A 72,089-nucleotide genomic window follows, 5' to 3' on the forward strand; every position below is an offset into this window, starting at 1 on the left:
GGCGCTATTCTATTTAACAGTTGAAGTTCAGAACACTGACATCCAGATTTTGGAAGAACAAGACAACAGAGCAAGGTAAAACTCACTGGGTCAGCGATAGGATTCAAACTTCATCACCGGAAATAAGAGGAAGAGAGGTGAACAATAGTTTACTGTGTGAACGCTGTAACAAGCAGTTGGCAAATTCTGCTTTCCGAGACCTCACTGCAGATGTGCAATGCATCTGTTTTCCACTTCGTTTAAAATGCTGAATATTCTGAGTTTACATCTAGGTGGACATTTAGTTTAAATTTATTTGTGAAAAAGTGTCAATTGTTTCCATGTTGTTAACGTGGCAGCACGTAAACATTTCAAAGAGTTCTCCTCACAACCTGCTCAACACGTTTCACCGAAAGAGATTATCATTTATCTGAAATATCCTTTCACAAAGAGGGATATTAGGTGTCGCTCCACGGACATTCCAATGGATTTGGGACGGATTCATTACAAATAATCAGGACTTTCTAAGCACCTCAATCAGCCACAATTTCTTCAAAAGAAACCGCTCTCGACATTCATCTCACTGAAGCAGAGTGTGACCGTGTTGTATCTGTCAGTGTGGAGGTGACCAGTTTGGGGTCGCTATCGGCCTGTTCCACCCTAGACTGGGGCAGGATGTAAGGGGGAGGGTTTCCCCGAAGTTCGGAAAACATCGTCATTCGGAAAAATGAGACAAATTGAATGGAACCAATGAATAAATCCCAGGGCCCAGATTGGAGAATCTGTAGATTCCCTTTGGGAAAGTGAATCGGAGCAGAATGAAGGGTGAACATTCCCACTGCCCAGAAGCGGTGAAGACACAGCTCAGTCAGCCCGGCCCCCTCCATTCTCACACTGGAACATTCCTCACATGGAAATTATTTAACCCAGTGAAATAAATCCTTACAGCCGATAATTTATACAACTGATTGAAGGAATGTCGAGCGTGGTTACCGAGTGACGCTGAAAAGTTTAACATTTGTTCCGTTCAACCAAAGTGCGATGAAATGAGAATATTTCTTCTCATTGTTAAAATTAATTTGAAGAGTTTGGATAAAAATGTTCAGTGTTTGTGAGAGTGGGGTCTGGGTGAGCAGCTGGTGAGTGCGACAGGGCCAGTGCTGGATGCAGGAAGCTCCCGTCAGTGTGGGTGGGTCTGATGGGGCTGAGTGATTGACAACTGGCGGTTGTTGGTGTTTCCATAAATCATGGAAATTCCCTCCGACAGTTTATTCTCTTCATTTGATTGTAAACAACTTGAGCAAAAGTGAATCAGGGCAGGAACATTTTTGGTTTTTATGAAAGCGGGGGAGGGGAGGAGGGGGGAGGGGGGAATGATTTCAGTTGCCATTGTCCAATGGTGAAAAGTTTCGACGACAAATCCACTGGGTTTTTCCACTTTGATTTGAGTCCTGCTCCCAGAGGATCTGTTCAGTATTTTTAATTCTGTTTTATGTTGAATCCTCTATTTCCACAGGATGCTGGCACTGAAATGGCTCATACTTCGCGCTGTTGTGTCTATGAAGCAGGTATTGTCTGCGCGGTGGGCGGAGGCGCTGCTGCCTCACAGCTTCAGGGATCCGGGTTCGGTCGGGTGTCTGTCCGAGTGGAGTTTGCACTTTCTCCCCGTGTCCGCGCAGATTTTCTCCGGTTAGGTGGATTGGCTACGGTAAATTGCCCCTCAGTGTGTGTCTGTGTGTGTGAGTGTGTGCCCTGTGATGGACTGGAGTCCACGTCCTGGGTGAACTCCGCCAACGCCTATTGCCTGTCCGGATGGTCTCGGACTCCCCGCGATCCTGAATTGGATGAAGCGGCTCTGGAAAAGTGAGTGACTGCACGGTCTAATGGAGACATACGGTCTAATGGAGACATGTTCAGAGGGCTGTGCCAGAGGGTTTCTTTCAGGTTTTAGGCATCTTTTGGTCCATTAGCAGCAACCGGATGTCTGAAGAGGAACTCGGAATGCCCAGCCCCTCTTCTCAGGGTGGACTTATTCAGGGGAGAAAATGTTGGTTAAGGAGATAATGAAGGTCTGGGGATTTGGGCCGAGATTCCCGGAGTTTAGGGGAATAGCATAAATCGGTAGAGCAATGTGAGATTAGCGGGATACCAGCTTGGGACATTATCCAGTCTGTGCTGGGGGACTGCTGGGAAGGAAGTTGTTTTGTCTGCTTATCCAAGCGGAATGTTGGGGGTAGAGCGGCGGTCAGAGCCCGAGGGGAGGGTGAAAGCCTTTCACTGAGTTTCAAATTTGTAAATCAGATCCTGGAAGTATTGCTGCTGTGTTCCCAGGAGGTGGGGTCTCGTTTTTAGAGGCAAAAACTGACACCAAAACTGAGATGTAGGGCGTTGGAATCTGCTCTGCATCGATTAAATTCTATTCATCTTTGTTTCCCGTAATAAACAAGAGTTGTGAAGCAAAAAGCTTACATCAAGGACCGGTCACTGAAGTAAAAAACAATTGGAGATGCGGGATGTTAGAACCTGCTCAGCACCGATTCACATTAACTCAATATTGTGTCCTGGGATAAATAAGTGGTTTGTTGCTGTCCATTACAAAAACAAATAGAATTCTGAAGGTTCTGGCCAGTAACTTCATAATTTCCACTATTACATCTCTCAGCATCGTCAGCTGCATCCCATTAAGTCCTTGCGACTTACCAACATAAAGTTCAGCCAGTCCGTCCAGTACCTCTTTTTAAACAAGAGTTAAATATAAAAGAAGGCAGTTGTAAATTGTGGATGGATAAAATGAGCACTTTTGTTGAAGAGGATGTAAAGGAGAAGAGGGAAACCTTTGTAATAAAGAACTAGGATTAATAGAAATAAAAATAGCAATAAGTGGAATGAAGGAAGCGGGGTTTTCATGGGCTAATTGCCGAATTTCACAAAGATTCATTTAATAGAGATTTAAAATCCATTTCTCGATGTCTTTAAGAAATTAACATTGATGGAAGCCTATCCTCATCTATAATGCATCATATGTTAGCTAACAAGAATCATGTGGGTAGATGGGATTCAAAGAATTGGAGGCATATCCCATTATAATAATGAATATAAGATCCTGGTGAGGGCTATGGAAAAGTTTTGGGAAGAACAGCAAGACCTTGGAGAGCGTACAGTGGAGATTTAGTGTAATGGTATGAGCGTTGAGGGATCCCGTATGTGGATGGACTGGGTTAAAAACTGCCAGTGTTCTTCTTATCACAGGGAATGTTAAGGGGAGATCTAGTACAGGTATTTAAAATCATTCCAAGTATTTTGTTTCTTATACAATACGGTTTACCAATTGACAGAATGTTTGACAACCAATGAAGAGTCCATACACTCTGTAAGATTTTTCTATTGTCACAATTTAATTTGTCAGGAAATATTTCACATTGGTCCATTCCAAACAGTCCCTGACCTGATGTGATAGAAATTCCTTTCAATTACAGAAGCTGCATTTCCAACATTGCGCACCAGGCTGCTCTTTCAGAACCTTCTTACCAACTTTTCATGGATGGAAAAAGGGTGTGAGACTGTGTTCTAAAACTCAGACAGGTGACCAGGGGACTGAGAGTTTAAGGTGCTGGATTGCTAATCTATTATGTTTTGCATAAGTGGCTTCCAGTCCAATCCTTGCTGCTAGTTTGTGGATATTATTAATTAATTGTTGCTTCCTGTTTTGTTACATTTTGAACAAAATAGATCTGAAATCCGTTGCTTGTCAATATCTCACTGGAGATCACGGATTTGTTCAGACTTCATCAAAACTGAGACTGACAATTACAGTTCTTCACCCAAATTATACTGGAATGATTATCAGACAGGATTCATGAAAGGAGGCAACGGAAAAAGTTAATGACGATGGAGCAGAAACATAACATTATCCTTGGGGAACACATTTAATTTGAAATTTGCTTGATGAGTTCAGTGAGTGAGCAAGTTTTAGCAAATGAACTTTAAAGTGATGGGCTGTCTAATTAATCCTATGGAGGATAGAGCGGATTGTTTATTTTTGTGGTGAGATGTGGGAAAATGTGGAGGAGCAGGAAGCTATGTACAGACATCATTAAAAGCTAGTGGACAGGAAGGTAAAAATACTGTAACAATGCTATTAGAATACAAAGGATTGGACTTCATGCTACAGCTTTATAAAACTCTGTTTAGATCCCATTTAGATCACTGTGTTCAGTTCCGGACAACACACTTCAGGAAGGATAGATTGGCCTCCGAGTGGGAGCAGCAGAATTTCACCAGAGTGATACCAGCCTCAAATAATGACGGATATCAAAGACTAGTCACGTAATGCCTTGAATATCGAAGATTAAGGGGCGACCTAACTGAGATATATATGATGATTAAATGATTTGACAGGGTAGATCGGGAGGAACTATTACCTCTGGCGGGGGAAGACCAGAAGAAGGGGACATAACCTTCAAATTAGAACGAAGCCTTTCAGGGGTAATTTCACGAAGCACTTCTTCACACAAAGGCTGGTGGAAATAATGAATTCTCTCCCTCAAACAAGCGTTAAAGCTGGGAGTCAATCAAAAATTTCCAAACTGAAGCTGATGGCTTTTGTTTGGTAAGAACTTTAAGAATTACAAAACAAAGAGGGATAGACGGAGCTAAAATACAGACCAGTCATGAGTTCATTAAATGGCAGAACAGGCATGAGGGAAAAATACTTTACTTCTGTTTGTATATTCCGATCTTCATGAGCCTGGACCGAGCAGGTTTTCATATTCTGATCCAGTGTGTACATATTGCCTCATGAAGTTAATTCCTCCACCCCCTCTTCATAAATAAAAAACTAAATCTGGAGGGAACTGAAACGAGGTGTCAGCCTTTGTTGATGCCATTATTCTCTCAATATTGACAGTCTCCAGTCCTGAACTAGAATTTCACACACAACTCAACCCCGAGTAAATACTGCAGATAATTAAATTATCCTCTCCAACCTGCATTTCCTAGATTTTACATGCTGCCAATCCTTTGATCAATATTTGGGAATTTAAATCCTGAAAAATCTGTCTGTTAACCCAATTCTGTCGTGTTTTTTTCAGGGGGGCGGAATTAGAATCCAGTTGTTTCCGTCTCTGTTCATATTCTCTCGGTGTCCACATCCATCACTGATTGGACAGGAAGTGAGTTTGTATTAATTCTGTGAAGGACAAACCTGCTCCGTGATACAAGCATTTTCTGTGTCTTTTTTTAAAATTTCAGATGATAATTTCTCATTGAAACACAGGAAATCATGAAAGTTTCCCGGCTCCTGGATACTTTTATGAGCTGATAAAACAAAATAAATCCAATTCCTGCACATAATGAATTCAGGCAGGAGGAGGTGCCTGTATCTCAATGATCAGATATTGGATCTGATGAAGAAAGTTTTTTGAAGGGCGATGTGTTCCTGTGTGAAGCCGGGAAGGGGTTTGGTTTTCCTCTTTAAACTTTGACCCTTCAGTTAGTTCTTTGTGTGCAGCAGTTTCTGGTGGTGTTATTGAGTCAGGAAAGTTGGTCAAGACAGTGGGAGAATTCTCCGCGCTCCTTTCAATAGCGCGGGGGAACCTTCATCAACATCAGGGCCCAATTTAATTATCTCTTCAATAACCTGCTGCCAGTTATTGCTCAGGGTTACAATGAGCTGGGACACTGAGGTTAGTGACTTAGTGAAACCAGTACTTCCTACAGAAAACATTAGCCTCTCGCACACTCTGATCAATTAGACCCTCTATCCTTTATTACTGATTCATTTGTTGTGATTTTGAGTGCCACCCGAGTTGAGTTTTAAGTCAGATTTCATGTCTAATTGAGCAAAATCGAAACTGGTTAAGGTAAAAGGAACATACACTTTCTGCCAGAAAGGGGCAGATAATTTGCTCAGAGGAAAATCCCACAAACATCAATGTGATCATACTTCGGGCTGTTGATTGATGGATAGATATCAGCCAGAACTCGGGACGGGGATAACTCCACTGCTCGTGTGTTTTCTGCCGCAGCACCATCCGATCACTTACAATAAAATGAGAGGATGAACAGTGCTTTGTTTTAATGTCTCTTCTGAAGGCCAACACCTCCATTAGTACTGGAGTGTCAGCCTTCCTTGTTACAAGAAAATTCCAGACTGGGATTTGAAGAAAGACCCTTGTGTTTCAAAGGCGAGTGTGACCAAGTCAGCCCCAGTGAAAGTGTTTAAGAAATCGCCCAATCCACAGTTACATGACTGGGGCAATTATGATGTCATCCCCTGGCAGGTCACATGACAGCTGAAGCCAAAGGGCATCACAGCCAGATTTGTGACTGGATTCAAACCCAAAATCCTGTCTCAAAGACATCTCAAATAAGACTGTCAGCTGCTTGAAAACACAACAGTTAAACTTTCTGCCTGATCATGAGAGCGACTGTGACATTTACAAAAAAAACATTTGATAAAATAGTTCAAAAACCATCAAGATTGAAATTCTATGAGGAAAAGTCACGTTATTATTGAGAACTCTGCTGAGAAAGCTTCATTGGACAGCACAGAAATCAGGTGAAGAGTCTGAGTAAATCGACACCAGCGAACAAGTCAACATCAAAACTGAATCAACTCTAGTGAAGGTCAGTGAGTAAAAGCTGAGTGCTCCATGCACCATCAGTTCATCAGGTAGATGTATTTTCTGGATAAAGCGTTCTGTTCAGAACAGGATTTATTGACCTCAGTTGAGCAGGCACGTTATTGCAGAACAAATAAGTCACCCCTAGATTTTCCTTTGAAAACATAGAAACTAGGAGCAAACTTCTAGTTTGTTGATATATTGAATTGAAATAAACTGGAATTACAATGCAAATGAATTGATATTCAAAATAAAACCTTACTTTCAGGTAAATTACGTGGAACAATTAAATTACAAACAAGAACTCAAGTGACCTGTGAGCTCAAACACAGAGAGAGTAAATTTCAGAGTGAAGACTTAAAAATTTCAAGTTTTTGCAAGTGAGGGTTAAGTGCAGAGGGGGAAGGAGCTGCTGTGTAATTTTAACCGAGATACTGCAGCAAAAGTACAAGAGGGAAGGATTGGAACTCTCTAAATAACAAGAACTTTAATTAAATAGACAACTCATTTCAGTGAAATGTTGGGACAGCTGAGAGCTGTTGCCTACACATCCTGTGCTTTGTGGAAACTCCAAATAAGACTGATGATAATAGTCAGATTCATAATACATTACAGAACGAAGCAGAATACAGAAAGTGCAGAGGAGAGATGGAAAAAAGGAAATTAGATCAGAAGAGAGAGCGATGAGAAAAGATTTGCAGGTAACAACCGAAAACACAGAAGGTTTTTTACCAGCATATGGGCAGTCACTAAAAGGGGGGCTGATTTGGAGATCCTGTGCGGGGAGAGGGCATGGCTGACGTACTAAATGAGAACATACAAACAAACTAATTAGCAGCAGGAGTAGGCCACTCAGCCCCTCGAGCCTGCTCCGCTATTCAATAAGACCCTGCCTGATCTGATTGTAACCTCAACCTCACATTCCTGCCTCCCCCCAATAACCTTTCACCCTCACCTTGTTAATCAAGAATCTATCTAGCTCTGCCTTTAAAATATTCAAAGTCTCTGCTTCCACCAGCTTTTGAGGAAGAGAGCTCCAAAGACGCTCGACCCTTCGATAGAAAAGAAATTCTGTCTGAAATGAGCGACCCCTTATTTGTAAACAGTGACCCCTAGTTCCAGATTTTGCTTCAAGAGGAAACGTGCTCTCCACCTCTACCCTGACAAGACCCTCAGGATCTTAAAGGTTTGAATCTAGTTGCCTCTTACTCTCCTGAACTCCATGTGATACAAGCCTAACCTGTTCAACCTCACCTCATAAGACAACCGGCCCATCCCTGGTATTCGCCTCGTAAACTTTGCACTAAACAAGCGGATGCTGCTAATGTCATTGGTGGGGAAATTGGACAGGATGAAAATAGATGAAGTGGAAGGTATCACAAGGCTGGCACCGCTCACAGTAGAAATGTCACTCGACCCGCATCGGATACACCTTGTATTACTGAGGGAATGAAGGGTGGAAATAGCGGAGACTGGAGCCACAATCTTTCAATCCTCCTTGGATACGGGAGTGAAGCCAAACAACTGCAGATTGTTCATGTTACATCCGTGTTTAAAATGGAGAGGGATAAACCCAGTAACTACAGAGCAGTTAGTCTCATGCTGGTGGTGGGGAAACGTTTAAAGACAATAATCCAGAACAAAATTCATTGTCACTCGGTAGAACATGAGTTGATAAATGATAACCAGCACAGATTGGTTAACAGAAAATCAGCACTGAAATACTTAGTAAAGCTCATTGATGACTTGTCAGATAACATTGGGGAGTGAGGATGATGATGTGTGTCTGGACTTCCAAAGTGATTGGACCAAGTCCCACATAATGAACTTGGTAAAATTCCAGCAGCTGGGATTAAAAGGGGCAGCGACAGCATGGATACAAAATTGGATAAGGGACAAAAAGGGTAAAGTAGTGGCGAGCTCTGAAGAAGAGTCATTTGGACTCAAACGTTAACTCTGTTTCTCTCTACACAGATGCTGCCAGGGCTGCTGAGTTTTTACAGCATTTTCTGTTTCATTGTAAATTTTAATAACTTCCAGCCTATATTCAAGTTTGCTGATGACACTAGCTTAGGTGACATGGTTAGTAGTGTATGTGAGAGCAGCAAGTTTCAAAGGGTCATTAACAGATTCAGTGAGAGAATAAAACGGCCGGTGGTGGTCAACACTGGGAAGAGTGAGGTCATCCATCTTGAACTAAAGAAAGATCCGAGAATTTCCTAAACAGTCAGAAACTTGGGACTATGCCGGAGGAGCCGAGAGTGAGAGCTGAGTGAGACCGGAGGGTGGAGAACGAACAGCGGCAGATCTGCCCGAGAGCAGCCGCGAGGGAGAGAGAAGGAGAGAAGAGTGCGACTGGCGGGGGATAAAGAGCTGAGAGGAAGGGGCTGGAGCAAACCGGCCATGTTCAAAATATTCAATGCTTGATATCACAGGAAAGGAGGTAACTGGTTAGTTTGTGCCGATTTCTCTGTTTTTCTCTTTCTAAATTAGGACATTGATTGAAACGAGGCGATGAGAACTAGAAAAAAAAATCAATCAGGGTAAGTATAACAGTAAGTGCCAGTGTGATAACTGGAGTCAATGGGAATCATGGGGAAAACTCTCTGCTGCTTGGAGTCATACCTACCACAGAGGAAGATGTTTGTGGTTACTGGAGGTCAATCACCTCAGCTCCAGGACATCATTGCAGGAGTTCCTCAGGGTAGTGTCCTCGGCCCAACAATCTTCAGCTGCTCCATCAATGACCATCCTTCCAAAATAAGGTCATAAACCTGATGATTGCACAAGGTTCAACATCATTCACGACTCCTTGGAGACTGAAGCAGTTCATGGCCAAATTCAGCAAGACCTGGACAATAGTCAAGCTGAGCAGAGAAGTGGAAGAAACATTCATGCCACACAGGTGCCAGGCAATATATAATATATTAATTCTATATTAATTATATATATATCTATCTATATATATATATGGAAATGAATGTACTATCGCCAAGTTTGCGGATGACTCAAAACGAGGTGGGAAGGCAAATGGTGAGGGTAATTCAAAGAGTCTAAGAAGGGATATAGACAGGGAAATCTTGTTGGATTCTTGTTTAAGAGCTCCTTCAGAATGTAAGAAGCACGGATGATTAAGGGGAGCCAGTTGTATTCCAAAAGACATTCTATAAGGTGCCACATAAAATGTCACTTCACAAGATAAGAGTATATGTTGTTAGGGTTCATATATTAGCATGGATTGAGAACATGACAGGAAACAGAAAGTCAGGATAAATAGGTCATTTTGAGGTTGGCAAACTATAACTAGTGGACAGATGCAGAGTTCAGTGTTGGGCCTCTACTATTTACGATCGATGTTAATGTTTTGGATGATGATACCCACTGTATTGTAGCAAAATTTGTTGACGATGCAAAGATAGGAATCAAAGCAAGTTGTAAGGTGGATACAGAGAGTCTGCATAGATATGTAAATGTTCAGGTGAATGGGGATAAAATGGTAGATGTAGTACAATGTAGTAAAATGTCAGGTTGCCCACTTCTGCAAGAAGCATAGGAGAGAGGAATATTACTTAGATGGAGAGAGACTGCAGAATCCTGTGGTACAGAGGGATCCTTGTACAAGAATTACAAAAAATGTTTAGATGACATTGCAGAATGCTTCAGTACAGATGGATATGGGTGCCGCTGTATAAGAATCATTGAAAAAAAGTTAGCATGCAGGTGCATCAAATACTTAGGAGGGCACGCAGAATGTTGGTCTTAATTGCAAGGGGACTGGAATAGAAAAGCGGAGAAGCCTTGCTGCAACTGTACAGGGCATTGGCGAGACCACACCTAGAATAATGGGTGCGGATTTGATCTGATTACTGAAGGATGGACATAACTTGCATTGAAGACAGTTCCCGAGAAAGGTGACTGGGATATTCCCACGACTGAGGGGGTTTTCTAGCGAGCAAGGGTTGATCAGGTTGGATCAAGACTCACTGGAATTTAGAATGACTTAACAATATGATAGTGAATGAGCATGTGGCAATGAGTGACCGCAATATGTTAGAGACAGACATTCAGTTCGAGCAGAAAGGTCACATACATGCTGGTTATCATCTCAAGTAAGGCCAATAAGGACGGAATGTTAAACTGAGCACGTTAAATTCCCATCAGCTATTAACAGGTAAAACAAGACAGGAAACTATCAGAGGCACTCAAACAATAATAATTTAATGTAATCTGTACCTAATGCAAATCCGAAGGAATGAAACTTTTATGATAATTATGGTTACTTATTTTTACGGTGAATATTATTAATAATGGGGACGGAATTCCATAAATTAAACCAGTGATTAAGAAGGAATGACAATTTCTGTCCAGGTAATGATGAACTGTGTATTTGGTGTGATGCTGTCTCCGCTATGCTGATAGTTTTGTCCTTCTCGGTGGCTCATGTCACAGGGAGGACGCTGCTGTTCAAATAAAGATGGCGAATTACTACAGGGTGTCCTATAGATCGGAAAACCTGCGGCTAAGTTCCCCTCCGAGTCACTCATCATCCTGACTTGTAAATATATCGCCGTTCCTTCAATGTCGCTGGGTCAAAATCCTGGAACTTCCTTCCTAACAGCACTGTGGGTGTACCTACACCACACGGAACGCAGCAGTTCAAGAAATCAGCCCACCACCACCTTCTCAAGGGCAACTCGGGATGGGCAAAAAATTCCGGCTCAGTCAGCGAAACCGACATCCCGTGAATTAACTTTAAAAATTATTATCTTCACGACATTGTTTCCATCCAAGAGGATGTTTTTTCTATTCAGATAATCATACAGTGAGAGTGAAGAGGAGGTGACCACTCAGGACATTGCGCCTGTGCCTGTTCTTTGGGAGGAATGTGCTGAGGGAAAGGGGAAAGCATTGGCTGGGATGTGTTTGCAGCATTTACAGTTTGTATCCATCTGTGAATAAACATCATATCAGAGATTTGTTGAAGATTGAATTTTTGCACTGAAGCAAGAAACTGATGCAAATAGCAGACACGATTGTGGGCAACAGAAAATACTGCCTTTTGGCATTAATGAGAATGTAAATAGCAGAGGTTGGTCTCGATCCATCGACCTCTGGGTTATGGGCCCAGCACGCTTCCGCTGCGCCACTCTACTACTGGGCTTTTAATGCCTACTGTTCTGTTAAGGTGTTAAAGTGCTTCCCATGTTTAGAATATATTTCCTGCTGTGGAATTGTGCTCTCTGGTGTTGAGAAATGTTCTTTGTTGTTTTGTCAAATGCTTCCCTGCAGTACAAACGTGTTCCCGGTTGTACAAATATGATGGCCGAGCAAGCGAATCTCATATCCATTGAATTTTTAAAAAAGTTCCGCTCTGTTGCACTTCTCAGCTCTGGCCAGTAGATGTCAGCACACTCAGAGAGCGACAGAACAGACAAGAAGCGTTCACATTTTATTGGACGGCGAAGGGAGGTTTTTGGAATTACTAACGGTGGAGATGACATTTCATGATATTTTGTTATACCAAGCAGAAGTTATAATGTTGTGCTGAAACCGTCAGACCGTTGTTTTGTATTTGAGAGTGAGATACATTCTTCACTGCCCTTTTCTGGCCCATTTTGTGAACGTGGGATTCAATATCTATGTCACTCACTGGTACTGTGTGAAACTGAAAGACATTCTGAAGCTGTCAGTCTTGGTTACTGTATGTGAGTGTGGAGACATTGTCAGTGGAACTGCCAATGTGTTTGCATTTATTCTGACAGTCACTCTCTTGGACAGTATATTTGTGTTATATTCCATTCCTATCTGTATCAGTATTTTCTGAGACTGAGAGGTGGGTTACATTGTGAAACTGTCAGTGGAACTGTATGTGTGGAAGGATTTTGCTCTATCAGTCAGCTTCTGGTGCTGAAAGTGAGTGTTGGAGTCATTCTGTGTCTCTCATTCTCTGGGACAATATACCTGTGTCATATTCAGACCGCATATTGCATTTTCTGGTATTGTGTGAGTGTCTGGACACTTTTTGAGCCTGCCAGTAGAACTGCAGGTGTGCAAGTGTTTTGTTCTCAGTCACTTTCTGGTAATGCAAATGAGTTTGGGACTCATTCTGAATCTCTTACTTGTGTGTGTGTGTGTGTGTGTGTGTTTAACTCTATCAGTCAGTACTTGTGTGTGTGAACATGGAAATCATTCTGAATCTGAAGTCTTTGGTGCCCTTTTTTTATTCATTCGTGGGATGTTGCCTTCGCTGGCTAGGCCAGCAGTTATTGTCCATTCTTAATTGCCCTTGAGAAGGTGGTGGTGAGATACCTTCTTGAACGCCTGCAGTGCATGTGGTGCAGGCACATTCTCAGTACTATTCGGAAGGGTAGTTCCAGGATTTTGACCCAGTGACAGTGAAGGAACAGCGATATATTTCCAAGTCAGGATTTTGAGTGTAGTATCCACTCTGTATCCGTTACATACATGTCAGACTCTCATAACGTGTGTGAGCGTAGGATTCAATACAGATCTGTCAACGGCACTCTGTATCTGTGATATTGTAAAGTAAGTGTGGGAATCATACGTTTATTTCATCACTTGGTTGTGTTTGTGAGCATGAGATTCGTTTTGTATCTGTCAGTGGGATTAATTTTACGTCTGTCAAACTTTGGTATTATAAAAAATTGTGAGATTCAATTGGTGTTTTTCAATCATCGGTATTGTATGTGAAAGTGGAGTTTATTGTGTGTGTATTAGTGTGTGGTCTTCTATTTGTATCCGTCAGCATCTGTTACTCGATGTGATGCTTGGACTCTTTCTAAATCTCTCAGTGGTACAATTGGTGTGTTATATTTCTTTAGTATCACTCAGATTCAGCTATTGTGAGTGAGTGCAGTGAACAGCCTGTATCTTTCAGCATCTGGCACTGAAAATGTGCCTGAGAATTATTCTCCGCCTTTGTGTGAGTGCGGGATTCATTATATAACTTTCAATCTCTGGGACTAATTATACGTTTTGATTAATTCCACATACATTTCCAGCAGAACAACAGGCCACTGATATGGTAGGTTTAAAGCAAACAACGTGTGTCAGCTTTGGCTGGGTATTAAATCTCTGTCACTGTGAACACAATTGTGAAAGATAATGTATCCTTCAATCTGATCCTGGATTGGTCCGCAAGTGTAACTCCAGCTTGTACGAAACGATTTGATATGTGGCATTCAGTCTGATTCTGAGTCAGAATTTCCACACAAATGCGAAATGGAGCTCAGTCCTGAATTGGTAAAGTATCTTTATTTTGACACTGTGTGAGGATTGAGATTTAGCAAGGAGTTGATAGCTCAATCCATACTCATCAAATTAACATTGTATCTCAGTTTCGTAATCAGGGTGAGTTTTAACTAGAATCTGAGTTTGTATCTCAGGTTATACTCGCTTTCAGAATATCTCAAACTGGTAATGTAATTGAGATTTGGATTTGCATCTAATGTATGTGTCAGGAAACAATGTGGGAATAATACTGCAATTTATAAACTAATGATGTGTGCAAATATTGGACTGCTGCATAATATGAATCTCAGTGTACATTATCAAGGTTAAGACTGTAAACTTGAAACTGGAAACATGCGTCAGTTTTATTTGACATTTAGTTTGTAACTGAGGCTGTAATATTGTGGGATTGACCTGCTAAAAATTGGATCGTGGGTGAGAATTTGGACTACCCGTCTGTGGTGCTGAGTCGAGGTGACATTGGAACAACGTCTATCTCTCCTGTCCTGTTTGATTGATGGATGGAAAGTGTGACTCTGGAACTATTTCTGCTGTCTGAGACTGTGAAATTCATGACCTGTCTGTGTCTCTGCGCTCTGACAGTGATAATGTACGGACTGTGTGGGAGGACCTGGCGGGAATCTTCATTCTAGCTTGGCTGGAGGAAACACCATATTTATTCTGGTTCCTTCAATTATTTGCCTGTTGGAAAAAAGTATATTTTAGGACTCAGGTATAGGTGGGGTGGAAGATACAGATTCCATCAGTTTAACCTCTATAAATAATCATTGTGAATGTTTTGAGAAACTTTCGTCAGGCTCTAGCTCTGATTCTCAATCTAAATCTTCAACCAATCGGAGAGCCAGGTAGCAGGAATTGGAAGTGCCGATTGGCTTATATTTTCAAACTCGAAAAGCCCGCCAATAGAGGGAAAAAAAGATAAGAGCCGAACGGCTTAATTTCCAGGCAATTTTATTTTCACACTTTAGGAGCTGTAATATTGCATTTTGCGTCACAGAATCCAGGCGCTATTTTAGGAACAGATTAAATTTGTCAATCTCTTACCTGTAACCGGCGGTAGCAAAGCAGCGATTTAAAACGGAGCCAATCTCAGCTCACTGGAAACGCAATAACATAGGTTACCAACCGACTCCTTCACACAGGCTTCATCGGGACAGAGAGAAACGGCTGATTTCTGATCCTGTGCCCTGAAAGCGGCCGGCAATGTTACAATCGGAAGAGCGGAGCGCTCCGGCAGCCACACGCTCAGCATAGCTGCTCTTTCTCAGGGGCCTGTGAACACGGCCCGCGGGGAGCTGCAGTCCAGCCCGGGAGGAGCGAGACTTGGCTTTGGCTTTGTCCTGGGCTCTACCGCCGGTCTTTCTACAATCTTACACACACTTACACCACGAATGAAGAATTCCTCCCGCACTCACCCTTCCCCTATCTTCTGAATGGTCAAGGTGTTCGGAATGTCATTGGGTGGCTTTTGTAACCAATCAGAGAGCAGCTTATTTCACCAACTTTCAAAGGTCAATGAGAAAATGGGCCGGAGATTGACTGAGCCAAACTGGCAGAGCTGAAACAGGTTTTCAAATTGAACATTAGCGCCAATGTATTTGTGAGAATGGCTGAAAAAAAGAGACATGTCAAAGCTTTTCCTTCTGCAGTCAACAGGCCACTCCCAAGAAAACCAATATAAGGGGAAGATAACAATTTATACTGATAGAGAATATACTGCAGGGTGGAAAGTGACTGTCTTAGGCCCGTTCATGAGCTTGTGTGATACACAGCGCGAAATGATCTGATCAGGGTAGCCATTACCCTGCAGGATGCCTTTGATGAGCCCGATTTCAGCATCAAGCTTGCACGGTGAGCAAATGGCTCGGGTCCTACTTACAAGGTTGCCGATGAGACCAATCTTACACAGCGTGGAACTGTAAGAATCCCAACGCGTATATTGACCAGTGAAGGTCGGTTTGCGGTAAACCTGCTAGAGAATCCTCTGGAAGATTTCTCAACTAGTGTGTCAAGGGAGGGGAGATATTTTGACTGCTCCATTTCATAGGTGAATTTGAGCGCAGGATGGAGCCCATAAAGACATGTAAGGAAATTGTTACATGCAGCTGCGGATTTAAATATAACAAACGTATCATCCACATATCGGAAATATGCGAGAGGGAGGGGGTGAGGCGTCTTTCCATCCAAGGCCCGAGTTTTACGATCGAAAAACGTGAGTGATGAAAACGTTAGATCTATTTTATTTCGTTAGACCTTTATTTTCTTGTTGGAAATCTTGCCACACTTTCTGTTGTTCTTTGTCTCATTTTGGAAACCACAGAGATTAACTCCGCGGTCCCGGAATTGTGGTCTGACGACGGGTAAGGCTGAAAATAAATCACTACTGCGATGGCCGGGAATCGAACCCGGGTCAACTGCTTGGAAGGCAGCTATGCTCACCACTATACCACCATCGCACACTTCTTCAAATTACAGTCAGCATTTATAGTACCGCGAAATACACTATATCTTTGGCATCTTGTGTTTGATTAATAAACTGTTTAGAATAATTCTCACCATGTTTATGTTGTTTCACACACATTTAAAATGTCCCCAAAGAAGTTACCTCTTTGCACGTCTCACGTGCAGCCAGCAGAGGGCACCAGTCCACAATAAATTCTCTCCGGCTGTTTCTGTGGACACATCGAGACAGGAAAAGGTCTGTTGCTGCCCGGGGAACGGGCCGTGAAACAGACAAAGATAGTGACCAACTACAACGGCTCCATGTAGATATCCACAAAGTTCCGAACAATAAATAAATGCAACTTATCCTGGGAGGGATGATGAAGTTGACTCACTTTCTGATACTGCGTGTGAGTGTGGGATGCTCATGTTGAGTGTGGAACTCAGTCTGGATGTGTCAGTTTCTGGTGTTGAATGGGAATGTGGGAGTCACTCTCAATATCTGGGACTCTTTGCAACATATTCTGCATCTGTTAGTCTTTGGTGCTGAATGTGAGAATGGGTTTAATTCTGTCACTGTCAGGCTGTGGGAATCTGTGTGAGTGTTAGATACATTGTGTAACTCTGAGTCCCTGATTTTGCCCACAACGTTGTCCATCCCTAATTTCCCTTGTTAATAGAGCATTTAAAATGGGCTGTGGCTCTGGGGTCTGGAGTCAAATGTCGGCCAGACCAGGTAAAGGACATTAATGATGGGTCGATTTTGACGACAATCGACAATGGTTTTGTTAAAAGAAAAATACTGCGGATGCTGGAAATCCGAAATAAAAACAGAAAATGCTGGAAAAACTCAGCAGGTCTGTCAGCATCTGTGGAGAGAGAAACAGAGTTAATGTTTCGAGTCTGTATGACCCTCCTTCAGAGATAAAGAGGGGTACAAATGTGATGACATTGATACTGTTTAAGGGGTGGAGCAGGTGAAGCTGGATAGAAGGTCAGCGATTGATGGCGGCTAAGGAGAAATTGACAAAAATGTCCTGGACAAAAAGGCAAAGGGAGCGTTAATGGTGGTGGTAAGGGCTAAAGGAGGTGCTGATAGTGGCGTAAAGCTAAGAAAGCAGAATGTGTTAATAGCAGAACAAGGGTAAGCACTCTGTGAAAGAACAACATGGAACAAGTAACAGATGGCCCTTTTGGGGAAGGGGGCAGTGGTTGGGGAAAAAGGATGGATAAAGGGGTAAAAACAGAATAAAACAAAGAATAAAAATGAGGATAAGTGGATAAAAAATAATTTTAAATAAAATGGGGATTGAAAGAGGGGTGAATATAGAGGAGAGAGTTCCTGGCCTGAAGTTGTCGAACTCAATGTTAAGTCCGGAAGGCTGTTAGGTGCCTAATCGGAAGATGAGGTGCTGTTCCTCCAGTTTGCGTTGGGCTTCACTGGAACGTTGCAGGTCAAGGATGGATATGTGGGCATGAGAGCAGGATGGTGTGTTCGAATGGCAGGCGACAGGAACATCTGGGTCATGCTTGCAGACAGTCCGAAGGTGTTTCACAAAACCGTCATCCAGTCTGCGTTTGGTCTCTCCAGTGTAGAGGAGACCGCATTGGGAGCAGCGAATGCAGTAGACCAAATTGAAGGAGGTGCAAGTGAAGCCCTGCAGCACCTGAAAGGAGTGTTTGGGCCCTTGGACGGTGAGGAGGGAGGAGGTAAAGGGGCAGGTGTTGCACCTTCTACAATTGCATGGGAAGGTGGCCATGGGAAGGGGATGAGTTGTTGGGAATGATGGAGCAGAAGACCAGGGTGTCCATGAGGGAACGGTCCCTACGGAATGCTGACGGGGGTGGGGGGGTGGTGAGGGGAAGATATGTTTGGTGGTGGCATCATGATGGAGTTGCTGGAAATGGTGGAGGATGATCTCTTGAATGCGGAGGCTGGTGGGGTGAGAAGTGCGGACAAGGAGGGTCCTATCATGGTTCTGGGGGGGAGGGGAAGGTGTGAGGTCAGAAGCGGGGGAGTTGGGTCAGACACGGTTGAGGGCCCTGTCAATCACAGTGGGTGGGAAAGCTCGGTTATGGAAGGAGGAAGACGTGTCAGAAGCGGCGTTTTAGAAGGTGGCATCATCTGAACAGATGCGATGGAGTTGAAGGAACTGAGAGAATGGGATGGTGTCCTTACAGGAAGCAGAGTGTGAGGAGCTGTAGTGGTCAGTGGGCTTGTAATGAATATTGGTGGACAGTCCATTACCAGGAATGGAGACAGAGAGGTCAAGGAAGGGAAGGGAAGTGTCAGTGATGGACCATGTGAAGGTGATAGTGAAGTGGAAATTGGAAGCAAGATTGATAAATTTTTCCAGGTTCAGATGAGGCCATGAAGCGGCACCGAAACAGTCATTGATGTGGTGAAAAGAAGAGTTGTGGGAGGGGGCCTGAGTAGCACTGGAACAAGGAATGTTCCACACAGCCCATAAAAAGACAGGCGAGGTAGAGGTCAGTACGCCAGACAACAGCAGCACTGCTCTTGTCGGCAGGTTTGATAACAAAGTCAGGGTTGGGCCTAAGAGAACGGAGTGCAGCAAGTTCAGAAAGTGACAGGTTAGAGTGGGTGAGAGGAACAGAGAAATTGAGACGGCCGATGTCACGCTGACAGTTCTCAATGAAAAGATCAAGGGCAGGTGAGAGGCCAGAGGGAGGGGCCCAGGTGGAGGGAGAATCCTGGAGGTGGGTGAAAGGATTTGGTGAACGGGGGGAGGACTCCTGCCCAAAGAAGTGAGCACAGAGATGAAGGCGGCGGAAGAAGAGTTCAGCATCGTGCCGAGCCCAACATTCATTGAGGTGAGAGCGTAAGGGTATGAAACTGAGTCCTTTGCTGAGTACAGAACATTCAGCATCAGAGAGGGGAAGGTCAGAGGGTACGGTGAATACACGGCAAGGGCTGGGATTAGAAGGCGGGACGGGGTCAGAGGGATGGAGGGTCCTGGATGGGCATTGGTATCAATAGGTTGTTGGAGCTGGCGTTCCTTAACACCTGAAAGGAAACGTTTCTTATTAAGGCGTCGGATGAGACGAAGAATAAAATGAAACCAGGGACAGGGACAGCTTTGAGATAGGATGAGTCGGTGCTGCTGGAGGGAGAGGTCGAGTGTGTTCATATGGCGGCACATGGCACTGGGTGTGGATCTCAGGATGCGGTAAGAACAGCAGCCCGAGGAATGTTTTAAGTCCTGAAGATACCTGTAATGCTGGGAGGATTCGAAACATGAGGGATGGAGCTTTAGTTGGAATCCATGTGGGGTAAGTCGGAGACGGAGACAGTTGCTGAGGAAGGAAACATGGCTGTGGAAGCGAGTTTTGGTAAACACCTTGTCAAACACCAGGAGGGATATGGAAAGCAATGAAGGTGAACAGGATGAAAGAGACAAATGGAAATCCTGTCGGACAGAAGAGTAGTCCTTCTTCAAGGTGGGCATTCCTGGAAGAGAAGTGGCAGTGAATTAAACACTAAGATAAAAGCAAAATACTGCTGATGCTGGAAATCTGACATAAAAACAGAAAATGCTGGAAAAACTCAGCAGGCCTGACAGCATCTGTGGAGAGAGAAACAGAGTTAACATTTCTAGTCTGTATGACCCTTCTTCAGAGTCTTATCGTCCATGACATCTTTGTCAATCTCTCGCTAGCCCCCAACTATCACTGACCTTCTTTCCAGCTTCACCTGCTCCGCCCCCTTAAACAGTATAAATTTCATCACATTTCTACCTCTCTTTAGCTCTGAAGAAGGGTCATACAGACTCAAAACGTTAACTCTGTTTCTTTCTCCACAGACAATGGTTTTGTGATCATCAACAGACTTTTGATTCCAAATTTCACCATTGCCATGGTGGGATTCGAAGCCAGGTCCTTCTGGAATACTAATCCAGTGACAATAACACTGTGGCACTACCTCCCCATCTAGCAGAGTGGCTCAGCGGAAGCGTGCTGGGCCCATAACCCAGAGCTCGATGGATTGAAACCATCTTCTGCTATATGCATTTTCATTAATGACTGTGGGATTCATTCTGTCTCTATCAGACTTTGATTCTGAACGTGTGCTCATGATTCTGCTGTGTCTGTAAGTCTGTGTTACTGTGTGAAAGTCTGATTCATTCTCTATTTCTACATCTCAGACTGTATGAAATTCATTCTGTATCTACTGATCAGTTATACTGTGTGAGATGTGGGATTCATTCTGCATTTGTCTGTCTCTGGTGCTGTCTGTGTATTAGGCAGTTTGTCCATGCCTGGTAACGTATAGGGTTTGTCCAGTAGTTCACCATGTCCAGTTTTGTGTGTGAATGTGGGGTTTATTTTATTGTTCTCAATCTTTGATGTTGCTTATGACTCTGGGATTAATTCTGGATCTGTGCTCAATAGTTATCTCAGGCATGGTGTTGTACATGATTCACATCTTAACCCCTGTCAGGAAGGAAACCTCTCATCCCAATCCTTACCCAATTTGGCTTATGTGTGATCTTAGAACCAATCACAATAATCAGGTTAACCCTGAACTGCAGTCTACAATGTGAAATAAATGGTTTTGCCGACCACTCTTGAGATACCTATTAAATACAGATATGGAAGTAAAGTACCCTCACATACAGCTCCCGAGTCACATAGATAGAGGACGAATCCCACTTTCACACACAGTTCCAGTAACCGAGTGATATACAATTAGTCCCACAGTAACTCTCTGCCCCAGGTGTAGACATATATTAAAATACATTATTCCAAATTCCCATTCAGTACCAGATGCTGACAAATACAGAATGAGCCCTGCACACACATACAGACACACACAAAGATAGTGCCTGATACAGGATGGGACACAAATTCACATGCAGTACCAGGGAATAACAGTTAAATATTAAATCCCGCCATCAATTCCAGTACCGGAAAATAATGCACACAAAATGAATGTTACTGACATTCATTAACAGAGATTGTAAGATACAGAATGAATCCCATAGTACTGTTCAGTTCCAGATAATGACAGATGCAGAATTAATTGCAACTACTCACACTGAAAAACACAATTAGTTCCACATTCACATGGAAGAGAAAACACTGGCAGATGTTGAATGAATCTCAAGCTGACAGTCAGTAACAGATGCTGATGGAAAAAAAAAATCACTCACTCTTATTCAGAGTGGGAGACTAAAAGATAAATAAAAGGATATTCACACTCAGATAGAGTACCAGAGGCTGACTTGCAGAACCCGAACCACTCATACATCATACCAAAGACTGAAATACACCAAATAAATCACTCACTAAGGGGCAATATCATCGCAAACAAAATAAGGTCAGAGGCCTAACCTTCTGCCTAACTAGATTTTCCTGCCTACACCCCATATCCATTGATTCACTGAATAACCTGTCTGCATCATCCTTAAATATATTCATGGATGAAGCATCCATATTTCACTAGGGCAGAGAAGTATTAATATTCACACGCTGAGAGTGCAGAATTTCTCCAAATTTCAGTCCAAAATGATCAACCCCTTATGCTGACATGGTGCCCACATGTTCTAGATTCAGGGGAATCGATAATGGAAAGTAGGGAAATGGTCGATGAATTAAACAGGTATTTTGCTTCGTTCTTCACTGTAGAGAACACAAGTAACATCCCAGAAATAGCTGTAAATCAGGAAATGGAAGGGAGGGAGGAACTTGGGGAAAATTCCAATCACCAGGGAAGTGATATTGAGCAAATAGTTGGGGCTGGGGGCTGACAAATCCCCAGGTCCGGATGTGCTTCACCCTAAGGTCTAGAAAGAAGTGGTTAGTGAGATTGTTGATGCACTGGTTTTAATTTCCCAAACTTCCTTAGATTCAGGGAAGGTTCCATTAGATTTGAAAATAGCAAACATAACACCTTCATTCAAAAAGGGAGGGAAACAGAAAGCTGAAAACTATAGGCCAGTTAGCCTAACATCTGTCACAGGGAACATTTTAGAAGCTATTAAGGAAGTTATAGCAGGGCACTTAGAAAAATTCAAAGGTCAACTTGGCTTTGTGAAAGGGAAATCATGTTTAACCAATTTATTGGAGTTCTTTGAAGGAGTCACATGTGCTGTGAATGAAGGGGAACCAGTCCATGTACTGTACTTAGATTTCAAGAAGGTATTTGATGAAGTGCCACATCAAAGGTTATTGCATTAAAGAAAAGCTCATGGTGAAGGGGGTAATATATTGGCATGGATAGAAGATTGGCTAGCTAACAGGGTGCAGAGAGTTGGCATAAATGGGTCTTTTTATGTTTGGCAGGATATGATGAGTGGTGTGCCACAGGGATCAGTGCTGGGACCCCAGCTTTTTACAATTTATATAAATGACCTGGATGAAGGGACCGGAGGAATGTTTGCTAAATTTGCTGATGAGACAAAGTTGGTAGAAAAGTAAATCGTGAAGAAGACATAAGGAGGCTACAAAGTGACAGAGATAGATTTCGTGAGTGGGCAAAGATCTGGCAAATGGAGTATAAGGTCGGCAAATGTGAAATCTTTCCTTTTGGCCAGCAAGAATAAAAAATAATCTTAATATCTAAATGGTGAGAGATTGCAGAGCTCTGAGATTCAGAGGGATCTGGGTGTCCTGGTGCATGAATCACAAAAGGTGAGTGTGCAGGTAGAGCAGGTAATTAGGAAAGCTAATACAATGTTATCATTTATTGTGAGGGAAATTGATTACAAAAGTAGGGAGGCTGTGCTTGAGTTGTACACGGCATTGCTGAGACCTCTTCAGAAGTATTGTATACAGTACTGGTCTCCATATTTAAAGAGAAATGTACATATGTTAGAAGCAGTTCAGAGAGGGTTTACTAGACTAATACCAGGAAAGTGGGGGGTTGTCTTATGAGGAAAGGCAGGACAGGTTAGGCTTGTATCCACTGGAATTTAGAATAGTAAGAGGTGATTCAATTGAAACCTTTAAGGTCCTGAGGGGTATTGACAGGGTGGATGTGGAGAGGATCTTTCCTCTTGTGGGAAAATCTAGAACTACGGGTCACTGTTTAAAAATAAGGGGTCACTCATTTAAGACAGATATGAGGAGAATGTTTTCTCTCAGAGGGTTGAGAATCTTTGGAACTGTCTTCCTCAAACGGCAGTGAAAGCAGGGTCTTTGAATATTTTTAAGACAGAGCTGGATAGTTTCTTGATTAACAAGGGGGTGAATGGTTATCGGGGAAGGCAGGAATGTGGGGTTGAGGTTACATTCAGATCAGCCATGAGCTTACTGAATGGCGGAGCAGGCTCGAGGGGCCGGGTGGCCGACTCCTGCTCCGAATTCATATGTATGTCCGTATTCCATAGCCAGGACAGACAACCTCTCAGTGTCTAACCTGTCAAGCTCCATTGTAATCCTGCACGCGTGGATGAGATCACTTCTACTTCCAATAACCAGAGAATATGAAAACAATTTACACTGCTTCTCATCATTGGACAAACGTCTCATCACAGCGACCAATTATTTTATGACCTCCAATGTAAATATATCCTTCCTTAGATATGGAGACAAAAAACAGTGCCAAATGCTGCATGTGTGGTCTCAGCAAAGCCGTATGGAAGTGTAGTAAGTCTTCCTTACTGTTGTACTCCAACCCCCTTGTCATAAAGTTTAACATGCTAGCTGCCTTCCACATTGATTTCTGGATGCTATCTTCCCATGATTCATATACAAGTTCACTCAAATCTCTCTGAACATCAGGATTTACAATTTCACCTGGAGAACAACAGACTGTCAGACACAGAAATAATACAATGCTCACAGGCAGTAATGGAGACTGACAGTTTGAGAATGGTTCTCATATTGACAGTGTCACAGATTGGCAGATACAAAATTTATGAAATATTACCAAAGAGTGCCAAGGACTAACAGTCGGAAAATGACTGCCAGACTCACACAGATCACGTTTCAGAGTGAAACAAATTCAATGACATAGGTCAGGAGAGACGAGAATCTGAGGTACAGAATTAATGTAATCCTGAAACAGGACTGGCGAGTGATAATTAAATAACCAATCACACACTCAGGTAAAGAACCAGAGATGGACAAACCCAGTAAAGCCAGAGGGATAAACCCAGTAACTACAGACCAGTTAGTCTCATGCTGGTGGTGGGGAAAGGTTTAAAGAAATCAATAGATTATTGAATCCAGGACAAAATTCATTGTCACTTGGTGGAACATGGGTTGATAAATGACAGCCAGCACAGATTGGTTAACAGAAAATCATGACTGAAATACATAATGAAGTTATTTGATGAAGTTTCAGACAACATTGACCAGGGGAGTGAGGTTGATTAAGTGTGTCCGGACTTGCAAAAGGGTTGGTAAAAATCCCACATCATAGATTTGTTAGTAAAATTCAAGCAGATGGGAATACAGGGGCAGTGTCAGCATGGTTACAGAATTGAATAAGGGGAAGAAAGGATAAAGTGGTGGCGAGCGGTGTGTTTTTCAGGGTGGAGGGATACATACACAACTGATTCTCTGTCACATCAGCCGGCTGTTCTATTCCCATTCCCAGAGCTCTTTTACATTTTAATAACTTCCAGACTATATCCAAGTTTGCTGATGACAGTAGGTTAGGTGACATGGTTAGAAGTGTAAAACAAAAACAGAATTACCTGGAAAAACTCAGCAAGTCTGGCAGCATCGGCGGAGAAGAAATCAGTTAACGTTTCGAGCCTTCATGGCCCTTCGGCAGAACTGGAGCATAGTTAGAAGAAAGGAGAAATATAAATTGGTTTAAGGTGGGTGGGGGGGGGGGGAAGAGACACATTGAGGGTGTGGTGTGATGATTGTGGAGCTTTTAGCTTTTTGTTTTTATGGTTAGAAGTGTAGGTGGGAGCAGCAAGTTTCAAAGCATCACTGACAGATTCAGTGAGTGAAAAAAACCATGGCCGATGGTGGTCAACATGAGATCATCCAACTTGGAGCAAAGATCAGAGAATTTCCTAAACAGTCAGAAACGTGGGACTGTGGAGGAGCCGAGAGTGAGAGTGAGAGCTGAGTGAGGCTGGAGGGTGGATAAAGAGCAGCGGCAGAGCAGCCCGAGAGCAGCAGTGAGAGAGAGAAGGAGGGAAGAGTGACGGGGGGGGAATAAAGAGCTGTGAGGGAGGGGTTGGAGCAAACCGGCCATGGTTAAAATAAATAGTCAGAGCATGATAAATAGGAGCTGGAAAATTAAACATTACAATCAGAGTAAGTATAACAGTAAGTGTAAGTATAATAAGAGTATTAGTGCAGAGCAGGTTGAGAGGCATTTAATAAAATTAATAATTTAAACAAGGTACTAATTAGATTCTAAAAGAGGGAATAGAGGTTTGTTTTCGATCATGGATGGGCAGCTGAGACCTGTTGTTTGCAGTTCCTGCCCCATGTGGGAACCTTAGGACACTTCATGTGTCTTGGGGGCCACATGTGCAGGAAGTGTCTCCAGCTGCTTGACAATGATGAAAACGTGGTTTAAAAATGGTGAGGACTGGTGCTGAATATTCACTGATACAAACTGTTCAGAAAATATAGAGAAGGGAAAAAAGGAAGTGGGTTAGCGGGACTGATTAAGGAAATCACTGTAATATTGGGAAGAGAATGTCCTTGACCGGAAATGAGCAGAATTCATTTGTTAGAGCTGAGAAATAGTCAGGGGATGATCAGACTCATGGGGATATTAAATCGGCCTCCAAATAGTGAGAGAGAGATAGAGGAGCAAGTCTGCAGGGAAATCACAGAGGTGTCTAAGAACATAGGAAGATATGAATTAGGAGCAGGAGGAGGCCACTCGGCCCCACGAGCCTGCCCCACTATTCAATGAGATTATGGCTGATCTGATTGTAACCTCAACTCCACATAAATGCCTACCCGTGATAAGATTTCACCTCCCCACCACACCCTTGCCTATCGAGAACCTATCAACCTCTGCCTTAAAAATATTCGAAGACTCTGCTTCCAGCACCATTGAGGAGGAGAGTCCAAAAGACTCAAGACCCTGTCAGAGAAAAAAAAAATCTCATCTGTCTTAAATGCGCAACCCCTTATTTTTAACCAGCGACAAGAGCTGTAGAGTGGTGATATCCAGGGGTTTCTGAAATGTGTTCAGGAGACTTTCCTCGACCAGAATGTTCTCAGTCCAGTTAGGAAGGAGGCATTGCTGGAACTGGTGCTGGGGAATGAGGTGGGCCAAGGTTGGCCACGTGAACCAAGTGTCTGTGGGTGAACCCTTGGGTAAGAGTGATCATCGTATCATAAGCTTGAGGTGAGCAAGGAGCAATCAAAAGTAGAACTTCTAAATTGGAAGAGGACTAACTTCAATGTGAGGAGAGGGGGTTTAGCCAGAGTAAAATTGAACCAAAGACTGACAGGGACAGTTGTAACAGAGGAATGAGTGATCTTTCAGGAGGAGATGTTTCAGGTACAGACTAGGTACATTCCAATGAGGGGGGGGGGGGGGGGGGGGAAAGGGAGGGTAACCAAAGCCAGAGCTCCTTTGATGAAGAAGAAGATAGAAAATATGATGAAACAATGAAAAGACTGTATGATGCATGTCAGGTGAATTCTTCAAGTGAGAACCAGGTGACTTTTATTGTACAAGAGTGTGGAATTAACTCTCTATCTGTCTATCTCTGTTATTGTATGTGAATCTAGAATTAACTAATTCCAAGTACCTGTCAATCTGTACATGAGTGCACAATTATATCTCTATCTGTCAGTCTGTGTTACTACATTTCTGGGTGGAATTACCTCTCTGTCCATCTTGTTAGTGTAAGTGAGGGGGAATTAATTCTGTCTCTGTTATTCTCTATGACTGTTTGTGAGTGGGGCAGTAATTCTCTGTTTATCTCTATTATTGCGTGTGAGAGTGGAATTAACTGTCAGTCTTTGTTACTGTATATGAGTGCAGCATTATCTCTTTCTCAGTCTCTATTGCCCTAATTGAATATGGAATTAACTCTCTCTCAGTTTCTGTGACTGTACAAGAGTGCACAATTAACTCTACATTAGTCTCCGTTACTTTATATGTGTGTGGAATTATTTCTCTATCTGTTGGTCTCTGTTACTGTATGACAGCCTGGGATTAACTCTCAATCGTTTTGTCTCCATTACTGTGTGTCAATGTGGCACAAACATTGTCAATCTGTTACTGTGTGTGAGTGCAGGATTAATACTCTATCAATCAATGTTACACTATGTGTGTGTGGAACTCACTCTCTGTCAATCTATAATAATGTGTGTAATTAACTCTCTGTCTGTCAGTCTCTGTTACTCTATGGCAGAGAGTCAATTTCAGGTTAGCAAACTGTAACCAGTAGAGTGTCACAGAGATCAGTGCTGGGTTCTCAGCTATTTACAATCTATATTAATCACTCAGATGAGTGGGGAGAGCATCACCAAATTTTCAGACAATACATAAATAGATGGAAAAGCAGATTGTGAGGGGTAACAAAAGTCTGCAAGAGGATATAGAAAGGTTAAATCAGTGGGCAAACATTTGGCAGATGAAATACAATGTGGGAAAATTTGATGGGAAGAATAGAAAAACAACACATTATTCAAATGATATATATATTAGTGGCCTAGACTGTGGTGTGCAAGGCATGATTTCAAAATTTGCAGATGATACGAAGATTGGAAACATTGTCAACTGTGATTGGGATAGTCTTCAACTTCAAAAGGACTTAGACATGTTGGTGGATTGGGCAGGCAAGTGGCAGCTGAAGTTAAATGCAGAGAAGTGCCAGGTGATTCATTTTGGTAGGAAAAATATAGTGGGACAGTATTAAATAAAGGGAGACCCTCTAAGGGAGGTGCAGGAACAGAGGGACTGCATTGTATATGTGCATATGTCATTAAAGATGGTGGGTAATGTTGCGGGAGCAGGTAATAAAGCATATAGTAACTTAGGCTTTATTAATAGGGGCACTGAGTACAAGATTCTGTGATTCTGTGAAGAGTAAGGAGGTCATGTTCAACTTTTATAAGTCTCTATTTAGGCTTCATCTGGAGTACTGTGTCCAGTTCTGGGTGTCATACTTAAGGAAGGATGTTAAGGCATTGCAGAGAGTACACAGAGGATTCACAAGCATGATTCCAAGATAAAGAACTGTAGCTTGGAGAGGTTGGGGCTGTTTTCCCTGGAGAAAAGGCGGCTTAAAGGAGGCTTGAGGGATGTATTCAAGATCCTGAGGGGTATGGACAGAGTAAATAAATGACAAATTGTTCCCACTCAATAAAACATCAAGAACCAGAAGGCACAGACTCAAAATAATTGGCAAAAGGAGTAAATGTGATGTGAGATAGGCTCAAAGTTTCATTTAAAATGTAATTTTTTTTTCACCCAGAGGGTGGTTGGAGTCTGGAACAAACTTCCTCAAAGGGTGGTGGAGGCAGGTTTGCTTGAGATATTCAAAAGGGAATTAAATTGCTACCTGAAAGGAAAGAACGTGCAAGGTTACGGGGACAAGGGAGGAGAATGGCACGAGGTAGAATGCTCTTTCAGAGAGCCAGTGCAGACTTGATAGGCCGAATGGCCTCCTTCGATGCAGTGATACTGTGGAGAGAGACTGCAGAATGTTGCAGTACAGAGGGATCAAGATCTCCTTGTACATGAATCACAAGAAGTTAATGTGCAGCTGCAGCAAGTAAATAGGAAGGAAAATGGAATGTTGACCTTTATTCCCGGGGGGGGGGGGGGCGGAGAATATCAGTAGGAAAGTCTTGCTACAACTACACAGCATTGGTGAGACTACACCGAGAGTCCTGTGTTATGTTGGAGTCTCCTTATTTAAAGGGGGATATAATTGCATAGGGGGCAATTCACGGAGGTGCTAGACTGACTCCTGAGATGAAGGAGTTGTCTTATGAGGAATGTTTAAGCAGGTTGGGCTGATCTGCATAGGAGATTCGAAGAATGAGAGATGATCTCATTGAAACATATAAGACTCTGAGGAGGTTTGACAGGGTAGATGTTGAGAGGAGTGTTTCCATTTGTGAGGAAAATAGAACCAGGGGACACAGTTTAAAAATAAACATCTCCCATTTAAGAAGAAGGTGAGAAGGAATTTCTTCTCTCAGAGCGTCCTTAATCTTTGTAATTCTCCACCTCAGAGAGCAGTGGAGGCTGGCTCATTGCATATATTCACACTGAGTTAGACAGATTTTTCATCAGCAGAAGAGTCAAGGGTTACAGGGCAGGTGGGAGAGTGGGTTTGAGGCTACAATCAGATCAGTCATGGTCTTATTGAATGGCAAAGCTGGCCCGATGGGCTGAATGGCCTCCTCCTGCTTCTCTTTCTTATATTTTTAATTTGTCAGTGTGGGATTAACCCTCTGTCTGTCAGTCTCTTTTACTGTATTTCAGTGTGGAATTAATTCAGTTTGATCTGCGTGTGAGTGTGGAATTGATTCTCTGTCCATCACTCACTGAACGTGAGTGTGTAATTTAAGTCTCTGTCAGTCTCTGATACTGTATATGAGTGTGGAATTCACTCTTTGTCAGCCTCTTGCTGTATGAGAATATGGAATTAACTCCTTATGTCAGTCTCTGTTACTGTATGTGAGTGTGGAATTAATTCTCTATCGGTCAGTCTCGGTTACTGTGAATGTGGAATTCTCTTTCCCAGTCTCTGTTGTGACATCTGAGAGTGGAATTGAGGATCTGTCAATTTCCATTAATATTTCAGTGAGGAATTAACTTACAACAACAGAGACTGAGTGAAGGTAAGAGAGTGAGTTCCACACTATCTTATTAGTCTGCCTGTGTTACTGTATGTGAGCGAAGAATAAACAAATAATCTGTCAGCCTCTGTTACTGAGTGCGTGGAATTAACTCTCAGTCAGTCAGTCTCTGTTATTGTGAGTGTGAATTCACAGAATCGCAGAATTGTTACGCTATAGAAGGAGGCCATTTGGCCCATCATTTCCGGTGGACTTGCGTGCGCCTGCGTAGTGCGGCCCTTCTTGGAGAGATAGGCCGTTTTATATCCCCCAGCGTATTCTGGGAAGCCTTTACCGCCATTTCATTTTAATCATCGATACGGGATGAAACGTTTGTGTTAGTCCTTTCTGTGCAAGCCCTATAGAAACAAATCAGTTCCACTCCCCTTCTCCTTCACATAGCCTTAAAATATTTTCCCTTCGTTATTTACTCGTATCACTTTTGAAAGTTTATTTTGATTAGGCTTGCAACACCATTTCGAGCAGAGGATTTAAAACTGCGACAACTCTCTGCCTTACAAAGAAATGACTAGGGATGATCTATTCAATGTGGGAGATGGTGGGGAGGATAGTCAGGACAAGGGAAGCCTATCGTTGTTCTGGGAGAGAGGGAAGTGATGAGAGCAGAGCTCACGAAATGGAACAGAAATGCTTGAGGGCCCTGTCAATCACAGAGAGGAGAGATAACCAGTTGAGAAAAAAGGAAGGTAAATTAGCAGTGTTGGTATGGAATATTACCTGTCCGCACCAAAACATTCATTCCTGCTGAAACAGTGGTTTACGTATACTTTCTTCAATTTAGCACCCCGCATTCACTGCTCACAATGGTGGTCTGATCTATGTTAGGCAGTTTCAGTGATTGATTTTATGAACATCTGCTCGGTCAGCAACTACGACGCTGAGTTTCCAATCGTCTGTGATTTTAAGTTTCCATCTTGTCCTCACACTGACCTTTCTGTCATCGGCATCCTGCAGTTTTCTAATGAATCTTAATGTAAGCTTGAGGAACCTTGTCTCATCTTTAAATTGAGCACTTTAAAACCTTCCAGTCTCAACACTGAGTACAAAAATTTGTGAATGTAATCTCAATCCACATTGTGTATCTTTTCCATTGTATATTTTGGCTGAATTCACATTTTTCTCTTGTTTTTTGCATTTGTATGGCAGCTGTTCATCATTCCATCATTCACACCTTCTTTGGACACATCTTTGGTTTTGTTACTTGCCCATTTACCTTAACCTTGCACCATCAACTTTTTTGTCATTTAACCTCTCCTGCCGTCCACCCTGATTTGGAAACCACAAGAGAAAAATGTTATATTAGATTTCGTAACAAGTAAAGAGAGATAATTAATTCATATTCTGACAGTAAATGAGCATCTGGCAATGAGTGACCACAATATGTTAGAGGCAAAGAAAGGTCACAGAAATGTTACAATTTTCACCTTAAGTAAGGTCTGTAAGGGCAGAAGGAGCCAGAAACTGAACACATTAAATTCCGAACAGCTACTAACAGGACAAAGGAAACAATCAGAGGCTCTCAAAGGTGTTTTCTGTATAAAAGGTATCTGATGCAGGGCCCAATGAAGGAAACTTCACTATCCCAGTTTTAAACCATTAATTAAGCTTGAACGCTGATATCTACCCAAATATTGATTAACTGTCTTTGACATGATGCTGTCTTCACTATGATGATTCTGTCGTCCTCGATGGTACATGTCGCAGTGAATGAAGCTGTTGTCCAAATTAGAATGATGAATGACTGCAGGTTGTCATATAGGTCGGACAGACTGCATGTAATAAATATCAATTTCACTATACTTATCCACCTCAGAAGTTTCCTATTCAGGTAAAAATGGAGTGATAGTGAACGGGAGAAGAACATTCAGCATGTGCCAGTTCTTTGCGAGAAATGAGCTGGTCTCGGCTGGTGTGTGTTTGCGGCAATTGCAGCTAGTATCCTTGTGTGAATAAAAGCAATTTGAGATATTTGTTGCTGACTGAAGCATTTACAGGAAGCGAGATGCCATCCTACAAATCAGATAAGTTTGTGGGTAGAAGCAAAAGTTTATTTTAGTGGGTATATAAATAGCAGAGGATGGTTTCGATCCATCGACCTCTGGGTTATGGGCCCAGCACGCTTCCGCTGCGCCACTCTGCTGCCTATTGTCACTAGTTGATGAATATTACTTTTGTGTATTAGGGAGCTAAATAGTCACCTGAACGTGTTGGGAGGATCACCTTGGCTGCACAATTCCACTGCGTAACACCAGAAACAGACAGATGCACATACACAGAAAGGCAGCTAGAGACTGTCAGGATACACAAGATGACAGAGAAAGATGTCGAGCAAATTAACAAGACACTGAGATGGAGAACCGATTCATTTCTATTAACTGTTCCCAGCTGCACAGGGATGTCCCCTGTTAGTAATAATGACTCCTGTTGTGTAACTGTGCATCCTGTTGTGTAACTGTACAGCCTGTTGTGTAACTGTGCACACTGCTGTGTAACGGTGATCTCTGTTGTGTAACTATGCACCCTGTTGTGTAACTGTGCTCTCTGTTGTGTAACTGTGCTCTCTGTTGTTTAACTGTGCACCCTGTTGTGTAACTGTGCTCTCTGTTGTGTAACTGTGCTCTCTGTTGTGTAACTGTGCACCCTGTTGTGTAACTGTGCACCCTGCTGTGTAACGGAGATCTCTGTTGTGTAACTATGCACCCTGTTGTGTAACTGTGCTCTCTGTTGTGTAACTGTGCTCTCTGTTGTGTAACTGTGCACCCTGTTGTGTAACTGTGCTCTCTGTTGTGTAACTGTGCTCTCTGTTGTGTAACTGTGCACCCTGTTGTGTAACTGTGCCCTCTTTTTTGTAACTGTGCGCTCTGTTGTGTAACTGCGCTCTCTGTTGTGTAACTGTGCACCCTGTTGTGTAACGGTGATCTCTGTTGTGGACCTGTGCCCTCTTTTTTGTAACTGTGCACTCTGTTTTCTGCATGTGCAACCTGTTGTATAACGGTGCTCTCTCTGCTGTGTAACTGTGTTCTTTGTTGCAGGACTCTGTTCTCTGTTGTTCAACTGTGCTCTCTGTTGTTTCACTGTTCCCTCTGTTGTGTAACTGTGCTCGCTGTTTATCTGTGACCTCTGTTGTCTAACTTTGCCTTCTGTTGTATAACTGTGCTCGCTGTTGTATAAGTGTGCTCTCTGTTGTGTTACTCCGCCATCTATTGTGTAACTGCGTCCTATGTGGTTTCACTGTGCTCTCTGTTGTGTAATTGTGTTATTTGTCGTGTAACTATGCTCTCTGCTGTGTTACTGTGCTTTCTGTTGTGTAGCTGTGCCACCTGTTTAACTGTGCCCTTTGTTGTTTAACTGTGCTCTCTGTTGTGTAACTGTGCCCTCTGATGTGTAACTGTATTCACGATTATGTTATTGTGTACTCTGTTGTATAACTGTTCCCTTTGTTGTCTAACTCTGCTCCCTGTTGTGTAACAATGCTCTCCGTTGTGTGACTGTGCCCTCTCTTGTGTAACTGTGCTCTCTATTGTGTAAATGTGCTTTCTGCTGTTGAGAGATCCTCACCGGTGTGTAACGCGCTTCCCTGTCGTGCAAAGGTGTTCCCAGCTGCATTAAAATGTTCTCTGTTATTTCAAAGTGCTCCCTGTTCTGAAAAGATGTTATCTGTTGCTCAGTGAGGTTGTTTTCTATTCGGTAATTATTTTCTTTCAGGGGCCTTAGTTTTCCCTGTCATGTTAATGTGTTCCATGTCGTGTTCAGATGTTCCCTCTTCTTGTGTGAAAATCTGGTTAATTCGCAACTGGACAACAGTCGTCAATTCTCAGCTGTATCTGTTACCTTCTAGTGATGAATGTGATTGTGTGATACATCCTGAGAACTCTGTTATTGGACTTGAGCGAGATTTGTTCTGTATGTGTCAATCACAGATAGTGTTTGTGAGTGTAGGATTCATTCTGCATCTCAGTCTCTGGAACAATTTGTGAGAGCAGGGTTCCTTCTTTATGGGCCAATGCCTGGAACTATATGTGAGGGTGAGATTAATTCTATATCAGACAGTGGTACTGAATGTGAATGTGGGAACCATTCTGTGTCTATCAGACCCCATTACTGCCAGGGGAAGTGGGATTAATTCTGTATCTGAATGTCTCCGTTATTCTTATTATTATTTAGACCATCGGGATAGAGGATGATTTGCTTCCAGTCTCTATCTCTCTCTCTCTGAACAGAGTCAGTGTCTGATTGCACGACAGTGCTGCAGCACCCAGCTACAGCAGAGCAAGGATTTGGATCATTTTACAACAATTTCATGCCAACCAGAAACAATCTACTGCTCCATCGATGGGACTGAGTGACAGAGCAGGGAGTTCTGTACAGTTAAAATTACAACTTCCCACTCTCGGGATCCACTTATGTTTTTATTTGTTCACGGGTTGTAGGAGTCGCTGACAAGGCCAGAATCTGTTGCCTCGCTCTAATTACGCTTCAGATCAGGCCCTGCTTGAGTTGCTGCTTTTAATTTTCTGTTTTATCGTATTGACTATTAATTGAAACAAATGCGTTGGTCCATTTTGTATTTGCTGCCTCAACTCTCTTTGAATTATTATAAATACCTTTTTCTTCCGACAGGCAAAGGTTTGATAGCAGCTGAATCGAAATAGTGATTCCGTGACAAAAGGAGAAGTGCAGCCAGCTCCTTCTCACACAGTAAGTACAGTATCACTCACAGAGAGCAGAGACATCAGTTCCACAAGCACCAACAGCACAGTAAGATAAGAGCAAAATAGTGCAGATGCTGGACATCTGAAAGAAAATTAGAAAATGCTGGAAAAACTCAGCAGGTCTAACCGCATCTATGGAGAGAAAGACAGAGTTAACGTTTAAGAGTCATACAGACATGAAAGGTAAACTCTGTCTTTCTCTCCACAGATGCTGTTAGACCTCCTGAGTTTTCCAGAATTTTCTGTTTTTGTTGGAACTAAGTTAGTCCGGCAGTGAGCCCATGTCTCCGGAATGTATATTCGTTCAAAAGGAGCAGGAGATTGCATGAACCAGATGGGTTTTTATCAACGTGACTTTCAAGATTTTTTATAATAATTATATGTCACCCGCAGTTGTGGTGGGATTTGATCCCTCGCCTCCATAACATTATCCTGAGGGGGTCCTGATGTTTCTTGACACGGTAGATGTGGAGAGGATGCTTCCTCTTGGAGGAGAATCTAGAACTCGTAGTCACTGTTTAAAAATAAGGGGTCGTCCATTTAAGACAGAGATGAGGAGATTTTTTTTCTGACTGAGGGTCTTGAGTCTTTGGAACTCTCTTCCTCAAAAGAGGGTGGAAGCGGATTCTCTGAATACATTTAAAGCAGGGGTAGACTCTTGAAAGCACGTGGGTGAGAGGTTATCGAGGGTAGACAGGAATGTGGAGTTGAGGTTACAATCAGATCAACCATGACCTTACTGAATGGCAGAGAAAACTCGAGGGGCCGAGTGGCCTATTCCTGCTCTTTATTCCTTCTGTTCTTATGTTCATTAACCTGGAATTCTAGATTCCTGCTACGCCACCATCTCCAAGAATAAAACTGTCACCGAAACCAAACAGCCGCCGTTTAAAAAGTCCCCGTCCTATTTCTCAACTTGTGCCTGCAATAGCTGCTCTTTGTCTAACTCCCCACATCCTGACTGTCCGGCTCTGTTCCCACTCCTCACTGTCCAATATCAACAAACCTGGGGTGTGGGAACTCAACCAGGAATATTCACTGCTGCTTTGTGGGGAGAAAGCAGCAATGATGTTCAATAACAGCTTCTTGCCATTTTGTCTCCCTCCTCCCAGGAGGCTGCTGTTTGTTCCATTCCCCCAGGATCGGGGTCCCTCCATTGGCGGCTCTTCCTGTCCCAGGTGGAGCTGGGGGAGAGCAGCGCGCATGCGCTATTCCGCTCCCACCCATTGAGCTCTGGTTGGTCGGAATGACGCATGCGCAGAATTTTACAACATTCCGTGAACAATTCTGCTTTGAAACTGTTCGGGGGAAGGAAGTAAATGAGAATTTATGGTAAGGGAGAATTCATTATAAGGGAATGAATTACTTAAATTAGAATCTATAGGCAGGCCAGCGCAAATCAGTAAATCAATAATTAAACAGTTAAACCAGGTGAACCTTATACACTCTCAAACTTTGTACACCCTCAGGGTTTGCAATCACCAGCAAGGTCCTGGGAGTTAAACTGGAGTCAGAGGATGGCAATAACATAGATTAAGTGTGTTCTTCAACCGATAGGGGAAGGACAGGTGGTCCCAGTTTATATAGGAAGGCAGGTCTCTGCCTGGGTGAAAGTAGGGTCACCTTTGTACCAGAGACCTGTCTGTTTAATGTAAACCTACATGTTGACAAGATCGGAATCTGGAGGATGTTCTTGTACGTGGCCAAAACTGTTTAAATATGGTGAACACTTGTAGTTTAGCAGAGTAAAGTCTCAAGCTGCATTGAGGTGGTGCCCTCAATCTCGGTTGCTTCAAGGAGAGCAGCTTCGGATTCCACAAACAAATCTTGCAGCTGTCATCCCTCATGCCTGGAACTATTCTAGTAAACCTCCTTTGCACCATCTCAAAGACTCTCACATCCTTCCAAAAATGTGGTGACGAGAAATGGACGCAATAGTCTAGTTGCAGCCTAACCAGAGATTTATAAATGTTAAACATAACGTCCCTGCTTGTATGCTCAGTAACTCTGTTGATGAAACCATAGTTCCCATCTGCTTTCCTAACTACTCCCTCAAAATCTCCTGTCACCTTCAAAGATATAAAGACTCTTGGTCCCACTGACCTTGCACAATTTTTAGAACTGGACCATTATCTTTATACTGCTTCATTTCTGTTAAAAAACAGCATTATTCCTGTGTGTGGGATTAATAATGTGTCTCAGTTACAATATCATTAAGATCTGAGACTGCAGCTTCTGCCTCTCCATGAGAATCTTTCTGGACAAGGATTTCTGCAACTGTCTGTGTCTCACCGCCCTCACTCAGTCTGTCTCTGTCTATCCCTCCACCCCCTCTCTCTTGAACTCCACATGAAGATGCGATACTGTTGTTTGGTGGCTGAGTGCGCACAGTCTATCTTCAAATCACAGAATCACAGTCGGCCCACAGAGTCTGCACCGACACGTCAGAAACACCTGACCTACCCACCTAATCCCATTTACCAGCACTTGGCTAATAGCCTTGAATGTTATGACGTGCCAAGTGCTCATCCAGGTACTTTTAAAGGATGTGAGGCAACCCGCCTCCACCACCCTCCCAGGCAGTGCATTCCAGACCGTCACTGCCCTTTGGGTAAAAAAGGTTTTCCTCTCATCCCCCCTAAACCTCCTGCCCCTCACCTTGAACTTATGCCCCCTGTCCATGCCCCTGATAATCTTGTACACCTCGATCGGTTCGCCCCTCAGTCTTCTCTGCTCCAACGAAAGCAACCAAGTCTATCCAACCTCTCTTCATAACTTAAATGTTTCAACCCAGGCAACATCCTGGTGAATCTCCTCTGCACCTCCTCCAGTGCACTCACATCCATCTTATAATGTGGCCACCAGAACTGCACACTGTACTCCAGCTGTGGCCTCACCAAGGTTCTATACAACTCCAACATGGCCTCCCTACTTTTGTAATCTATGCCTCGATTGATAAAGGCAAGTGTTCCATATGCCTCTTTCACCACCCCACTAATATGCCCCTCCGCCTTCAGAGATCTATGGACACACACGCCAAGGTCCCTTTGTTCCTCAGAACTTCCTAGTGCCATGTCGCTCATTGAACACATCCTTGTCAAATTACAACTTCACTTTGTATCACCTCACAATTTTCAGGAATTAAAAATTTGGGTCAGAGCCCCTGCTATCTCCTCCCTTGCCTCCCTTAGCAGTCAGGGAAACAAATCATCCGGACCTGGAGATTTGTCCAATTTTAAGCCTGCCAACAGCTCCAATACCTTGTCAATCCCTATATCAATATGCTTAAGAGCCTCACAGTCTCTCTCCCCGAGTTTGGTACCTTCATCCTCAATCTCTTGGGTGAAGACGGATGTGAAGTATTCATTCAACACTCTAGCGATGTCCTCTGGCTCCACCCATAGATTGGTCGCTTGTGGGTCCTACTCTTTTCCTGGTTATCCTCATCCCATTGATATACTTATTGAATGTCTTGGGATTTTCCCTACTTTTACTAGCCAGAGCTTTCTCATATCCCCTCTTTGCCCTCCTAATTGCTTTCTTAAGCTCCACCCTGCACTTTCTGTACTCCACTAATGCCTCTGCTGATTTGCTTCCCTTGCACCTGCTAAAAGCCTCTATTTTCCTTCTCATCGGAACCTGAATATCTCTGGTCATCCATGGTTCTCTGGGCTTGTAACTCCTTCCTATTACCGTAGAGGGAACATTTCCTTTATGAACACCCCCCACTGTTCCTCTGTAGATTTTCCCACAAGTAACTGTTCCCAGTCTACCTTGGCCAGATCATGCCTTATTTTACTAAAATCGACTCTCCCCCAATCCAAAACATTTTTTTGCAACTTGTCGATTTCTTTGTCCATAACAAACTTAAACTGTACCACGATAAAAACAAAAAGCTAAAAGCTACTGCGGATGCTGGAAATCCAAAACAAAAACAGAATTACCTGGAAAAACTCAGCAGGTCTGGCAGCATCGGCGGAGAAGAAATCAGTTAACGTTTCGAGCCTTCATGGCCCTTCGGCAGAACTGAAGCATAGTTAGAAGAAGGGAGAAATATAAATTGGTTTAAGGTGGGTGGGAGGGGGGAGGGGAGAGGGGGGTAGAGAGAGAGAGAGACATTGAGGGTGTGGTGATTGTGGAGATGAGCAGATAATCAAAAGACGTCACAGACATCTTTTGTCTGTGACATCTTTTGATTATCTGCTCATCTCCACAATCACCACACCCTCAATGTCTCTCTCTCTCTCTCTCTCTCCCCCCACCCCCCCCCCCCCCCCCCCCACCCATCCTTAAACCAATTTATATTTCTCCCTTCTTCTAACTATGCTTCAGTTCTGCTGAAGGGCCATGAAGGCTCGAAACGTTAACTGATTTCTTCTCCGCCGATGCTGCCAGACCTGCAGAGTTTTTCCAGGTAATTCTGTTTTTGTTTTAAACTGTACCATGTTGTGGTCGCTATCACTAAAATGCTCGCCCACCACCACCTCAGCCACCTGTCCAGCTTCATTCACCAGAATTAGGTCCCGCAATGCACTGTCCCTTATTGGACCCTCTACATATTGACCTAAAATGTTCTCCTGTACACATTTCAAGAAATCCACTGCATCCAAACCCTTAACACTATGTCTACCCCAATTAGTTTTGGCAAAGTTGAAATCACCTTATATAATCCCCCTATTTTTATTGTTTTTACCCACCTCCACAAATAGTGCACATACCGGCTCCTCAATTTCCCGCTGACTATCTGGGGGTCTATAATAAACACCTAACAATGTGGCTGCCCCTTTTTTATTCCTAAACTCTACCCACAAAGCTTCATTCGATGCCCCCTCCAATGATCAAAAGTAAATTTGCCTGTGAACAAGATAATAATTTAAACCAGTTACGGGTTAACTCAGGCACAGCTGTGATTGGCTGCAGCCTCCTGAATCTGGGGATCAGACACTGTGAGCAGCTCCGGTCTCAGAGGGTTTAACAGTTACTGAGCTGGGAAACTACAACTAATCCCCGAGAATCCACAGCACAGGCCGAGAGGAGAGGAAAGCCTGTCCTGGGAGCTGTAAATCTGAGACACAGTTTGTCCTGTCAATGTGTAGATGTGAACATTGTATCAGCGAGTGTGTTAAAGGGGCGGGCGGGTTAGACTAATGTCACTGTGTTTGTGTGTCCGGCCTCAGCGCCAGATTTCCGAGTCATTCTTGTATAAAATCACAAGATTTCCCTGTCATAGGATCGCGCTGCTCCCCTGCTCAGCCCTGAAGAGAGAATTTAAGGCAAAGTTTTCATTAATTTCAAGATTTCAGTGGAAACACAGAGAAGAAGTCAGCGCTCGGCTGAGAGGGCGCGATCAAAGCCGCAAAGAAACGGGTTTAAATCGAAATTGCTGCATTTAATTCGGATGGAACTTTCTCGACAACAAAGATTCGGATTTTGTTACCAGAAGGAAGCGAGTGTGGGAATCTGAAATGTCCAATTTGAAGTGGAATTGGGGAGTTTATGAGGAGAGAGAAACACAGAGAGGCTGGAGGAGCCGGGAGCTGACAGCAGGTTGTCTCTGCCCCGTCCGCTCTCTGTGTTTAAGTTGCTCTGAGCCGCCACCACTGGTTTCATTTCTGATCCAGTTCTCACTGTCAGAGAGATTTTCCACACAGTCTCGGATATGACTGATACTGCAGCCGCCGAAACGGCTCCTCCAGCCGCTGCCGCTCAAGTCAAATCTCCCAAGAAGAAGAAGGCGGCTTCCCGATCGAAGGCAGCCGGTCCCAAGTTAGGCGAACAGATCCTCAAGATTGTGGCGGGTTGCAGCGATCGCAAGGGGATGTCCCTGGCCGCGATAAAGAAAGCTTTGTCTGGCAGCGGTGTCGATGTGGGGAAGCTCGGCTCCCAGATCAGGCTAAGTATCAGGAGGAAGGTGGAGAGCGGCTCCCTGGTGCAGGTAAAGGGACAGGGCGCCTCCGGCTCCTTCAAAATCCCTAAGAAGGAATCCCAGGGGAAAGTGGGAAAGAAGGAGAAGAAACCAACAGCCAAGAAATCTTTAGTCAAGAAACCAGCGGCCAAGAAGGTGAAAACAAAGAAACCAGCAGCTAAGAAATCTCCAGCCAGGAAAGTAGCAGCCAAGAAATTCCCAGCGAAGAAAGCAACAGTCAAGAAAACAAGCAGCAAGAAGGCGGCAACTCCAAAAAAGGCGGTGAAGAAAGCAGCGCTGAAGAAAAAATCTCCCGCCAAGAAGCTCACGGGCGGAAAGGCTTTAAAAAAAGTGGATAAATCGAAGGCCAAGCCCAAAGTGAAAGCAGCAAAGGCCAAGAAAGCAGCGCCAGGAAAGAAATGAAACCAGCCGAGCAAATTGTAAACCTCTGAACACAAAGGCTCTTCTCAGAGCCGCCCACGTCTCTCAGGAAAGAGCTGATCCCCGAATCAAATGTCCCTGTCCCGGCGCTGGGAGCCAGTTTTACAATGAAATGATTTATATTCAATTGAAATTTCCCGGTATCTCACTGACATGCACTATACCCAGCCTCTCCCCCACTCTGCAATGAAACAGAGCGGTGTCCGTGCCCCATTGTAACTGGGGATTTGTTCAGCTGCTGTCAGTTTCTGCTCGTTCCCTTTTCACAGATTCAGGGTGAGAGTGTGTAAGACAGTTACCCGGGCGGAGAAACCCCGCGTTACAACTCAAAGCCCAACACATGAGTTTGTCTAATTCAGCTGGAGTGAGGTGTCGGTAAATTGCTCAACCCGCCTGGAGGGGAGGTGTGTGGGGATAGAACAGAAGCTGGGAGTGAAGAGGAAACAGACGGATTTGACAGGGTATAGTGTATGTACTTGGGCGGGAGTAGTACTGAATTTTCTTTGTAAAGCTCTGTATGTAAAAGCTGCGGGTATCTAGAACCGTTGAACACGAAGCTCCAATCTATAAGTTTTGTGCCGAGCGCTGTGTTAACTTCAATTGTCGATAATTTTAAAAAAATGTCGGTTCGAGCAGGCAGGAGGCGGAGCTGGATTATCAAAGACATTCCTCTGTTCTGTCTGTCACTCAGTCTCCTCCCCGCCCCGCCTCTCACTCTCTGCTCCTTTCTCAGTCAGGTCGGGGCGGGCTGTATAAAAGAGGAACGGAAACAGTTCGTCTCTCATATTCTGCAGTGATCTGAGTGAAGAATCATCATGTCTGGCAGAGGGAAAGGAGGTAAAGGACTTGGTAAAGGCGGAGCAAAGAGGCACCGCAAAGTGCTTCGTGATAATATCCAGGGCATCACCAAACCAGCAATCCGCCGCCTGGCTCGCCGTGGCGGTGTCAAGCGGATCTCGGGTTTGATCTATGAGGAGACTCGCGGGGTGCTGAAGGTTTTCCTGGAGAATGTGATCAGGGATGCGGTCACCTACACTGAACACGCCAAGCGCAAGACGGTCACTGCCATGGATGTGGTGTATGCTCTGAAACGCCAGGGCCGCACTCTCTATGGATTCGGCGGCTGAACAACTCGACCCTTTCTACCGAACACACAACAAAGGCTCTTTTCAGAGCCACCCACCGCCTCACAGAGAGCAGAGACCTGTGAACGGGAGCTGGGATGGGCTGTGATCGGGAATGTTAGTGCCTGATTTGTTCTGACGGGGAATGTACTGAGAATCTCAGTTTGCTCGTTGTTTATTTACCCGGATGGCACATTCTGCACTGACACTGAAAAGTCTCTCCGCTGCTTCATATTGTCGAAATGTTTTGTTCTAGTTGAATAATGGGTCGGATAGTAATGACAGGATCCGGCGGTTCCTCTGACATCAGCCGTTCAATCCGTCAGTGGAGTTGAGGTTACAATCAGATCAGCCATGATCTCACTGATTGGCGGAACAGGCTCGATGGGCTGAGTGGCCTCCTCCTTCTGTTCCCAATATTCACATGGATGTCCGTCAAGACTCAGACCGGGAACAGGGGGAGCTTCGAGCCGCTCCCGTTCCCGCTCTTTATCGGAATGAACAGCCCAGAATGAGGGCAATGGGAAGGGGTCTGATGCCCCCAGCACCGTTTCTATTTTATTACCCATTCCAGCCCTATAAGCGAGCGGCGATTTTAAAGGTTGGTTGTGCTGTGTGGAGCAATGCTCAATTATTATATTAACAATTCAGTTATTGCCTGGGAAATTCAGCACTGACTTTACACAGTTCAAACAACAGACTGGTGTTTCTGTCCAAAAATGAGCAGATTCACCAGGATGATGCGGGGTTTACAAATTGCCGGGACAGGTTACATGAACTGGAATTTCATTGGGGTTAGGAAATAGTGAGAATGAAAAATGGTATTTATAATTTTCAAAAAAGGGAAGAACGAATTCTATTGTCGAGACGGTAAACGGCTGCAAAAAAAGGCGGAATTTTTAAATGGGCAATTAAAAACAACTCGACCAATGAGGACATGAGTTGCCAGGGATTAATTCATTGGTTCGATTTTGGACGCAACTGCCTGGGCGTAAGGCTGCAGCCAATTACTGTTCGGGACGGTTCCTCACAGAGTCTAAAAAGGCGGATTGTCGAGCAGATTGTATTAATAGTCCTTGTAACTCTGACTGGTGAATCTGTTCAGAAAATGGCCAGGAATAGCTCTCCTTCCTTGACTTTCGCCGCTTCTTGCCTCCCATTGCTACCGTTTTCTTTAAGGCTTTCTTGGCTCCCTTCTTGGGAGCTGGTTTCTTCTCATCAATCATCTTCAGTTTCAGACACAGAAATAAACCAAACCCCTTCCGAGCGCCGATTAAATAGACAGTCTCCCAGATCTATGCTAATGAAGGATTGGGAAAAGATGACTCTGAATGGACAGTTTAAAGGCTAAACCAGCCTCTAAGTATATAATTTCAGGATTGGATATGGAACCAGGCCAATCAGATTGTGATTACTCGCCCTCACTCCTCCTCCCACCCCGTCATCAGCCCATTTACTTTGGTCAGGAAATACATTTTACAAAGACTCTCTCCAGCCCCAGTTCATCAGTATTTTATTATACATCGGGGACTGTCGCCTGATTGTTTTGCGAGGGTCCCTTCTCCACAGAGACAGACTATACGGGAAAACGGGATTCCATCTGTAACAGAGAGCCCCTGATAATGTGTGCGAGTGTGGGATTTACTCACTCTGATACTGTGAATGAGTTTGGGATTCATTCACTGTTTGTAAGGCCGTGCTACAGTGAGAGAGTGTGGGATTCATTCTGTGCATTCTGGCAAGTCTCTGGGACTGAAAGTGATTGCTGATGTCGTTCTGTGTCTGACTGTGATAGTGTTTGAGACTCATTGTGCATCTGTCAGTTAGCTGTGCATGTGAGTAAGTGGGGCTTTCATTCAGCACCTCATCTTCCGACTAGGCACTTTACAGCCTTCCGAACTGAATATTGAGTTCAACAATTTTGGATCATGAACTCTCTCCTCCATCCCCACCCCCTTTCCGATCCCCCCCTTTTTTCCCCAATAATTTATATAGATTTTTCTTTTCCCACCTATTTCCATTATTTTTAAATATATTTCCAACTATTGTTTTATCTCTACCTTTTTCGATTCCTTCACCCCACCCCTACTAGGGCTATCTGTACCTTGCTTGTCCTGCTTTCTACCCTTAATTAGCACATTCCTTAAATAATATCACCACCTTCAACAACTCCTTGCCGTTTTGTCTGAGATATCTTTTTGTTATCTCCACCTATCACTGGCTCTACTTGTCCTACCCACGCCCCTTAAACCAGCTTATATTTCATCTCTCTTCTATTTTTACCTAGTTCTGTTGAAGGGTCATTCAGACTCGAAACGTTAACTGTGTTCCTCTCCGCAGATGCTGCCAGACTTGCTGAGTTTTTCCAGGGATTTGTTTTGGATTTCCAGCATCCGCAGTTTTTTGCTTTTATCTTAGTGTTTAATTGACTGCCACTTCACTTCAAGGAATGCCTACCTTGAAGAAGTTGTGCTCTTCTCTCCGACCGGATTTTCGTATCTCTCTCTTGCCTTGTTCACCTTCATTGCTTTCCATTTCTCTCCTGGTGTTTGACAAGGTGTTTACCAAAACTCGCTTCCACAGCCATATTTCCTTCCTCATTGACTGTCTCCGTCTCCGACTTACCCCATGTGGATTTCAACTTAAGTTCCATCCCTTATGTTTCAAACCCACCCAGGATTAAAGGTATCTCCGGGATATACAACGGTCCTCGGACTGTTGTTCTCATCGCATTCTGAGATCTACACTCAGTGCCATGTGCCGCCATGTGAACACACTTGACCTCTCCCTCCAGCAGCACCGCACACTCTTTTTCTAAGCTGCGCATATCCCCAGTTTCATTTTATTCTTCGTCTCATCCGACGCTTCAACAAGAAACTTTGTCTTTTTCTTTCAGGTGCAAAGGAACGCAAGCTCCAACAACTCATTGACACCAACACCCATCCAGGACCCTCAACCCTTGCCTGCCCCTCTGTCCCCATCCCGTCTTCCAATCGCAGCCCCGGCCGTGTATTCACCATACCCCTGACCTTCCCCTCTCCTTCGCTGAATGTTCAGTGCTCAGCAAAGGACTTAGTTTCAGACCCTTACGCCCTCATCTCAATGAATCTCAGGCTCGGCACGATGCTGAACTCTTCTATGGCTGCCTTCGTCTCCGTGCTCACTTCTTTGGGCAGGGGTCCTCTCCCCATTCAATGGATCCTTTTACCTGCCTCCAATATTCTCCCTCCACCTGGACGCCTCCCTCTGGATTCTTAGCTTCTCTTGATCCTTTGATTGAGAACTGTTGGCGTGACATTAGTTGTCACAATTTCTCTGCCCCTCTCACCCACTCTAGCCTATCTCTCACTGAACTTTATGCACTTCGTTCTCTCAGGTCCAACTCTGACATTGTCATCAAACCCGCTGACAAGGGTGGTGCTGTTGTTGTCTGGCACACTGACCTCTACCTCGCAGAGGCTGAGCATCAACTCAAAGACACTTCCTCCTACCACACTTGGACTATAACCCCACCACTGAACATCAAGCCAGTGTTTCCAGGACTGTTACTGACCTCATCTCCTCTGGAGATCTTCCTTCCACAGCTTCCAACCTGATAGTATCCCAAACTCAAACGGCCCGCTTCTACCTCCTACCCAAAATCCACAAACAGGACTGTCCCAGCAGACCGATCATGTCAGCCTGTTCCTGCCCCACGGAACTCATTTCGTGCTATCTTGACTCCATTCTCTCTCCCCTTGTCCAGTCCATTCCCACCTACATCCGTGATTCCTCTGACACCCTACCTCATATCAACAATTTCCAGTTCCCTGGCCCCAACCGCCTCCTCTTCACCATGGACGTCCAATCCCTCTACACCTCCATCCCCCACCAGGATGGTCTGATGGCTCTCTGCTTCTTCCTCGAACAGAGGCCCGAACAATCCCCATCCACCACTGCTCTCCTCCGTCTGGCTGAACTTGTTCTCACACTGAACAATTTCTCCTTAAACTCCTCTCACATCCTCCAAATAAAAGGTGTGGCTACAGGTACCCGCGTGGGCCCCAGCTATGCCTGTGTCTTTATGGGGTATGTGGAACATTCCTTGTTCCAGTCCTACTCCGGCCCCCTCCCACAAGTCTTTCTCCGGCACATCGTTGATCAGTTCGGTGCTGCTTCATGCTCTCATCTGGACCTGGAAAATTTATTAATTTTGCTTCCAATTTCCACCCCTCCACCATTTTCACATGGTCCATCTCTGACACTTCCCTTCCCTTCCTTGACCTCTCTGTCTCAATTTCTGGTGATAGACTGTCCACCAATATTCATTAGAAGCCTACCAACTCCCACAGCTACCTCGCCTACAGCTCCTCATACCCCGCTTCCTGTAAGGACTCCATCCTATTCTCTCAGTTCCTTCGCCTCTGTCGCATCTGTTCTGATGATGCCACTTTCAAAAACAGTTCCTCTGACATGTCTTCCTTAACCAAGGTTTTCCACCCACGGTGGTTGACAGGGCCCTCAGCCGTGTCTGGCCCATCTCCCACGCATCCGCCCTCACACCTTCCTCTCCCTCCCAGAACCATGATAGGGTCCCCCTTGTCCCCACTTATCACCCCACCAGCCTCTGCATTCAAAGGATCATCCTCTGCCATTTCCGCCAACTCCAGCATGATGCCACCACCAAACACATCTTCCCTTCACCCACCCTGGCGGCATTCCGCAGGGATTGTTCCCTCTGGGACACCCTGGTCCACTCCTCCATCACCCCCTACGCTTCAACCCCAACCTATGGCACCTTCCCATGCAACCGCAGAAGGTGCAATACCTGCCCCTTCACTTCCCCTCTTCTCACTGTCCAAGGGCCCAAACACTCCTTTCAAGTGAAGCAGCATTTCACTTGCACTTCCCTCAATTTAGTCTACTGCATTCGTTGCTCCCAATGCGGTTTCCTCAACATTGGAGAGACCAAACGCAGACTGGGTGACCGCATTGCAGAACACCTTTGGTCTGTCCGCCAGCATTACCCAGACCTCCCTTTCGCTTGCCATTTCAACACTCCATCTGGCTTTCATGCCCACATGTCCGTCCTTGGCCTGCTGCATTGTTCCAGTGAAGCTCAACACAAACTGGAGGAACAGCACCTCATTTTCTGACTAGGCACTTTACAGCCTTCTGGACTAAATATTGAGTTCAACTATTTTAGATCATGAACTCTCTCCTCCATTCCCACTCCCTTTCCGATCCCCCCCCCCCCCCTTTTTTCCCAATAATTTATATAGATTTTTCATTTCCCACCTATTTCCATTATTTTTAAATGTATTTCCATCCATTGATTTATCCCTACCTTTTAGCCTTTTTCGATTCCTTCCCCCCACCCCCACTAGGGCTATCTGTACCTTGCTTGTCCTGCTTTCTACCCTTAATTAGCACATTCCTTAGATAATATCACCACCTTCAACACCTCTTTGTCCTTTTGTCTGTGACATCTTTTGGTTATCTCCACCTATCACTGGCTCTACTTGTGCCCCGCCCTCCCCCCCACCTTAAACCAGATTATATTTCATCTCTCTTCTATTTTTACTTAGTTCTGTTGAAGGGTCATTCGGACTCGAAACGTTAACTGTGTTCCTCTCCGCAGATGCTGCCAGACTTGCTGAGTTTTTCCAGGTATTTTTGTTTTTGTTTCATTCTCTCCCTCTGACAGACGCCAAGTCCGGAGAGGAGGGGCGGACCCTCAGGGCCTCCAGGCGGTGGAGTTCAAAGTGACATCACGATTCAAAATATGACGCAGTAAGTAGGTCAGGTAAGTACTTCTACTTATTCTATTAATTAAACTGCTGCAGTCCATCAGTTGAAACAAAATAATGTGAGGACTTTGTAGTAGGAGTGGAATAAGGACCCTAGTGTAATTAGTATTCTTTAAAAGGGAGTAACTAACAAGCTTAAATTAAAGGGAACAGAAGGCAGCAGAGCTCACACCCGCGATATGCTCCTCCTGTGCTATGTGGGAATTCATGGACACTTCCAGTGACCCTGGTGAGCATGTGTGCAGGAAGTGCGTCCAGCTGCAGCTACTGGCTAACTGCATTTCGGAGCTGGAGCTGCGGGTGGATTCACCTTGGAGCATCTGCGATGCTGAGATTATTGGGGACAGCACATTCAGTGAGGCGGTCACACTGCAGGTAAAGACTGAACAGGCAGAAAGGGAATGGGTAACCACCAGGCAGAGTAGAGGGAGGCAAGTAGTACAGGAGTCCCCTGTGGCCGTCCCCCTCTCTAACATATATACTGTTTTCGATACTGCTGGGGGAGGCAACATCTCAGGGGAAAGCAGCAGAAGTCCATGGCATCACGGGTGGCTCTGCTGCAAAAGAGGGGAGGAAGAAGAGTGGCCGGGCTATAGTGATAGGGGATTCAATAGTAAGGGGAACAGACAGGCGTTTCTGTGGCCCACAAAATAGACTCCAGGATGGTCTGTTGCCTCCCTGGTGCCACGGTCAAGGATGTCCCAGAGAGCGGCAGGGAATTCTGAAGGGGGGGCGGAGGGCGGTGTGAACAGCCAGTGGTCATGGTGCATATTGGTACCAACAACATTGGTAAAAAATAAAACAATGAGTTCCTACAAGCTGAATATAGGGAGTTAGGATGTGAACTAAAAAGTAGGACATCAAAGGTAGTAATCTCAGGATTATTACCAGTGTCACGTGCTAGCGAGAGTAGAAATAACAGGATATATCAGGTAGATACGTGGCTGAAGAAATAGTGTTGGGGGGAGGGATTCAGATTCCTGGGACATTGGGACCACTTTTGGGGAAAGTGGGACCAGTGCAAACAGGACAGGTTGTATCTGGGCAGAACTGAAGTCAATGTCCTCAGGGGTGGAGAGGTTGGGGGTGGGGGGGTGGTGGGAGTGGAGGGGTTGGAGGTGGGGGGGTGGTGGGAGTGGAGGGGTTGGAGGTGGGGGGGTGGTGATGGAGGAAAGTGTTTGCTAGTGTGGTTGGGGAGGGTTTAAACTAGAATGGCAGGGGGATGGGAACCTGAGTAGGGAGACAGAGGAGGGGGAAACAAGGATAGAAATAAATACAGAAAAGTAAGAAGCAAAAGTGAAAGACAGAAAAAAACGTGTGAAAAACAAATGGGGTCAGAGTGCAAAATAAAGCGAAGGTGGTTACAAAGTTAAAGAAAAGTTGAAAGGCATCATATCTTAATGTGTGGAACATTTGCAATAAGGTAGATGAATTAACGGTGCAAATAGATATAAACGGTTATGATATAGTTGCAATTATGAGACATGTCTACAGGGTGATCAAGGATACAAACTGAACTTCCAGGGGTATTGAATATTTAGGAAGGGCAGATCAATAGGGAAAGGAGGTGGGGTGGCATTGTTAGTAATGGAGGAAATCAATGCAATAGTGAGGAAGGATATTGGCTCAGAAAATCATGATGTGGAATCTGTTTGGCTGGAGATAAGAAACACCAAGGGGCAGAAAACGTTGGTGAGGGTTGTCTATAGACCTCCAAACAGTAATGGAGATGTAAGGGAAGGCATTAAGCAGGAAATTAGAGATGCATGCAATAAGGATACAACTGTAATTGTGGGTGACTTTAATCTACAGACAGATTGGACAAACTACACAGCAATAATGCTGTGGAGGAGGATTTCCTGGAGTGTGTACGTGATGGTTTTATGGACCAAGATATTAAGGAACCAACTAGAGAGCAGGCTATCATAGACTGGGTGCCATGCAATGAGGAAGAATTAATTCCCTTGGGGGAGAGCAACCATAAAATGATGGAATTGTTCATTAGGATGGATAGTGAAGAAGTTGAATTCAAAACGAAGGTCCTGAACCTAAATAAAAGGAGCTACGAGGGTCTGAGGCACGATTCGGCAATGATGGACTGGGGAACCGTACTTAAAAGGTTGACCAGTGGATAGACAATGTCTAATATTTAAGGAACGTATGCATGAATTACAACAATTATTCATTCCTGTCTGGCACAAAAATAAAATAGGAAAGGTGGCCCAACCATGGCTTACAAAAGAAATTAGGGATAGTATTAGATCCAAAGAGGAGACATATTAAATTGCCAGAAAAGAGAGCAAGCCTGAAGATTTGGAGCAGTTTAGGATTCAGCAAAAGTGGACAAAAAGATTCGTCAAGAAGGGGAAAATGGAGTATGAGATTAAGCTTACAAGGGACATAAAAACTGACTGTAAAGGCTTCTATAAATATGTGAAGAGAAAAAGATTAGCAAAGACAAATGTAAGTTCCTTACAGTCAGAAATGGGAGAAATTATAATGGGGAACAAAGAAATGGCAGGAGAATTGAACACATATTTTAGTTCTGTCTTCACAAAAGAGGACAAGGGAAGACTTTTTAGAACAGAGATGAGGAGAAACTTCTTTAGCCAGAGAGTGGGGAATCTATGGAATTCATTGCCACAGAACGCTGTGGAGGCTAGGTCATTGAGCGTATTTAAGACCAAGATAGATAGGTTCTTGATTGTTAAGGGGATCAAAGGTTACGGGGAGAAGGCAGGAGAATGGGGCTGAGAAACTTATCATCTTGATTGAATGGCGAAGCAGACTCGATGGGCCAAATGGCCTAATTTCTGCTCCTATGTCTTATGGTCTTATAGTCTAAATAATTTTCCAGAAATGTTAGGGAACCAAGGGTCTAGCAAGAGGGATGAATTGAAGAAAATTAGTATTAGTTAAAAAAGTTGTGGTCAAGAAATTAATGGGGTTAAAGGCTGAAAAACCCCCAGGAGTTGATTATCTACATCCCAGGCTACTAAAGGAAGTGGCCCTGGAAATATTGGATGCATTGGTGATCATTATCGAAAATCTCTCAACTCGGGAGCAATTCCTACAGATTGGAGGGTGGCAATTGTAACCCCGCTATTTAAACAAGGAGGGAGAGAAAAAACAGAACTACAGGCCAGTCAGCCTAACATCAGTAGTGGGGAAAATGCTAGAGTCTATTATAAAAGACATGGTAACTGAACACTTGGAAAGCATTAATAGGATTAGACAAAGTTAGCATGGGTTTATGGAAGGGAAATCATGCTTAACTGATCTACTGAAGTTTTTGGAGAAAAGATAAGGGAGAACCAGTGGATTGTATTGAATATTGATGTACAGTCTAACGCCAGAAAATGAGACAGAGAGGTCAAGGAAGGGAAGTGTCAGAGATAGACCATGAAGGTGACGGAGGGATGGAAATCGGAAGCAAAACTGTATCATTTTTTCCAGGTGCAGGTGAGAGCATGAAGCAGCACCGAAATGGTCATCGGTGTACCAAAGAAAGAGTTGCGGGAGGGGGTCTGAGTAGGACTGGAACAAGGAATGTTCCACATACGCCATAAAGATGTTTCAGTGCTGCTTCATGGTCTCGTTTTCACTGAGAGGGTGGTTAGCCTGTGGAATTCTCTACCACAGAAGGCTGGGGAGGCCGGGTCACAGAGTATATTCAAGATAGAAATTGGTACATTTTTGGATATTTGGGGCATCAAGGGGTATGGAGAGAAAGAGGGAATGTGGCGTTGAGATAGAGGATCAGCCATGATCATATTGAATGGTGGAGCAGGCTCAAAGGGCCGAATGGCCTACTCTTGATCCTTGTTTCTATGATATACCAGTTTGGGATAAATGCTGTATCTGTCATTCTTGACCACAGTATGAGAGTGTTGGATTGATTCTATACCTGTTAGTCCCTGTAAATGTCTGTAAATAAGATTCATCCTGTGTTTGTCAGTCTCTGGCACTGTAAGTTAATGTGGTATCGATTCGAGATCGTTCAGTCTATGGTGCTATCTGATTGTGCACTTCTCATTCACTGTCAGAGCCTGGTTCTGTGTCTGAAGGTGGGATTAATTTTGGACATTCCAACATCTGCTGCTCAATGTGAGTGTGGAATTCAGTCTGTATCTGTCAGTGTCAAGTGTTGAACAGGAATGTGGGAGTCATTCTCAACATCTGGGCATCTCTGAAACATATTTTGCATCTGTTAGTCTGTGATGCTGTATGTGAGAGTGGGATTCATTTTGTCTGTCAGGCTCTGGTAATCTATGCGAGTGTTCGATACATTTTGTAATGCTCAATCCCTGATACTGTGCACAACTTTGTCCATCCCTAATTGCCCTTGTTCAGAGGGTATTTAAGAGACAACCACGTTACTGCGGGTCAGGGGTCTGGAGTTACCAGTCGAATCATGTAAAAGAGGCAGGTTTTGCATAGTTTTTGACAACAATCAACAATCAGAGTTTTGATTTCAAATTTCATAATCCGCCACGGTGGGATTCGAAACTGGGTCTCTAGAATACTCGTCCAGTGACAATAACACTGTGGCACTAGCTCCCCATCTAGCAGAGTGGATCAGCGGAAGCCTGCTGGGCCCATAACCCAGAGCTCGATGGATTGAAACCATCTTCTGCTATTTTCATTTTCATTAATGACTGTGGGATTCATTCTGTCTCTATCAGACTTTGATTCTGAACGTGTGCTTATGATTCCTCTGTGTCTCAGTGTTTGGCACTGTGTGAAAGACTGATTCATTCTCAACTTCTGAATGTCAAACGGTCTCAGATGTATTCTGTATCTACTGGTCAGCTGTACTGCGTGTGATGTGGGATTCATTCTGCATTTGTCTGTCTCCGTTACTGTAGTGAGTGGGTGATTTATTCTGTACTGGTCAGTCGCTTGTGCTGTGAGTAATGGGCTTCATTCTGTATCTGTCAGACTCTGGTGCTGTGTGTGTATTGTGCAGTTTGTCAGTGCCTGGTAACATGTTGGATTTGTTCAGTAGTTCACCCTGTCCGATTTTCTGTGTGAATGTGAGGTTTATTTTATCGTTCTCAATCTTTGATGTGGGTTATGATTCTAGGGTTAACTCTGGACCTGTGCTCAATAGTTATTGGAGGGAACAGAAATGAGGTGCAGCCCTGCCCAAATTTGTTGATGCCATTATTCTCTCAATATTGAAAATCTCCAGTTCAGAACTAGAATCCTACACACAGCGCAGCTCCCAGTAAATGTTGCAGTATCCTATCCAAGCTGCATTTCCCAGATTTTACCAGCTGTGAATCCTTTGATCAGTATTTGGGTATTTTAATGCAGGAACATCTGCCTGTTGACCCAATTCCATGGTGTTTTTGGGAATAGTAGCCATAGGAGTGGAATTAAAATCCAGCTGTTTCCCTCTCTCTAATATTATCTCAATGAAATTGGTACTTTATACAGAAAGCATTAGTCCATCACACACTCTGATCAATTAAACCCTCTATCCTTTATTACTAATGCATTGGTTGTGATTTTGAGTCCCACCTGAGTTGAGTTTTCAGTCACATTTCATGTTTTATTTGTGCAAAACCGAAACTCATCCAGGGAAAAGGAACAGACACTTTCTGTCAGAAAGAGGCAGCTAATTTGCACATAGGAAACCTCCAAAAGTGCCAATGTGACCATGTTTTGGGCTGTTGATTGAGACATAAATATCAGCGACTGCGCGGGCGGGGGGGAGGAGAATAACGCCACTGCTCGTGTCTTCGGCAGAGCACCATGGAATCACTTACAACAAAATGAGAGGCTGGAGGAAGCTTCGTTTTAATGCGTCTTCTGAAGGATAGCACCTCAAATAGTGGAGTCCTCCCTCAGTGCTGTACTAGAGTATCAGTCTTCTTTGTTACACACAAATTCCAGTGTGGGATTTGTAAAAAACACCATTGTGTTCCAAAGGCGAGTGTGACCAGGTCAGTCCCAGTGAAAGTGTTTAAGAAATCGACCAATCAACAGCTACATGACTGGGGCAATTATGAGGTCATCCCCTGGCAGGTCACATGACAGCTGGAGCCACAAGGCATCCCAACCAGATTTGTGACTGGATTCAAACCCAAAATCCTGTCACAATGATTTTTCAAATTAAGCTGTCAGCTGCTTGAAAATGCAGCAGTTAAACATCCTGTCTGATCATGAGGAGAGCTAGGGAGCTAGAGCTAGTTACAAAACTAAATCCTTTAATAAAACAGTTCAAAAACCATCAAGATTGAAATTCTATGAGGAAAAATCAACTTATTATTGAGAACTCTGCTGGAAGAACTTCACTGGACAGAAGAGAAATCAGGTGAAGGATCCAAGTAAATCGACACCAGCGAACAAGTTAAAATCAAAAGCGGAATAATTCCTGTCAAAGGCTGAGAGTTCCGTGCATCATCAGTTCATCAGGTCAAGATATTATCTGGATTAAGCTTTCTGTTCAGAACAGGGTTTAATGAACTAAGTGGAATAGACACGTCATTGCAGAACAAGTAAGTCATCTCTAGATTTTCTTGAGTTCCAATTTATTGAAACATTGAATTCCGATGAACTAGAATTACAGTGCAAATGAACTGATAATTTAAAAACAAACTGTTTTCGAATAAATAAAGTAGAACAATTATTTTACAAAAAGTCCCAGAGTGACCTGCAAGCTCAAACACAGAGAGAGTGAATTGCAGAGTGAAGAGTTTAAAATGTGGATTTTGTGGAGAGTGGGGATTAGGTGCAGACGGGGAAGGAGCTGATGTGTAATTGAAACCGAGAGACAACAGCAAAAGTAGAAGAGAGAAAGAGAGGAACATCCTAAATAACAAGAACTTTAATTAAATGGCTCATTTCAGTGAAGTGTTGGGACAGCTGAGAGCTGTTGCCTTCACATCCTGTGCTCTGTGGGAACTGCAAAGAAGCATGATGATAATTGTCAGATTCATAATACATATCGATAACCAAGCAGAATATAGAAAGCACAGAGGAGAGCTGGAAAAGGAAATTAGGTCAGCCAAGAGAGTGTATGAGAAAAGATTAGAAGGTAACCTAACCAAAAACAGAAGTCTTTTACCAATGTATAGACAGTAACTGAAAAGGTCAGCTGATTAGGAGATCCTGTGGAGGCAGAGGGCTGAGGTACTAAATGAGAACAGTTCATCTGTCATCACGAAACAAGCGGATGCTGCTAATCTCACAGTAAAGGAGGAGCTGGTGGAGAAATTGGATAGGATGAAAATAGATAAAGAGGAGGCCATCACAAGGTTGGCAGCATTCATAGTAGAAATGTCACACAACCTGGATGGGATACATCCTGGATTCCTGAGGGAAGGAAGGGGGAAAATAGAGGAAGCTCGAGCCACAATCTTTCAAACCTCCTTGGATATGGGAGTGACGCCGGAGAACTGCAGGTTGTTAATGTTACATCCATGTTTATAATGGAGAGGGATAAAGTTAGGAACAACAGACCAGTTAGTCTAACGCTGGTGGTGGGGAAACATTGAGACACAATAATCCAGGACAAAATTAATTGTCACTTGGTAGAACATGGGTTGATAAATGACAACCAGCACAGATTGGTTAACAGAAAACCATGGCAAATACTTAATGGAGTTCTTTGATGAAGTTTCAAAGAACATTGCCCAGGGTAGTGAGGTTGATGGTGTTTGTCAGGATTTCCAAAGGGGTTTGAAAAATACTTGTTAGTAAAATTCAAGCAGATGGGACTAAAGGGGCAGGTGCAACATGGATGCAAAATTGAATAAGGGACAGAAAGGAGAAAGTAGTGGTGAATGGCTGTTTTTCAGCCTGGAGAGATTTATACAGAACTGATTCTCTGTCATGTCAGCCGGCTGTTGTGTTTGCATTCCCAGAGCTCTTACATTTCAAATACTTCCAGCCTATATCCAAGTTTGCTGATGGCACTAGGTTAGGTGACATGGTTAGTAGTGTAGGCAGGAGCAGCAAGTTTCAAAGGCTCATTGACAGATTCAGTGAGTGAACAAAACTGTGGCCAATGGTGTTCAACATGGGGAAGTGTGAGGTCACCCATCTTGGAGCAAAGAAAGATCAGAGAATTTCCTAAACAGTCAGAAACTTGGGACTGTGGAGGAGCTGAGAGTGAGTGAGAGTGAGAGCTGAGTGAGAGTGGAGGGTGGATGAAGAGCAGTGGCAGAGCAGCCCGAGAGCAGCAGTGAGAGAGAGAAGGAGAGAAGAGTGAGAGTGGTGGGGGGGATAAAGAGCTGTGAGGGAGGGTTTGGAGCAAACTGGCCATATTTATAATAAATAGTCAAAGCATGATATCAGGGGAAAGAAGGGAGCTGGTTGGTTTGTGCAGATTTCTCTAAATGAGGCATTGATTAAACAAGGAGCTGAAAATTAAACATTTCGATCAGGGCTATTATAAGAGTATTAGTGCAGAACAGGTCTTGAGGTATTTAATATAAATAACAATTTAAACAAGGTACAAACTGGATTCTAAAAGAGGGAATAGAGGTTTGTTTTAGATCATGGATGGGCAGCTGTGACCTGTTGTTTGCAGTTCCTGCCCCATGTGGGAACCTCAGGACACTTCATGTGTCTTGGGGGCCACATGTGCAGGAAGTGTCTCCAGCTGCTTGAGCTCGAGCTCAGGATTTCTGACCTTGAGGGGCAGCTAGAGTCACTGTGGAGAATCAGGGAGGATGAGAGATCGCTGGATCATACATTCCAGGAGCTGAACACTGCAAAGGGAGAGAGAGAGAGGTCAGGATAGTAGATGGGTGGCCATCCGGAAGAGTAGGAAGAGGCAGGAAATGCAGGAGTCTTCGGGGTGTGTCCCACTGTCAAACCGGTATTCAGCATTGCAGACTGCTGGGAATGGTGACACCCTGAAGGAGTGCAGTCCAGACCATGGCATCAATGGGCAAGAAACTGCACAGGAGGGAACAGCAAAGAGTAGAAATGCAGTCATTCGTGGAGATTTCATAGTCAGGGGGACAGACAGGCATTTCTGTCACCGTCATTGAGAGTCCCACATGGTGTGTTGTCTCCTTGGTGCCAGGGTAAAGGACATCACGGGGAGGGTGCAGGATATTCTGTAGGGGGAAGGGAGTGAGCCAGAGGTTGTCGTACACGTCAGTATCAATGACACAGGGAGGACAGGTATTGAGGTCCCTCAGTCAGAATTCCAGCAGCGAGGGAGGTAGTTAAAAAGTAGGACCTCAAAGGGAGTAATCTCGGGATTACTGCCAGTGCCACGTGCTAGTGAGAGTAGAAATGTGAAGATGGGGAGCATAAATATGTGGTTCGAGGCTGGTGCAGGAGGGAGGGTTTCAGATTCTTGGAACATTGGGACCAGTTCTGGGGCAGGAAACACCTATCCAAAAGGAACAGGTTGTACCTTAATCGGACTGGGACCAATTTCCTCATGGGGAGGGTCACTTGTGCGATTCGGGAGGGTTTGAACTAAATAGGCACGGGGTGGGCATCAGTATATAGAAGCAGAACTGAGGAATAACTGTGGAAGAAGTGGGAACATACAAGATAGGAGTAGATGAAAAAGGAATCTAAGAGAGATACAAGGACATGTGTGTTATGGCATAAAGTGTGGTGAATAATGTTGATGAGCTAGAAGCACAAATAGCCGTGTGGGAATATGATGTCGTGGCAATGACAAAAACATGGTTTAAAAATGGTGAGGACTGGGTGCTTAATCTTCACTGATGCAAAGTGTTCAGAAAAGATAGAGAAGGGAAAAGGGAGGTGGGATGGCAGTACTAATTAAGGAAGTCACTGTAATCTTGGTAAGAGACAATATCCTCAAAAGGACAAGGGCAGAATTCATTTCTTGGAGCTGAGGAATAATAAGAGGATGATCACACTCACGGGGATATTCAATTGGCCTCCAAAAAGGTGAGAGAGAGGGAGATAAAGGAGCACATCTGCAGGGAAATCACAGATGTATAAGAACATAGGAAGGTATAAATTAGGAGGAGTAGGGCCACTCCTCCCCTCGAGCCTGCTCCACCATTCAATAAGATCATGGCTGATCTGATTGTAACCTCAACTTCACATCCGTGCCTATCCATGATAAGCTTTGACCGCTTTGATTATCAAGAATCTATCTCTGCCTGAAAAATATTCAAAGTCTCTGCTTCGAGCATCTTTTGAGGAAGAGAGTTTCAAAGACACAATAGCTTCCGATTGGAAAAAAAAATTCCTCATCTCTGTCTTAAATGGGCGACCCCTTATTTTTAAAAGTGATATGAACTATAGAGTGGTGATGTCTGGAGATTGATGAAATATGTTTAGGAGAACCTCCTCGACCAGAATGTTCTCAGTCCAGCTAGGAAGGAGGCATTGCTGGATCTGGTGCTGGGGAAGGAGGTGGGCCAAGGTTGGCCACATGAACCAAGTGTCTGTGGGTGAAGCCTTGGATAAGAGTGAGTGGAAGGGAGCAAAATTCAATGGGGGGAAAGGGGATTTAGCCAGGGTAAAATCGAACCAGAGACTGACAGGGAAAACTGTATCAGAACAATGGGTGATCTTTCAGGAGGAGATGTTTCAGGTACAGAGTAGGTACATTCCAATAAGGGGGAAATGGAGAGGAACCAAAGCCAGGGTTCCTTGGATGGAGAGGAAGATAGAAAATATCACGAAACAATGAAGAGTCCGTATGACGCACGTCTGATGAATTCTTCAAGTGTGAACCAGGTAACTGTTATTGTACGAGTGGGTGGAATTAATTTTATATCTATTCATCTCTACTACTGTATGCGAATGTGGAATTAACTAATCCCCAGTATCTGTCATCTGTACATGAGTGCATGATTAACTCTCTATCCGTCAATCTCTGTTACTGTGTTTCAGGGCGGAAATACAGTAACTTTCGACCTGTCATTGACCATTAGTCTGTATGAGTGTGGAATTAATTCTGTATGTGTCAGCCTCTATTAGTGCATGCGAGTGTGGAATTAACTCTCCCTCCATCTCTGTTACTCTATGTGAGTGCACAATTAACTCTCCATCAGTCTCCGTTACTTTATGTGTGTGTGGAATTATTTCTGTATCTGTTGGTCTCTGTTACTGTGTGAGAGTGTGGAATTAACTCGCGATCTTTTTGTCTCCGTTACTATGTGTCAGTTTGGCATGAACATTCTGTCAATCTCTGTAACTGTGTGTGAGTGCTGAATTAATACTCTGTCAATCACAGTTATTCTGAGTGTGTGGAATTCACTCTCTGTCAATCTATCATAACGTGTGTGTAATTAACTCTCTGTCTGTCAGTCTCTGTTACTCTATGGAAGTGGGTCACTTTCAGGTTAACAAACTGCAACTAGCAGAGTGTCACAGGGATCAGTGCTGGGTTCTCAGCTATTTACAATTTATATTAATGACTCGGATGAAAGGACAGACTAGACAAAGTTGCTGACAACACATAGATAGGTGGGAAAGGAAGTTGTGAGGAGGACACAGAATCTACAAAACAATATAGATATGTTAAGTCAGTGGGAAAAATGTGGCACGTGGACTATACTGTCGGAAAATGTGAGGATTTCCACTTTGGGGGGAAAAATAGAAAAGCAGATTATTATATAAATGTGAAGAGATTGCAAAATACTGTGGTTCAGACAGATCCTGGCCATGAATCACAAAAAGTTAACATGTAGCTCGAGCAAGTAATTAGGAATGCAAATGGAATGTTGGTCTTTATTGCAAAGACGATGGAGAATGAAAGCAGAGATGCCTTGCTGCAACTGTACAGGGCATTGGTGAGACTACAGCTCGAACACTGTGTACAGTTTTCGTCATCTTGTTGGAGGAGGGACATATGCCCAACATCACCCTCATTCTGATGGCCACCTTTGTGTGTGGCTGCATCAAACTGTGCGTAGACCCCCGGTTCACAACCACCAAGTGTCACTACGTGCTGAGGTTCTACCTGTCCCCGGTGTTGCGAAGGATGGGTCTGGCCACGCTGCCGCAGAACGCTCCAAGTAGTTGGACCGTGCGGTACCACCTGCCCCTTGTGGAAGAATTTATGCAGAGAAATACTTTTGACCACAAGTCCTTCAGACAGTGGTCGGCACGTAATGTCCTAGAGGACCTGTGGGAAAAGGAGATGGTGGATCCTGTGAGATGGTTCCCCGAGCAGACTGTCAAAGTCATTTGGCAGAATGCTTCATCACCAGAAGTTTCCAACAAGCACCAAGACGCAGTTTGACTGGTGGTGAGAAAGGCTCTCCCTATCAGATCCTTCCTACACACCAGGAGTCTCACCCCCTCCGCACGCTGCCCTTGAGGTGGCTGTAGTGGGGAAGAGACTATTGTTCACCTCCTTGTGAAATGTGCCTTTGTGGAAAGTGTGGGGAGAGATGCAGCGGTTTTTGTCGAGGTTCATCCCGAGCAGTTCTGTGACACAGGACTCTGAATTCAAAGCTGAATTAGACAGATTTTTGAATGACAAAAGCCTTGTTGTTAGTTAAACAGGTGGTGGGCATTGATTATCCCACCTAAACAGAATAAAAAGATACAGCTGAAACACTTTGTGGGGAAGCTACTTGGAAGTCTGTAGCACTGAGGAGCTGTCTTGAAAATAAACCAGCTTGAACAAAAAGACCAGCCTGGATTAATTCTTCCACCACAACCTCTTGTTGTGAATAACAAAGGCTACAATCAGATCATCCATGATCTTATTGAATGGCATCGAAGGCTAGGGTGGACAAATGGCTAATTCTTGCTTCTATTTCTTACGTTCTTATGAAGTGTGATGGAGGCAGGTTCAAACAATGTCTTCAAAAGAGATTTGGATTAACTGAAAAGGAAAAATGTGCAGAGCTACAGGAAAAAGGTGGTGAAGTGGCACAAGATGAACATAGCCAGCACAGACATGACAGGCTGAATGGCGACCTCCTGGATTGTGACCATTCTATAATTCTGTGAATGAACTACCTGTCAATCTCTCTTACAGTATATGAGTCTGAGTGGACTTAACTCAGTCTGTCACTCTCTGTCACCGAATCAGTGTGTGGAATTTACTTTCTGTCAGTCTCTTACAGTACAGGAAACAGCTAATGATTTTTGCTTGTGTCCTTTTATCAGAAATAGATAGGCTCTACTGGTCTCAAAAGTACTCAAGGTTAAAACACATCAAGTACTCCTTCATCTACACTCCAGTTGAAAGTCAGCCAACAAGAACATACCTTCACAGAAAGCGAGAGACCAACTTCCATGACCAACATCCACCCTGATGCAAAAGGACGCCTCATTTGTCAGTTTGTGTTTCTGGCCTTGGTTTTGTGAGAAACACCTGCAATAATTCACCGTCAAAATCATGTGGCTGCTGGGAGTCTTAAATAAAGACAGAAAATTCTGCAAATATGCAGCAGGTAGGCAGCATCTGTGGAGAGAGAAACAGAGTTAACATTTCAGGTCACTGACAATCAGGCTGTAATAAAACACTTACTGACATCTGCTAATGGTGGCTGCAACTCCCATAATTCTGTGCCCGAGAAACCGCTGTATCCAATGCACTGATTTTCTCAGGCACAGAGTGGGCATGTTCCCCAGGGCCGGTCCCAAGGCATTCTGATCCCAAACATTTGCCACTGCCACTTGTCTACCCATTCCACCAACCTGCCTATATCCTGTCTATATCTTTCGCTCTGAAGAAGGGTCATATAGAATTGAAAAGTTAACTCTGTTTCTTACTCCACAGATTATGATATCAGAACTGAGTTTTTCCAGCATTTTCTGTTTTTACGCTTATATCCAGCTGAAGTTTAATACTATCTTAGAACCATAGAACACTACAGCACAGAAAACAGGCCATTTGGCCCTTCTAGTCTGTGCCAAAATATTATTCCGCTAGTCTCATTGACCTGCACCTAGTCCATAACCCTCCAGACCTCTCCCATCCATGTATCTATCCAATTTATTCTTAAAACTTAAGAGTGAGCCTGCATTTACCACGTCAGATGGTAGTTCGTTCCACACTCTCACCAGTCTCTGAGTGAAGAAGTTCCCCCTAAACCTTCCCCTTTCACCCTAAAGCCATGTCCTCTCGTGTTTATCTCTCCTAATCTAAGTGGAAAGAGCCTACTCGCATTTACTCTGTCTACACCCCTCATAATTTTGTAAACTTCTATCAAATCTCCCCCCATTCTTCTTTGCTCCAAGGAATAAAGTCCTAACCTGTTTAATCTTTCCCTGTAACTCAACTCCTTAAGACCCGGCAACATCCTAGTAAATCTTCTCTGCACTCTCTCAATCTTACTGATATCCTTCCTGTAGTTAGGTGACAAGAACTGCACACAATACTCCAAAGTTGGCCTCACCAATGTCTTATACAACCTCTCCATAACATCCCAACTCCTATAGTCAATACTTTGATTTATGAAGACCAGTATGCCAAAAGCTTTCTTTACAACCTTGTCTACCTGTGACACCACTTTCTGGGAATTATGTATCTGAACTCCCAGATCCCTTTGTTCATCCGCACTCCTCAGTGTCCTACCATTTACTGTGTATGTCCTACCTTGGTTTGACCTTCCAAAATGTAACACCTCACACTTTTCCGCATTAAATTCCATCTGCCATTTTCTGGCCCATTTTTCCAGTTGGTCCAGATCACTCTGCAAGCTTTGAAAGCCTTCCTCACTGTTCACAATACCTCTAACTTTCATGAAGTCAATTTTGAAATGATGCTCTTTACACCAAGGTCCCGCCATTCATTTATATCAGGAAGAGCAGGGGTCCTCACACCGACCCCCGGGGAACTCCGCTTTAAACCTTCCTCCAGTCTGAAAAACAACCATTCACCGCTACCCTCTGTTTCCTGTCACTCAGCCAATCCCATACCCATGTTGCTCTGTCCCTTTTATTCCATGAGCTGTAACTTTGTTGACAAGTCTGTTGTGTGAGACTTTATCAAATGCCTTTTGGAAATCCATGTAAACCACATGAACAGCATCACCCTCCCCAACCCTCTCTGTTACCGCATCAAAGACTCGGTACAAACGGGAGAATCCGGGACGCGGCGGTGAGGATGGGGGAGGCGCTGCACCATCGGCTTCACGGCGCCGACCCGCTCCCCGTCCCCGCGGCGGCGGCGCTGAGAGTTGGTGTTCATGGGACGAAGATGACCCACATTCAGCTTCCTGGTGCCGCACCGCGCATGCTCCGTGCAGCAGGCGTTTTCCGCTGGCGGGGCCTTCCCGCAGCTGCGCAGTGAGACCCTTCTGATGGAGATAGGGCGTATTCCCAGACGCTTGTAATTCTGGGTTATATTGTTCACCATTTCAAAAATAATATTAGCGAAGTCGGTGATATTTGGACTCATAGCATCTGTGCCACCTCTTTCGGACCGAATCAGTCCAACTCCTCTGCTTACACTGAAAATATCATCATTTCTGTATTTGTCCAATTCCCTTTTAAAATTTACTTTTGAATCTGATTGAACCAGTCTTTCAGGCAACACATTCCGGATCACAGCAATTTGCTGCTGAGAGAAAAAAAATACGTTCACACACAGCATCTTTACTTTTTTATATATCATGATTCTCCCACTTTCCAGCACTTGGTCCATAGTCTTGCAGGTTATGGCACTTGAGGAGCATATACAGGCACCTTTTCAATCAGTTGAGAGTTTCCGCCCCTGATACAAGTTCAGACAGTGAGTTCCAGACCCTGGTTAACCTCTGAGTGAAAATGACATCCACAGCTCCTCTCCAATCTTTCTACGAATCACTTTAAATCTGTACACCGTGGTCTCTGACCTCTTTAAGAAGGTAAATAGGCCCTGCCCATTTGCTCTATTCAGGCCCCTCACAATTATGTACATCTCAATCAAATCTCCTTTCAGCCTCCTCTGTTCCAAGGAGAACTACTGCAGCCTACCTGACATATCCTCATTGCTGCATTTTTCCAGTGCTGGCAACATCCCAATAAATCTCCTCTGTATTCTCTCCAGAGCAATTACATCCTTTTTGTAATAAGATGACCAGAAGGCACACGGTACTCAAGTTGTGGCCTAATGATTTATACAGTTCCTGCATTACCCGCCCTCCCCCCACTCTTTCATTCTATAGTCAGCGAATAAGGGAAATGATTCCACATGCCCTCTGAACCACCTTATCGACCTCTGCTGGTATCTTCAAGGAGCTGTGGACATTCACTTTAACACCATCACTTCCTCTACAACTCTGAGCATTCTCCCATTAACAGTGTAGTTTATTTTTCTTTGCCTTGTTTGACTTCCCTAAGTGCATCACCTCACACTTCCCCAGGTAGAATTCCAGTTGCCACATTTTTGCACACCTGACCAGTCCATTGCTATGGGAGACTGTGCAACACAGAATGATTCATACTTTCCACACAATCCCACACACTGAAAAGGAATTAATTCCAAACTCCCACAAAGTATGGGAAACTGAGTGCTGAATAATGCTGCCAAAGCTCACATAGAATACCAGAGACATTCAGATACAGAATTTATCCCATTTTCCCTAACAGTGATGAGAATGTATAAATACAGAGTGATTCCCACATTGACGTTCTGTACCACTGACTGATACAGACTTAAGCCCACCCTCACATACAGTACCAAACATTGACCCATAAAGAAGGAATCCCACTCTCACAAACTGTCCAAACACAACAACAACAACAACAAAAATGGAATGACGCAGTAGGCTAAACAGCATCTGTGGAGAGAAAAACAGTTAACATTTTGAGTCAGTCTGACTCTTCTTCAGCCTTGAAGAACAGTCATACAGACTCAAAACGTTAACCCTGTCTTTCTCTCCGCAAATGCAGTCAGGCCAGCATTTTTTGTTTTTGTTTCAGATTTTTAGCATCCGCAGTATTTTGCCTTTATCTCACAAACTGTTCCACCGACTGAGATACAGAATGAATCCTACACTCAGAGGCACTACCTGTGACTGACAGATACCGGACAAATCTCGCTCACATACAGTAACAGAGTTTGATGGAAGTGATATGTATCCCACAATCACAATCACGACCAGAGGATAATTGATGCAATTTAGATTTGACAATTGTCCAGTTGTGGCATATCACGATTTTCACATAGGAAATGGGAAATTCTAAACATAACACGAGGCATCTTAACACGACTGGGGGACATTATGAGACCAGGAAGAAAATATTTACCCACAGAAAACGTCTTCAAAGATCAACAGGTAATATCTTCGGACAACAGGGAACACCTGATCAGATCACATTTTACAGAATGGAGAAGAAAAAAAGTACAAGTGGCATCGTATTTATACAGCCTAGAACAGATTTGCATGGCAGGAATGTATTTTACACAACAGAGAATATGTCTCAACAGTTCCACAGCAGAGAGCACAGTTCCACATCAGACAGGACAGAACTGCAGCAGAGAGCACAGTTCTACAGCAGAGAGCAGAGTTCTTTTCTTCTATTTGTCCATGGAACGTGGACATCGCCGGCTCGGCCAGCATTTATTGCCCAACCTTAATTGCCCTTGTTCCAAAGGCATTTAAGAGTCAAACACATTGCTGTGGGTCTGTAGTCAAATGTAGGCCAGAGAAGTTAAGGGCAGCAAATTTCCTTCCCTGGAGGACATTAATGAACCAGATGGATACTTACGACGATCGACAATGGTTTCATGGTCATCATTAGAATTTTAATTCCAGATGTTTTATTGAATTCAAGTTCCACCATCTGCCGTGGTGGGATTCGAACTCAGCAGTGAACACAGTTCCAAGCAGACAGCAAAGTTGCACAGCAGGGAAGATATTTAAAAAAGAACGGGAAAGCACTTGAAACAGCGCAACACCATTCAACAAGAGTACCCATGCACAGGGAGCTAATTTAGGCAACAGCAAATTCCTTACGAATGTGGGGCATATTTATGCAAGAGAGAATGCGTTTACATAAATGGCGAGTCACTCCATGCTCCTTTGCCTTCCTATCGTCGTGTGTGCGGACAGTCTCTTACTGCTCTTCTATGTCGTCCTCTGTCTGTCTGTTACATTCTTGGGAGTGTTGCAAAGTGGAATTGTGTCGCCAGGGGGAGCCGCCGAATTCGTGAGCTCTTGTTAAACAACAAAACAGGAATGAATGTGGCGCAAACGCAACAAGATGTAGCAGGAAATCACCAACAAGTAGCAGAGTGGCGCAGCGGAAGCGTGCTGGGCCCATAACCCAGAGGTCGATGGATCGAAACCATTCTCTGCTATTTATGTTTTCATTAAAAGCAGAAAAAACATTTGGTCGCTCCCCACAAATATATCTGATATTTCTTTACCGTACACAGGAATTTTAATCGGCTTCTGGCTTCCAGTAACCACTTCAGTCTGCAACAAATCTGTGTCATGTTTTTTATTCACACAAGAACACAAGCTGTAAATGCGGCAAACATACACAAGCCTAGATTTTCTCTCATCCCATTTCTCCCAAAGAGCTGACACAGGCATGATGGTCCGAGTGGCCTTCTCTTGTTCTCTAACACGCTATGATTGCCTGAAGAGCAAAAGCTATTCCCTTAAATGGAAAAAATGTATATAATGAAGTTTATACGTATAAGCTGCAGTATGTCCGATCTACCGGACACCCTGCAGTAATTCACCATGCTAAGTTGGATAACAGTGTCTTCCCTTCGACATGTCCCATCGAGAGTATCAGCATAGCGGAGACAGCATCACGTCAAGACACAGTTAATCAATATTTGGACAGGTTCCTTCTTAATCGCTGACTCAAAACATGGAATTCTGTCCCCCAAATCATCATGAACCAAGAACGTGAAGTTTCATTCCCTCGGGCTTGCATTCTACATATTGTACTAAATAATTCTTTGAGTGCCTGATTGTTTCCAGTCTTGTTTTATCTGTTAATCACCGATTAAATTTTAACGAATTCAGTTTATCGCTTCATTCCCTCCTAATCAGACTTGCTTAAGGTGAAAACTGTAGCATGTGTGTGACCATTCTCCTCGAACTGAATGCCTGCCTCTAACATATTGTGAGATTTTTAGATTCTCATTTAATGTCAGATTATTAATTAATTCTCCTTCGCTACTCCTTAGTGAATTTAGTAAAAACCCTTTTGTCTTGTGGTTCAGTCTGCAGGGTAGAGGGCAGGAGAGTTTCAATGGCAAAAGAATTGGTGCTGCAAGGCTACAGGGAATGGTAAAGAAACAAGTAACAAAAACCAGAGATGAGTCTAAAGGAGTGTGAATGGAGGAATGATGAACAGCTGCCACCCGAAAGCAAAAACAAGAGAGAAATGAGATTAAAACCAAACGTGCAAAGAAAAAGGAACCAGAATGGGGAAGAGCTTACAGGCATAAGAACATTAGAGATAGGAGCAAGAGGAGGCTTTTCAGCCCCTCGAGTCTACTCTGCCATTAAATAAGACCATGGCTGATCTGATTATGGCCTCAACTCCATTTTCCTGCCTGTCTCCCTCATTCCTTGATTTCCTTGTAAAATCTGTCTATTTCAGTCTGGAATATATTCAATGATCCAGCCTCCGCTGCTCTCAGGGAAAGGGAATTCCAAAGACTAACAATCATCTGAGTGAACAAATTCCTCCTCATCTCCATCTTGAATGGGAGATCCCTTATTTTTAAAACTCTGCCCTTCTAGTTCACACTGCAAGTGTAATTCTCAGCTCAATCAGGATTGCTTAGTAAGGATCATTCTCTGCCATTTCTGCTGACTCCAGCATGATGCCACAACCAAACACATCTTCCCCTCACCCCACTGTCAGAATTCTGTGGGGACCTTTCCCTCCGGGACAACCTGGTTCATTCCTCCATCATCCCCAAAACCTCAGCCTCCTCCCACTGCACCTTCCCATGCAAGCGCAGAAGATGCAACACCTGCCCCTTTACCTCCTCTCTCCTCACCATCCACGGGACCAATCACTCCTTTCAGATGAAGGACCGCTTCACTTGCACTTCCTTCAATTTGTGCTACTGTGTTCGCTGCTCCCAATACAGTCTCCTTTACATTGGAGAGACCCAACAGAGGCTGGGTGACCGCTTTGTGGAGCGCCTTCAGTCTGTCCTCAAGCATGACCCAGACCTTCCTGTCGCTTGCCCTTTTAACATCCCATCCTGCTCTCATGCCTACATTTTCATCCTTGGCCTGCTGCAATTTTCGAATGAAACCCAACACAAACTGGAGGAATAGCACCTCATCTTCCAAGTAGGCACTTTACAGCCTTCCAGACTTAACATTGAGTTCAGCAACTTCAGACCATGAACTCTCTCCTGGAAGGTATTTGTTCTATCAGTCACTTTCTGGGATTATAAGTGAATTTGCGACTCGTTCTGAATCTCTTAAAAGTGATGTGTGTGAACATACGAATTGGGAGCATGAAGAGACACTCAGTCCCTCAAACCTGCTCGATATTCAAGAAGATAATGGCTGATCTGATTTTAGCCTCTACTCCAAATTCCAGTCTACCCCCGATAACCTTTCACCCCTTTGCTTATCAAGCATCTATCTACATCTGCCTTAAAAATATTTAACTACCCTATGTTAGTTTGAGTGTGTATTTGACTCTTTATCAGCCAGTGCTATTGCATGTGAATGCGGAAATCATTCTGAATCTGAAATCTCTGGTATTGCATGGGAGTGCAGTAATCAGTCTGCATCTGTTATTCTCTGGAGCTGTGTATGAGTTTGGCAGGCATTCGTATCTGTCACTAGGATATATATATAAAGCTGTCGTACTGTGAGTGATTTGATATTCACTCTAGTTCAGTCAATTGCTTTTATGTCTGTGATGCTATGTCAGTGTGGGAACCATATGTGTCTTTCAGTTCCTCGTGCTTTTTGTGAGTATGGGATTAATTCTCTATCTGTCAGTGGGATTAATTCTGTATCTATAATTCTCTAGTACTGTATGAAATTGTGGGATTCATTTATTGCTTTTCAGTCACGTGTGTGTGTGTCTGTGTGTGTGGTCTTCCATTTGTATCTGTCAGCACCTGTTAGCGTATGTGAGTCTTGGACTCTCTCTAAATCTATATTAGTGGTACAATTGGCGTGTGATCAGCAGTGGTGGAGCGGTATTGCTGCTGATCCAGAGTAATATTCAAGGGTTTCGAATCTCACCACGATAAATGGTGAAACCTGCTCTGGTACCTAAACTCCATTGTGCTGTGTGGCACTGCCACTGTGCTAAATGGGATTGATTTCAAACAGATCAACAACTATGTGCTTGATTTTAAAATGGCAGCAAGCCACTCAGTTCTATTAAAGGAATAAAACCGAATGGGCCACTTAGCATCAACTAGAATCCCTGTCAAACCTGCTTTGGCACTAGTCAAGCAACAGCCTCACATAGTCATACTCATGGGAACATTCCTGACAATCTCCCAGATACCACCACCACTGAAAGGGCAGATTACCAGCAGGTAAAACTGTTGCCCTGTGAGTCCTCAAAATCGATTCCAGCCTCATGACATCAGGTCAACCATGTTCCAGGAAACCCCCTGCAGATTAATACGTACTGGCGCCCACTATCCACTCTTCAGCTCATGAAGCAGTACTCCTCCATGTTGAACACCACTTGGAGGACGCACTGAGGATGGCAAGGGCACAGAATGCAAGCTGGGTGGGTCCATCACCAAAAATATCCTTGTAGCACAACCACAGACCATGTCTGCAGCAGTTGGTGAGGAGAAAATCATTTTGAACTCATCCTCAACAACCTGCCTGTGGCAGATGTATCTATTCATGGCAGGAGCGGTAGGAGTGAACACTGCACAGTTCCTATGGAGATGAAGACACGTCTTTACATCGAGGATACACTCCATTGTGTTGTATGGCACTACCACCATGCTAAATGGCATATATTTCAAACAGATCTAACACCTCTAGTCTTGTTATCCATGAGGTGCTGTGGGTCATCAGCTGCAGAATTGTATTTAGCCACAATCTGTAACCTCATGGCCCGGCATATTCTCCACTCTACCATTACCATCAAGCCAGGGGATCAACCCTGGTTTAATGAAGAGGGCAGGAGGGCATTCCAGGAACAGCACCAGGCATAACTAAAACTGAGGTGTCAACCTGGTGAAGCCACAAAACAAGACTAATTTCGTGCCAAACAACATAAGCAGCAAGTGATAGTCCGTGTTGAGCAATTCCACAACCAACGGGTCAGATCTAACTGTGCAGTCCTGCCACATCCAGTAATGAATGGAGGTTTAAAATAGCCTCATCGTCAAAGTTTGAGGAGCCCAGCACATCAGTGCAAAAGATAAGGCTGAAGCATTCTCAACAACCTTCATGCAGATGTGCTGAGTGGCTGATCCATGTCGGCCTCGTTTGGAGGTCCCCAGCATCACAGATGCCAATCTTCAGACCATTCGATTCACTCTACCTGATGCGAAGAAACGGCTGAAGGCACTGGGTATTGCAAAGGCTATGGGCCCTGACAATGTTCCAGCAATAGCAGTGTAGGCATGTGATCCAGAACTTGCTGCGCCCCTGGCCAAGCTGTTCCAGTATGGCTACTACACTAGTATCTATCCAGCGATGTTGATATTTGCCCAGGCATGTCCTCTGTAAAAAATGCAAGACAGATCCAACCTGGCCAATTAATGCACTCTCAGTCTACTCGATCATTAGTAAGGTGATAGAAAGGACAATCAACAGTGCTAACAAGTGGCAATAACCTACTCACTGTCGCTCAATTTGGATTCTACCGGGGCCACTCAGCTCCTGACCTCATTGCAGTCTTGGTTCAAACACGAACAGAAGAGCTGAACTCCAAAGGGGATGCGAGAGGGACTGCCCTTGACATCAAGGCAGCATTTGACAGAGTGTGGCATCAAGGAACCTTAGCAACACTGGAATCAATGGGAATCAGGGGGAAAGCTCTCCGCTGGCTGGAGTCATTTCTAACACAAAGGAAGGTGGTTGCGATCGTTGGAGATCAATGAACTGAGTCCCAGGATGTCACTGCTGGAGTTATCCAGGGGAGTTTCCAAGTCCCAATCAACTTCATCTGCTTTAGCAATGACGTTTGTCCATCAACTGCGTGAAATGGGCATGTTTGCTGATGATTGCACAATGGTCAGCACCATTCACAACACCTCAGGTACTGAAGCAGTCCATGTCCAAATACAGCAAGACCTGGGCATTAACCAAACTTGGCCTAACAAGTGGAAATTATCATTCGCACCACAGAAAAGCCAGACAACGACCATCTCCAACAAGAAAGAAACTAATCATCGCTCTTTGACATTCAATGGCATTGCCATTGCTGAATTCCCAACTATCAACATCCTGGTGGTTACCATTGACCCGAAACTGAACTGGACTAGGCATATAGATACAATGGCTACAAGCACCGGGTAGAGGCTAGGAATACAGCGGCAAGTAACAAACCTCCTGGCTCTCCAAATCCTACCCACAATCTGTAAGGCACATGTCAAGACTGTGATGGAATACTCTCCATTTGCCTGGATGAGTGCAGCTCCAACCACACTCAAGCAGCTAGACACCACCCAAAACAAAGCAGCCCACTTGATTGGCAACCCATTCAAAAACATTCACTCCATCCACCACCGATGCACAGTCGCAGCAGTGTGTATCATCTGCAAGATGCACTTTAGAAACTCACCATTCTTCCTGAAACAACACCGTCCAAACCCACAACCACCAGTTTTTAGAAGGACAAGGATAGCAGGCACAATGGAACACCACCACCTGGAAATTCCCCTTGAAGCCACTCACCACCCTGACTTCGAATTATACCGTCATTCCTTCACAGTTGCTGGGTCAAAATCCTGAAATTCCTTCCCTTAACAGCACTGTGGGTGTACCTACACCACATGGACTGCAGCTGTTGAAGAAAGCATCTCACCACCACCTATACAAGGGAAACTAGGAATGGCTAATAAATGCTGGCCTAGCCAGCGATGCCCACATCCCATGAATTAATATAGGGAGGAGAAAAAAACAGCTGCCCCTTTCAGCATCTGGCACTGAACGTGTGTTGAGAATTATTGTCTATCTGTCAGTCTCTGTCACTCA

The 72,089-nt window shown here is 44.0% G+C and overlaps 1 protein-coding gene and 3 non-coding genes across 4 annotated transcripts; 2 read left to right on the forward strand and 2 right to left on the reverse strand.

The window, feature by feature from the left end:
- Positions 1-16,258: 16,258 nt before the first annotated feature.
- On the reverse strand, positions 16,259-16,330 carry trnag-ucc (transfer RNA glycine (anticodon UCC)). Its single transcript has one exon. It is a non-coding gene; the product is annotated as a tRNA-Gly (tRNA).
- A 15,830-nt stretch (positions 16,331-32,160) lies between these two features.
- On the reverse strand, positions 32,161-32,232 carry trnam-cau (transfer RNA methionine (anticodon CAU)). The gene has a single exon. It is a non-coding gene; the product is annotated as a tRNA-Met (tRNA).
- An 8,231-nt stretch (positions 32,233-40,463) lies between these two features.
- Positions 40,464-41,132, forward strand: LOC144670456 (histone H1-like). The gene has a single exon (XM_078532951.1). It carries the CDS (start codon positions 40,464-40,466, stop codon positions 41,130-41,132), a length of 669 nt encoding a protein of 222 aa, XP_078389077.1.
- A 25,067-nt stretch (positions 41,133-66,199) lies between these two features.
- On the forward strand, positions 66,200-66,271 carry trnam-cau (transfer RNA methionine (anticodon CAU)). Its single transcript has one exon. It is a non-coding gene; the product is annotated as a tRNA-Met (tRNA).
- Positions 66,272-72,089: the final 5,818 nt, after the last annotated feature.

This window comes from Cetorhinus maximus, chromosome 31, assembly GCF_964194155.1.
Source record: "Cetorhinus maximus chromosome 31, sCetMax3.hap1.1, whole genome shotgun sequence".
In the NCBI taxonomy this organism is placed as follows: Eukaryota; Metazoa; Chordata; class Chondrichthyes; order Lamniformes; family Cetorhinidae; genus Cetorhinus; species Cetorhinus maximus.

Bases quoted from the DNA above. Each gene is read 5' to 3' on its own strand.
- LOC144670456 (XM_078532951.1), top strand. From the start codon at position 40,464: ATGACTGATACTGCAGCCGCCGAAACGGCTCCTCCAGCCGCTGCCGCT.